Raw genomic sequence first — 54,112 nt, 5'->3', positions numbered from 1 at the left:
TTGTACGCTATGTTACGCGGGTCCGATTAATAAATTCCCCTTTAATTTGCTGCCCAGGTGAACTTAGGAGTACTTTAAATCGATATTTGTCCTACTCACAATTTTCAAATATAAATATGTATAATTGAACTTTGAGATGATTTTTTTCTTTTCATTTTTGCATCATACGGAAGACACCCTTTCCATGATAAGACAAATTTAATAAGTACAGATTATAGCACAAATTTGAATTTACACTATCTTTGTTTTTTACGCCATTGACTTCTGAACAGAGGATTAACCATTCATCTTATTAAAAAATATTAAAAAAATGTTGTGTAAATGTATAATACCCGTACATTGCTGATAAAAAATGATGCAAACTCGTGTGTTACAGCGGGCTCCAATTATATTAAATGAACTGATTAAAACTAAATCATCACTCTTAAACTCTAATTAACGATGATAGGATAAACAGTACGTTGTACACTGTACATGAAGAAAATAGAGCTTCTTACTCTAGTACATTGCTGATAAAAAATGATGAGCCCATATGATAGATGGTGATCCTCGCTTGTCAGATAAATGGAGGTGGCAGGACCACCACCACCAGAATCTTTTAAGATGGTATAGATAAATCATATTAGAGAACTTTTGGTATAAAATAACTCATAGCAAAATAAATAACAGTTACTTAACTTTTTAAATAGAATAAATAGTTAAACATGTATTCAAAAGTTAACAATGTTATGTACTCCCTTTGTTTTATATTATAAGACTTTATAGCCTTGTCCACATATATACATATGTTAATTAATCTAAACACATATATATGTCTAGATTTATTAACATCTATATAAATGTGGGTAATAATAGAAAGTCTTATAATATGAAACGGATGAAGTATTAAAAAACGAGGTAGTACAATATTACTCTCTCTTCAATCATACATGAGATATGCACAATCAGACACACAAAATAATAGTACACCCTTTTTAAATATTTACATTATGTATGAAAGGTGCCCACGCACTGAACCAGAAGTTGTTTTTTCCATGGTAACACATACTCCACATAATAAATATTTTTAGACAACAACACAAATTTTAGTGTATACATTATTGCTTTCTTTTCGATCATACGGGAGAGATGCACAATGACGCACACCATAACAGAACCACTTAATTTGTTTTATAATTCGTATATTTTTCGTAATATTTGACCATGGCCCAATTAGTAATTGTGTGACTGACAAGTGCATCAAACACATCATATGTGGAAGCCGTGCTATTGGTCTCTCTGTCTCAGGCGCCATTTCTTTTTTACCTCTGATAGCTAGTGCTTGTTGTTTTCCTTGGTGCCGTCACGGAGCAAATACAACTCTACACGCTCGAATAGAGATTGAGATTTGTGCCTAAACAACTCGGCAGATGTTAACTTCGCACTTAGATCAAGTATAATAACAGAATATAAATCAGCTATAAACATATTTTAAAAAGATAAAAGAAGAGAGAAAAAACATCGGGCTATAGATCTATAGCCATCTGTAGCACAGACTTCAAGACGTAATGTATAACATGTGGGACCAGGTATTAATAGTGCAGTAAGTAATTATTGTATAAATTGGCTATTATATTAGCTATAAATGATTTGGAGCTAGTAGTTGACTATACTATTAAACTTGCTCTTATGAGTAAGGAACATCTGTGTTCGTTACTTGTGGATTGGGAATCCATCTCCCCGCAAGGAAAACATAGCAATCTATTAGCATGTGATTAATTAAGTATTAGCTAATTTTTTTAAAAAAGGATTAATTTGATTTTTTTAAGCAACTTTCGTATAGAAACTTTTTGTAAAAAATGCATCGTTTAATAGTTTGAAAAACGTGTGCGCGGAAAACGAGAGAGGGGATATGAGCCGGAAGTTCCAAACACAGCCTATATAAAAAGTTCCACAATTATCCCATCTTACAAAAGAGCCCAATGTAGATGTAGATTTCAGTAACTACACAAAGCCAAAACACACCAAGTCCCATAAGGAAATTCACAAAACTGTGGAGGACTAATTCGGAAATCTCCCCTTCCCGTCCATCTCCCTCCATGATAAAACCCGAGTTGCTTCTCCCGCTCCGCCATCACTCCCCTTTCCCAACCGGAAAAACGAGAAAACAGAGAGAGCTCATTTGCCGAAGGCCGAAGCAAACCAAGCCAAGAAATGGCGCGCTACCACCCCACCTCCATCCACGACGACATCGAGGCCGGCTTCTCCGGCCACTCCGCCTCCCCCGTGAAGCCCGCGGCGTCGCCTCGGCGGCCCGGCGGCCGCCTCTTCTGCGACCCGTGCGACGACGCCGACGACCTCCTCGGCCACCACCACTACCTCGACATCTGCTTCCGCTGCCGGAGACCCCTCGGAGGAAACAGAGACATCTTCATGTACAGGTAAATATTCAGCACAACTGTCGTCAGTCTCTTGACAGGTTAAATCTCTCTGGAAGAATGTGTTTCTAATGGCGTTGTGATTCCTTCTGTTCTTGCAGAGGTGACATGCCCTTCTGCAGCGAGGAGTGCAGGCAGGAGCAGATCGAGATCGACGAGGCGAGAGAGCAGAGATCGAAGCAGACGGGGAGGGCAGAGCAGGAGAGGCAGAGGCAGCAGAAGGCGAGCCACCCGAGGATCCCGGTCTGGGCATGGTAAACAATTTTGGTCACGGAACAGTAGATCTTAGAGAAACTCAAGAACCGGAAAAACGAGGAGGAGATCGAGAGACAGCTTGTCCATGACCGTGTGTGCGGATGGAGAAAGATCCAGTCGAGCGCACGCGGATCAAACAGTTCCACGGGAACGAAAGCCAAGCCCGGGGAAGCAGAAGCAAACCGGCTGCGTCTTTCTTTTCGCGATGAAATTGTTCGGTTCCTTTCTCCTGATCTCCGCAACAAGGAGATGAGGAGTCAATTTGGTGTGTGAATTTTACTTTCTTTGCACGGTTGCAAATTCGCAAAAAAATATGGTGCGTGCGTGCAGCCGGTGCAGCGTTTTGTGTCATTGTGTGTGTGCTTGTAATGCAACCTGTTGATATGGAAAAAGTGAGTGGCGTAAAAAGCTCTCTCCGATTTCTCATTAGTTCGGTCGATTTCCTTCCTAGTACTCCATGCTGTGTTCGTTGCGTAGCTTTTTTACTACTTGCTCCGTTTAACAATATAAGACTTTCTAATATTGTCTATATTTATATAGATGTTATGAATCTAAACGCATAGTTGTGTTTAGATTCATTAACATCTACTTCCTCTGTTTCACAGTGTAAGTTATTCTCACATTTCCCACATTCATATTGATATTAATGAATCTAAATAGATATATATGTCTAGATTCATTAACATCAATATGAATGTGGGAAATGCTAGAATGACTTACATTGTGAAACGGATGGAGTATATGAATATGGGTAATGCTAGAAAGTCTTATATTGTGAAACGGAGGGAGTACTCTACTAGAGCTGACGCTGCAGCTACAATTAGATGTTCTTTTTCTGATGAAAATACAGTTAAAGCGGCCATTATTCAGTTGCCCTCTGAACAGAATTCATACTGTACGTTCGATGCAGAAATTGAATGTCGTCGCCGCCTGCTATACCGTGTACAAACAGTAGATCATAGACATGTTGGTACCTCCTGCAGCAGCTGGTCCGTCATCAATGGCAGAGGTAAATTGTTCGTTCCGTTCCTCGCCGAGAAAATATCGGCCCTGAATTGTAGTAAAACAGACAGTTCGCTCCACGACGAAAAAGTCGGGAAGGTAATAAAGAAAGGAAGAAAGCAACGCAGGCTTCGTTATTAGTATTGTCATTCGTGCAGCCTTGCTTCCCGGAAACTTACACGAGGTAAATGGCTATAGCAACTACTAAGTACTAGCAGTTGGACAATTTTTATCTCAAAGCGTTGCAAACACAGCTTCTCCGTATCGTTTCCTCAACAACACTGCCTGACAGGCGGTCCACAAAAGAAAAATAAACGGAGGGCCCACATGACAGTCTCACGTATACGACCTAAGGGCAAAATCTGCCGGTACATGTAGCCATAGTAGGACACTAACGTTTTTTCTACAGCAGATGATGTCACGCCCAACGTTGTTCACCATCAACCGAATTAAACTACGCAAAGCATGTTGGCATTAGTGCGTACTCCGGACTTTAAAAAGCCCAAACAACCAGCGATAACAAATCAATCATCCTCGGCCACGCCGTGGATTTTTTTCTTCACCGTTTTCTGTGGCTCCCCAAGTTGCGCCCCATGTGCACCCGAGAGAATCCTTTTAGGCAATCTAGGGCCTTTGGCGACACAAAAAGAATTCCCCCGATTCCCCCTCGCCACGTTACGCCTTCTCCGAGCCAGCGAGAACCAACACGAGCACTTGAGCCGTTGAGCGAGAGACGAGCGCATCTCGCCGTGTGCCGGTGGTTCGGGGGGTGCATCCCGCACGCACGTGCCGGCGCCGCGCCCATGCGCTGTGGCTGCCGCGCTCCTGCCCCCTCTGCTCGCTACAACCATAGCAGAGACCACACAATACTATAGCTCTCTCAAGTCTCACCCATGTGGCGCTAGATTAACCTGCACTACTAGTACTAACCACGCCAACTGAAAACGGTTTAGCGCTAGTAGCTGTTAAGCGAAGTCGCGGTGAACCATGTGGTGCATATGCTACTCACACACGGCCTGCGCCTGCATGGAACAATGATGCAGGCACGGCTCGCGAGAGAGAGAGAGAGAGAGTTGCTGTGGCGAAGTTGGCTACTGTTAGAGCAAGTTTAATAGTATAGCCAACTACTAGCTCCAATTCATCTATAATCAATCTAATATCTCATTCATACAATAGTTACATACTACGTTATTAATACTTGGTCTCATCTGTTATACACACACCGTGTTTTGAAGTCTGTGCTACAACTAGCTACAAATCTGTAGCCAGCTGTTCTTCTCTCTTTTTATTTATCTTCTTAAAATATATTTGTAGCTGGTTTATAGCCTGCTATTGTAACTGCTCTTACCTCAGCTCGGCTGGACTTGGGCCAAAATGTCCCTCTCCTAGCGGAGGAAAAAGGTGGATGAATAGAGAGGGTGATTCTTCCCGGTGAGATTAGCTAGCGGCATACCGGTTTCAAAAAGGTTGACGTACGCTGTTGCTGTCGTGTCAATAGTAACAGACGCCAGTGAAGGTGACGAGAAATGTTTTCTTCTTCAGAGCGTTGTTGTCAAGAAAATGACCCCGGTAGTAAATGGACAAGTGGGATACGTACAGGTAGGATCTACGTATAATTTCTGAAAGACATGTTGATCGAGGTGTGGTGTATGTATTCACATGTACTGCTAGCATGTTACACATGTGAGCTATAGACCAATGTCAATAACATAATAGTGCTCCTACTTCAGTATATGCTGGTAGTAGTAAATTATACGCACACGCATTTTCAAGAAAGAAAAAGGAAGAAAACAAGATTGCTAGGGTGGCACCGACCGCGTAGTACATTGGAGAATGTTTCTTGCAACCACGACAGATTGACAGAATATACTACTCCATAACTTTTGAAGCGGCAGTAAAACAGAAGCATTACACGTTAAGAAAGTGTTAAGTAAACAAGACTGCCTGAACTCCATAATCCCTTTTTTTTTCCTGCCCAAACAGCATACTGATTGTTGAGGTAGGTAAACAACCTCCAAAACAGCGTACATACTGCCTAGTAACTATCTGTAAGTAAGAATCACGTGCCAAGGGGGCATCCACTTCATGTCTTCATCTCTCTGAACCTGCGGTCTATGCGCTGTTTTTAAATTTTAGCCCCCGTGTTCATTGTCCCTAAGAATGATCTCAGACGCCTTGATTTTAATGGCTCCCATTTCCTCACTAAATCTCCAATGGCCAGTAGTGTGTTGTTCCAAATTTTGCAGTAAACAAGAATCACAAAACCAAACAAAGTATACGCAGATTTTTCACGCGTGTCATGCTCCGTTGATTGGCATCCGCTTCTATTCATAGGTTTGCCGTCGGACACTGCCAATTCCCAGCCTCTCCTTGTCTCCCCGAGGCTAAAAATGGGAAGTGCCGGCGACCTATTTGTACATTCCTCCGGCGAACCGGAGCTCCGTCAATCCAGCCGAGATCCTTGACAGTGCAGTGCCAAGACTCGGGGGGGCAATTTTGCTCCCTCTTCCCGCTCGTGCCCAGGCCGGGGCCTTGCTTGCTAGCTAGCTTTGAAGCCAGCCAGCAACGCCGCCGCCGCAGGCATGAAGGGGAGCGGTGCAGCGATGCCGTCGTCCATGTTCTACGTCCACGAGGCGGACGTCGCCCAAATCCACCACTTCCTCGAGGAGTGCTCCCTCTGCGGCAAGTCCCTCTCCGGTGACATCTTCATGTACAGGTTTAAAGCTTTTTTTTTTTTTGTCCTCTCCCTCCTTTCACCGCGATGCATGCACGCAAAAGTTTGTTGAGGTTTTGTGGCGTGGGTGCACAGGGGAGACACGCCGTTCTGCAGCGAGGAGTGCAGGCAGCAGCAGATCGAGGTGGACAGGGCGAAGCACCGGCGGAAGAAGCGTGCGGCGGCGCACGCGGTGTCGGTGCGGAAGGAGCACCGGAACCACCACCACCGGCACCGGCACCACCACCAGCAGCCACAGCCGCGGCCGGCCATCGACGCCAACCCATGGGGCACCGCGCGAGGCCCCGCGTTGCGCGTGTGAGACCGATCGAGCCGCATCCGCGCGTCGGGCGCGCGGGGCGGCCACGTCTTTTTTATTTTCGGGACTTCTGGTGCGACACGGGCAGGACGACGGAGACAAATACATTTTCACAACAACAAAACGTACGCGACCCTGTTTCTGTTTGTAGGGGGACTGGTGCTACTAGTACTACGTGCGTACACGCGCCTGAGGGTCTTGGGTCGAGTTGGGCCCTAGCTTCCTCGGGCGAGTCTTGGTTTGTTTTTTTTTTTCTCATTTCTCAAGGTTAGAACATTGGAGCTAGGCGATCGATTCATGGGCTCTCCTCCATTTTTGCCTCCTGTTTTTTTGGCCGCTCTGTTCTGCTTTTGAGGAATGAAATATGTTTTTTTTCTCCAACTGAACTGTCCCCCATGTACATTTTGTTACTTCCCTTAGCAATTCTTAGGTGTTTTATAGGCAGCGAAATGGACATGTTTTTTTTAAAGAAAAATGTTTTTACTAAAGTTTTACAGCTGGCTTACAAGGTATTGTCGTTTTCTTTTTCTTTTTTGCAACAGTGGAAGCCGTTTGTTTCGCCGAAGCTGTTAGGGGGATTTGGAGGTCATCAAGGGCCTATCCCTTTGCCAAGCTACAAAATCTAAGTGCCCAAGGAGTCCTGACAGAAAAACAAGTTCTTGAAGTTAAGGTTATGGTCCTTCTAGATGTTAGCATGGAGTAGATTTCTTTATGATGAGAACACAGAGTTGTGTCTTTAGTATGTCGATGCAAGCTTATTTACTTGTTCTTTAGAAACAGAGAGGAAAACCCCGGTTCCAACATATTTGAAACCGAAGAGGCTTGCTTTACTTGTTGCTTCCCTACTTTTGCTTTTGCTGGGCTCAACTGTAAGCGTGTGAAACCCAACAAGTTTTATGAACACTCTTAGTATGCTTTCTATTGAAACTGTGCCGAATGAGAGAAAAGTATGTGACATTGTGAGTTGTGACACATAATAAGCACGCTTATCTAGTAGGTGCAACCTAGGTTTGAACACTACAAGCACGCTCGCAGTGCTGCAGCTTGCGAAGTTCAGATTTCAGAACTTCAGGGGTAGGAAATCAAACCAATGGCGCCACCGTTACAACTCAACATCTCAACAGACTAGCGGGTCTCTATAGCAGGAAAAGTCTGATACGGTTAGCTGTAACCCATCCTTTACCTGCAAATTACAGGTTTGGTCGCTAGCTTTTGCCACAGTTTCAGAATTGAGATGCTGTCGATCCGGCAACGTCCGAGTCTCAAATGAATGATTTCCTGTCCCCTTTGCAATCTCACTGATGGCAACCTGAGTCATATTGAAAGATCAAGGATGGAACGGAGCAATCAGGAATCCCATAAACTACTACATACATACATGTCGATGAGATCGATCTACAATCAAAACAGGATTAGCTCAACAATGATAGAAAGAAAAACACAACAGAATAAAAAAACTGACCGGCAAATTGGAGCTGGTGATGATGCAAACACAGATATATAATTTGTGCCAAACTGACATTATAGCTACTTTTAAAAGTTCCATTAGATGCGTAGGATTAGATGCTCCCCAGTATTGTTAAAGGAATACAACCAAAGCCCATGATTCTGTGTGGGATTTCCTGCCTGATTTTCCGGCATCTTTTTCCTTGCCACGTTCGACAGGGAAAAGCAGGAGCATTTTTCCGGCGATGGCGAGGAGCACAAGTGCACTGCTCTTCTTCAGCTTTGACTGTCCCAACTGATCTTGGTTTTACGTGCCTCCATAATTTTAACTTTTTTTTCCCCTCCTAGACTAGATTCGTATACTTCTTTTGTGGTAGCAAACGAATCAATGCACAAACTTTTCTAGCACAGCAAGATTTTTGTATGAGACGAGCGAATATTACCGCGATTTACCAAATCGAACAGTTCAAAGCAAGGCAAAAGCAGATTTGTGCTGCTTAAAAGAAAAACGCGAGATCGTTGGGTCCATCCAGCTGTATCACTGTATGTCTCCCCAGCGAGAGACGCGGCCCGGTTGGAATCCAGGAGACCAAATTTTGGGGTCAGCTTGTCCTTATTTTACTCCACATGGGATACTTTACTGACCTTGCTACTAGCCTAGTACAAGTAGTAGGTCCGTGCTTTGATCGCAATTTCTTTAGACGTTTATTGCCACAACGTCCAAAGGTGACCACAATACCACCAAGATTACTGTACACACAATTAACTAGTGCTGCCCATCACCAATAATTTGCTCACTTTTGTTGGGCACTGCGATTTCTTCTGTTTTGTAACAGGATCGTACGCACGAATCTCGATGGTGGTCTCAGCAAAATTATAGTGTAAGCCAGTGCCTGGAGACGCGCTCAACCGGCGGCGTAAAACTTAACCCCATGCTAATGCTAGCTGCTGGCTGTACCGGGGACCTGCTGGTCGTTGGGGAGGCATATGCCATCAGAAATCCAGAATACACAGTACATGCGGTAATAGCACACAGTTGATTAATGAATGCTGGGATTATGAAATGTGAATGCCGTTAAAATTATGTACTTACTACAAGCGGCATTGGAGTTAGCTTACGTACTGTGCCCACTTATTTAATTTATTTATTTAATGTCCTTTGTAGAGGTAGATTAGATCACCTAATCTTGGATTCTTGGTACTACAGATTATAAAATTTGATTAGCTGGTGAGTCACGATTAGCCATGGGTTTAGGCTTTAGATCGATGCATTAGGCCCAACCCATTAGCTAGCTGCATCTACATGATGGCTCACTGTCCACAGATTGTTTTGACATGGAAGGGAGGGATCTATGTAGCTAGTGTACAATTGTAACGTTACATCTGGGGCAAGCTCCCTCCCACGCTGTACTGCCCTGACGGCGATCTCACCACATCCCGTTGTCAAACACCGTCGCTTTTGTTTTTGGCACCTGTCTCGCTTGACTTAAACGGTAGCCAGCATCACAGGTCGCGATTAGATATAGTCGCTAGTAGTGATGATGGTGAATTTACCGTCCTGTAGAGTGTTTCAACTTTCAAGGCGGCGAATACGGTACAGTCGTGTACAGAGACTAGGAACAGGGTGAGTAGAAAATGGATTCAATAGTACTCCGTACGTCTCGTCTAGGTGCATGTTCTTGCGAAAAGGAAAAAAAATGGTGATGAAGGGTTAAATCAAACATGAACTAGTTAGGTGAATTACGTTGTGTGTGATGTCTTGTCCCTTGTTTAAAGAGTCACTTAGCATGCCAAAGGGCTTGATCCCAAAAATCTCTGAAACGTTACTGCGATTGGAAGCGAAGCAACTGATGGCAAATGTGCGTCTCAGCCATTTTGATGGCTTGAGCTTCAGATACGCAGAGCATCGAGAGATAGTGCTTACCTCTATCGTTTTGTAGCGTTAAAAGTTTTTAATGGCCATGGAAGAAGGCGATTGGTCACGGCCTCACGGGATATTGGAACTCTACCTAATTCGGGTCACTTCGGATATAAAACTACGTACGTAGCAAACTAGCAATCATAAATCAGTAGATTAAAAACGTTCTAGAAGTGATTTTCTTTTTCGGAAAATATTCAGTAAGTGTCATCACTGAACACAGACTTCAATTATCGAATCAAAGGAAAAAAAAAAGTAAGTGTCGTCACTGAACACAGACTTCAATTATCGTGGTTTGCATCCGTGGACCTGGAGAAAAAAAAAATACTAGTAGCTCGGATCATTTTCGAGTCCAGCAAAAAGAAGCAATAAGAGGAACAGTCATAGACTCAATAGGCTCGTAGCATAGCCCTTTTTCTTGAACAAACATACCACCGCACCAAATACTGGAGTATATGTGTTACAGTAAACATGTATTATTCGTATGTTTTATGCACACGGATATACCAGCAGAGACTTTTTCAACCGTGTGTATATATACACCACACGAATTTTTTATTACACGTATATAGGCACGTAGAGTAGGATTGCATTTGCATATGGTGGAGCGGTACAGCTACGTGTGTGTGTGCACAAAATATCTGTGGCTGTCGTTTTATACCGAGATGGCGGACCACCCAAGGCGTACCCACCGCGCACACAGGCCACGGGCCCACCGGACAAAGGGAGCGTGGAACCGGTGCTGCGCGTCTCCACCGTCGCTTTCGTCTTGCTACTGCTCCGCTGCGCGTTTAAAAGTCCCGTGTCCTTTCCAAGCCCCGGTTTCGTGCTCCATGACATGTGGGCCCTCCGCGGTGCACTTTTCCGGGTCCTTTTGCTTTCGCCGCTGCGTCCCTTTCCGTTCTCTGTGGAAAAATGGAGGGTCTCACCGTGTCCTAAGGTCTTGCTCCGCTCTGTGTTGCATTGCAACTAGGCAACTTATGCTGCAGCAAATATCATTCGATGGTTTTAGTGAAAAGGATATTCATAAGTTTGAGATTGGGAACACCCTTTTTTTTCCCATTTTTTTCTTACGGGTCAGTGTATCATTAGAATCACTAAAAGATTTTCATATGGAGTCACCGAAACTGAAATTGATTATTCTGACGGTGACATTGGATCCACAATCTAAAATACAGGGCAGGTGTCCCCCAAACTTTGTTTGCATCCCGAATCAAACAAATCAAAAGGACCACCGGGACACATGAGCATGTCCGATATACTAATTGAACATTTCAACCAACAAAAGGGCGTTGCTCTAGAATTAGTACATAAAACAACAAACATATTCACCTAAGAAAAATGAAGGAATGTGCTCAACAAACGGTCATTATCTTGCGCTGGAGTGGCCGACCTAAAAGGACGATTAGTAACTATTAAGAGTCCAGTTTTGTCAGGGAGCTATTAAGAGTCTTTAATGGTATTATAGAAAAAAACAGTGGTCATTTAGGACACTAAGACAGCACGATGTTGGAACAGTGAGCTCTTATAATCACCTTCAATTCACGGCGTTTAGGGTTTCTTCATAGTCCATACGCAGTAATTTTACAATATTTCATAAGAACTGATTTATTTTATGTAAAATTTCTCGATACCAAAGAAAACCTTAGTAGCAGTAGGTCAGTATGCAGGTGCAGATGTGCAGTCGCCTATCAACAAGTGATGTTGCTGCAACAAGATCTCGAAATACCCGGGACCATGTGCTGCAAACTTGCATTCTATACCGTCTAAGAAAAGTCTTTCAGTAAAAATAAGCTCTTCACGGTATATGGACGACAAGACGAGAGAAAATAATATACTCTCTCAATCTCATAATATAAAAGTTTTTTTTTCAATGTGACATATCCATGTTCGTGATACTAGGAAGTGTCACATCCCACCAAAATCTTTTATATTATAGAACGGAGGGAGTATTTCATTAAGAATTTATTAAACTTAACTCTGTCGAAGTGAGGGGAAAGTAGCTTGTTAGAAGTATGGACGTTAGGTCATTTTCACCCGGATTTTTTTTTCTTCTAGGTGAGAAAGTTTTCTTTTTAGAAAAAACCTAACATTTTCTTGTGGGTGCAGGGTTGAATTTTCATGCCTTTCTCAATCCTCACCGTCGCAGCAGAGAAGAATAGTCACAGAGCAATGTTCACTTGTTTAGAGTCACAGAGCAATATCGGAATGGTTCCCTGCAATAATATTTTAGATGAGCGGCCGGCCGGTGAGAGCGAGAGTGAGAGGAAAATGTCAATTCAGTGTGACAGCGTGCTACACAGTAATCAGCTATTAGAGCAAGGAAAATTAAATGTATTGGCTTACCTGCAAAAGCGACTATAAGACAAATACAATAAATGTATAAGTGAGAGATAGATAGAGAAGAAGAAAATTATAGCAAATCTTATAGCTAATCTATTACTAAATGTTAGTTTTAAGATTGATTAATAGTAGTAAATGAGCTTTAATATTATCCTTGCTCTTACTGATGTAAATACTACTCCTACTAACTTTCACCTCCTAGAAACGAGCCCACGAAATGACAAGTTTATAACGTTGTTGTCTGCAACCGATGACCAATAAGGCCGTAACACGCACTCTCTTTCTCTTCCCTTGTCGACACGGTCAGCACAGTAACTGTTGCGCTTCACTTCCTTGTCTGGTTAGCAGAGCACAGCTGCACAGGAGAGCATCCAGTGCCGTCAATTTTGTCAAAAGAGAAAAAAACAGAGGTAATTACCGGACGTCCAGGGTGATCTGATGCTCTAAGTAAGCTAGGCTAAAGTAGCTTTAGACTTTACGCTTACTCATTCCTCACATGATTTGAGTGGCACTATAGGCAGTAGAAGAGAGGAGCGGAGTAAAGTAGACAGTGAAATCCACATCGGAGGTGATGAGCATACTTAATTACCGCAAGTCACCAGCTTTAACTAGCCCAGATAACTTTGCTTCAACTGCTAGTGGAGTAGTACACGAGTCGCGTAGCAACGTATCTGGCGTAATCCTCACTTGCTCCACTGCTCCACACACCATTGGCCTAAGCTTATGGGCTGATCAAAGTATGGAAATTAGTAGCAGTGGGAAGAAATGTGAGCTCGAATCAAGCGTGGTTATCAGGTTAAGTCGCATTCAGCGCCATAATTGAGCTGCCTGCCCGGTTGGTTTGGCCTGGCCAATCTGAATTTACTGAGTATGCAGTACACCAGTAGTACCCTTTCAATTCTTTCGCCTGTCTCCGTGATCTAAACATGAGCCCTGCTCTGCAACGCCGGAATAGTGCGCACACGGCATGGATCAACAGGAGGAGTATTTACTAGCCCAAGAATGTGAATCAATGCAACGCCGGAATTGCAGCTGAGAAATGGAGATAAAAAGATGATTTGTCAGCGTTTCTGTTTGCATGTAGTAGTCCATCATCATTACAATGGTCAACAAAAGAGGGTAATTGACCCAGGACGGGATCGCTGGTAGACCGGGTGGTCAAAGTATGAAGTAGGCAAAGCAGCCTATGTTTCAGTAATCCAGTCTACGACTAAGATCCAGGTTGATCCGTTGATGTGGTACACCATCTAGCCGGCCATACTGAGCTGCCGTTGAAGTGTTGAACGCGATGCAGTGCTGCTGACTTCGCTGCGCCGATCAGTGCAGCCTGCAGCGACGGCATGCAGCGTGCTAACATACCTTTCGTTTTAAACTCGTGGAGTACTCTTACTTCCTATCCATGAAACAAGAAAAAGCTTTAGGCCTTCTTTAGATATCACCCTAAAAATTTTCATCATATCACATCGAACATTTGAACACCTACATAAAGTACTAAATATAGGCTAAAAAAATAATTACACGGATTACGACTAATTTATGAGACGAATCTTTGAAGCCTAATTGCTAAATAATTTGACAATGTGGTGCTACAGTAAATATTTGCTAATAACAGATTAATCATGCTTAATAAATTCGTCTCGTGGTTTACTCAAGGATTCTTTTTTTTATTAGTGCCTGAACACCTCATACGACACCCTATATAATATCCGATGTGACACGCTGAAACTTTACATCCCTTATGTGAAATTGGGGAGAAGTTTGGGAAAAGTTGGTAGTTTAAAAAAAAAAGTTATAAGTTTATATGTGTAAGAAAGTTTTGGATGTGATGTGATGTGATGGAAAGTTGGGAGTAGCGGTGGATAGCGAGCCAGCTCGGCTCGGCTCGGTCGAGCTTGTTAAGATAACGAGCTGGCTCGGCTCGGCTCGTTATGTTAACGAGCTAAAAACCTAGCTCGGCTCGGCTCGTTGCAAAGCTTGAGCTGGCTCGTTTGGCTCGTGAGCTAATGCCCTGAAACACCGACCCAAACAGTTTTTTCAATAGATACACAGGGGTAAGTGCAAAGAGGTGCTGAAACTGGACCTATAATTGAAGAACTAAAGTACTGAATATAAGATCAACAACAACAAATCGCGCATTTGCTCTGGGATCTGGTTGAGGCAGCTCCTGATCCTCCATGGCAGCCGGCGGCGCAGCCACACAGCCCGCGCCGGACCATGGACGTGGATGATGAGTGGCGCGGTGTGGGGCGGTGTCGTGGAATCGTGGGCGATGAGCGGCGGCGCGAGCGCATGACACTCGCTGCTAGAGCGCTGGTGCCTAGCGCGGAGGTGGATTGGCAGCGGCAGAGCGACAGTGGATTGGTGGCGGCGGAGCAGTGGAGTGAAGAGGAGAGGGAGATCCGGAGAGGCAGTGGCGCACAGGATGGTGGCGCTGTGGCGGGCTGGCGGCGCCGCGCGGAGTGAAGAGAAGAGGAAAGGGGATGCGAGTCGCAAACTCGCGATGGTGGGTGGCGGCGGAGCGAACAGGAAGAGGAGGGCGAGACTCATGTGGTGGTAGGTCAGCTAGGGTTGTCCTTATATGATGGGCCATTCGTCTATGGGCTTTGTGGTCTTTGTGGCCTACTGTTGTTGGGCTGTTGGCTAATGAAAGCTCGTTAAGGCTCGCGAGCAGCTAGCTCGAGCTGGCTCGTTATCTCTAACGAGCTTTAGAGCCAGCTCGGCTCGTTACGAAATTTAAATGAGCCGAGCTTGTTACGAGCCGAGCCGAGCTTGTTACGAGCCGAGCAAGCTAACGAGTCACGAGCTTCCTGTCCACTCCTAGTTGGGAGTTGAGGGAAAGTAGCTTCCTGTCCATCTCTAGTTGGAAGTTGAGGGAAAGTTTGGTGTGAACTAGACCTAAACCGGGCCAGGACACCCCTAAACACGCGATGCAAATGCGTTGCAAATCCACCTACAAGGGCGACGTAATATCACGCGCGAATTGAATGGCATTTGCTGCTTCCTGGGGAGAAAGATGGAGTACAAAAATTAATGCCATCTATTACTACTCCCTCGCACCTCATGTGTTTGCTGCCTGGAGCAAAGGATTTTTACCGGTCCAATTCGGGGCACACGGACGAGTAGCATGAGCTTCTGGGACTCTCACTCTCGCCCATGGCCTCGCATGAGTCACTGACGTGTGTGGTGGTGCAAGACTCTAGCTCTAGGACTGTGCGCCAACCTGCAACAGACGCCGAAGCGAAGCTCCTAGACTGATACTCCTAGATCCTAGCACTACTCCTTGGGATCTCACTGACCGGTGGGCCCCAGCAGGGCTCGGCTCCAAAGCAGCGTCAAAGAACGCCGCGGGGCCCGCATGACCTAGCGATCCCGAGATGGGCCCACGTTTACAGAAGCAAGGAGCGCTCGTGAAAAAACAGCAAAAAGAAATTAAAAGCCCTCGAAAAAGAAAAGAAGGCCGGTGCGGGGCCCAGAAGGCAACGGATCCCACTAGCCAACACCGTCAGGTGGGCCCCGCATACGGGCCCTCCACCCACCCTTTTCTCCCCCTCAACCTTAATAAAACCACCTCCCACCGCCTGTCTCCCCTTTAAACGCAGCAGCACGAACACCTCCCCGTCCCCGCGCCTCGCGACGGGCCCAAATCCAACACGACGACGAGGAGGAGATCGAGTGCGCCACCGAATCGAATAACCACAAGCCGCGGAAGATTTCCCCTCCCCCCGGTGGATCCCTCCTCCTCCTCCTCCTCCTCCGGGGTCGCCTCCTCCCCTCCGATGGAGTCCGGGAGCGAGAGCGGCAGCGGGAGCGGGAGCCGAGGGGAGATCACGCTGGCCATCGGCGGTGGCGGCGCGTCGGCGGCGGCGTGGACTCGGCTGGTCAGCTCCGGCGTGGAGGACGTGCTGGTGGTGGGGGGCGCGGGTGGCTGGCGTGGAGGAGGAGGAGGAGATGGAGCGGGTGGGCTGCTGCCGTACGGGCACTTCCTGGAGGCCTGCTTCCTCTGCCGGAAGCCGCTCGCCAGCAACCGCGATATCTACATGTACAGGTAATCCCTCCCTCCGCTCGACGCCGATGCCTGATTCGGTTCGTGTTCTTCTGCTGGGTTAGTTTGGTGTATTTGGTAGCGGTGGGTCCCGTGGCCGGGACTTCTCCGGCGTCATTGGAAGCTTTGTTTTGTATATGAAGAAAAGGAAATTTTGCCGCTGATTCCAGCTGAAGCCTGCGGGAAAAGTGAGAGTTAGTGCATATTTCTCAGGGTTTTTTTTGTCGTCTGCACCGTCCGTTTTTTTTATTGGTGCGTTAGGTTGCTACGCTTCTGAGCTGAAGGGAAGAAATTTGTGCGAGTATCCTTCAAAAGAGAAAATTATGCGACTTGTTTTTTCCCTTCTGCCGGATTTTGCGTTGGTGTAAAGGTTTTGTCGTTCATATTGTGTTCGTACAAGCTCTTGTTTACTTTGGCGCGTGAATATATTAAATCCTTAGTGGGTGGGCTTATTTATGATCATGCTGTCATCAAGAGTAGATACCAACTACTGTTTGCTCTTTGTTTATGAAGCGTCTGATTCGGGAGGGAGTTGGATGCTAGGCACGGACGATTTCTTGCTCTTTTTCCCCCTTCCAACGAAAATAATGAACGTTTTTGCTGCTTAACCATGTTAGTTTCGAACAGGTGGATGAATTGAACCGAACTGCAGCTATTTTTTGTTCTCCGATCTTTTGGTTTCTTTCTTAATTGTGATCTAGTGGTGGTGGTGGATACAGCTATCGAAGAGAGCCGTCCTTTTGAATTTATTTTCAATTTTTCATGTAAGAAAATTAATTGTTCATTGATGTGTGCTCACGGGAACTTCTGATGAAAGGGACCTGCAACCTAACTGGATCTTTCTGAATCTTAAGACTTTGAATTTTTCCTGTTAAAGAAAATGCTTGTTAGCTTATTTAAACTGGATGTTGTGACTTGAACACACCGTGTACAGCAATACAGCATGATATATCATAGAAGAAGAAATAATTCAGACATGTAACTAGTTTGAAGACTTATCAGTTAAACAGTGAAATGCAATTTCTTTTTTTAGATAATGGAATCGATTCTCTGTTAAATGAAATTCTTCGACGTAATTTCCCTCGTCCTTTTATAGCTGGTAGGCCAGTAGCTATTGTCACATTCATGTCACTAAGTTTGCTAATTGATGATCCTACGGATCCTTTGGTTGAGCAGGGGGGACATTCCGTTCTGCAGCGAGGAGTGCAGGAGGGAGCAGATCGAAATGGACGACGAGATCGAGAGGAAGGAGAAGAAGAACATCTCCAAGAAGGTGGCGCCACGTACTCCCGACCCCAGGGAGGTGGAGTCCACTCCGAGGCCTCCGAAAGCTCGCGCCGGCTCGATCCTCGCCGGGTGACAACTGACAAGGAGGAGGGACTGAAAGTGAGGAAACTCCTCCGGGATTGTGCTGCTCGTTTTCCCGCAAGCCAAGACCAGATGATCCTCACACCTTACCACCAGAAAACTATCACTTACAAAGTTACATATATGGGTTTGTGTTTTTGTTTAAACCCCCTTTGCTCTTTTGGTGGTGTTTGTTAGCGCCTCCCTAATATCGGTGATCGATGATGTATAGAGACGGATGGAAAGGAAGATCAGCGCTGGTTATTAGTAGGAGTGACTGGCTGACTGCAGCTTTCTGTAATCTGTGTTATCAAGGGGGGTTTCCTGACCTTCGTCTTGGGGGTGTTGTGAATTTTTCCTACGTGTAGCTGATTACTGTGGTAGGTGTAAGGTTTTTTCTAATGAATCTGAGGAAACATATGCCTATAGAAGAAATAGACATATGGACGAATGAATCCTTGACTTTTTTTCATGTACTGTAATCTTTTCGTTGAAGATCTTGTATGAGCTGTGACAGGAAGCTCAGGAAAGATCTTGTGTGTGCTTGTTGCTATGGTTGATGGAGCATGTGCAGCAGTTTATTGACCCTTAACTCGGTACAATTCTCCAAAATCAATTGGAAGCATATTTTTATCAAATGACCACTGAACTTTCATGGTAGAACCATGAACCTCATAAACTTTCAAACATGTACTTATGCACAATCACATACTATTTCAACAAAATACACACCGTAAAATGATAGGCTCTTAAGACAGTAAAATGATGTTATACGTAGTACTACGAGCACTTGACCTGCAAACAGAAAAGGCATTCATCCTCTGATGTGTCAACGAGACGAGGACAAAAACAAATCAATCGGCAATTAAAGAATACTAGCAGTACAACGTACAGTCATGACCAAATCTAGAAGGACAGCAGAGCAGACGTATTCACAGTTTCACAGTGCAGGCTAAACGACAGCCTCTCCCAGGCTACGCTCCCTTTGACCCCTAGCATTTACCGGTAGTGGAGTACTCCTCCTATTCTATAAAAAACCAATTTAGCACTAAATGTGACGTCATATGCACTATTGTAAGTTGTTTTTTTTAAAATGGAGATAGTTCCTATGTACCACTGCACTGTACTAGTAGTACGAGTAGATTAGAGTACGGAGTAGAATAGTAGTACTCCGTATTGTATTTTACTACACTACTGCAGCTGCCACAGTGCCACTTCAATTCTCTCTTTCCCGTCCGTCACGAGCCTTGTGGAAGAATAGGAAAGGAATTGAATGCCACTTGACGCGAAGGTGCAGATCGAGCAGGTGAGGTGAAGGTGATGTGATGAGGTGAACGATTTCCTTTCCACTAACCGCACAGACTTTATGGAATGGAAATCAGAGGGAACGATTCGGCCGGCCCCACCTGTCTGTCTCCCACGCGCCTGGACAACGGGGAAAGCTTCCGGCGGGGGAAAGGCAGAGGCGGGCGGGCGCGCGCCGACGGCCATGTGCTTGCTGTTGCTGCCTCCCGCTTCAGAGAAAAAGCGTGCGTGCGTTGAAGTGAAACGACGTCGGGGAGGAGGAGGAGGAGGAGGGGTTGGTCACTTGGTTGGTTGCGATGCTTTGATCAGAGTTCACGAGGACGAAGCTTTGGTCGGTGGCAGCGCCCCCCCCCCCCCCCCCCCCCCCTTCTCTCTCTTCCCTTTTACTGCTACCGCACCGCACGCCCGCCTCGCTCGCTACCTCACTTCCGCCGCGGAGAACGACCAACCAACGAACCAAAAGTTTGGTCACATTTGCGTCATCTCCTCCGGTTTGGGGGGAGTACCTTTTTCTCGGAGTGGTTGGGTTGACCTTTTTTTTTTCTCTTGCGGACAACTTGTTTAAACGTTTCGGTTGCTTTGCGAAACGTTACTGTTGTGAGTAAGTGAGTTCGTGACAAACTAGATTACATTTTGTAGCAACGTTGGGTTGTCAAATACTGCCCTAGGATATGGAGGCTTGTTTGGCAACTTGAGGGAAAGGGATTGAGAGTTTTCACGAGAGAATTGTTGGTGAGATTAAGATGGGAATTTGATTTTTATTCCCAACATCTTGTTTGGCAGAGGTGGTGGAAAATTGACAGGGAGTTTAGTTAGAGATTAGGTCATTAATGGAAACGGTTAGCTGAGATTTGTTTAGGCAAAGTAAAGGAGGAATTCCCTCCCAATTACCACTCTTACCCAGGTATTGAAAAGGAGGGAGTTCATTTCTCAATTCCCCATCCTCATCTCACCAAAATTCCCATGTCTTCCAATCAAACAAAACAGTTAACAGCCTCATCCCTCTAAACTCCCAATCCCTCCTAAAAACTCCCTCCAACCAAATGGACCGTTGGTGAACTGAACTGTCTCGCGCGAATATACTTGCAGTGTTCAGCACTATGCTCCATTGCTCCTACGGCTACGTTCGTGGATGTGGACAAGTGGATGGGTGCCTTTTTGTCAAAGTCATGGATGGCGTCAACCATGACTCGGTAGTGTGCAACTCTGCCGCAACAGCAGGGATGGACCGATATTGATGGTGAGGCCCATTGACCAGGGATTGGACAGGCTGGGCATTAAATGGCTCTGAAGTCTAGGCCCGACAATAATTAATTGGACCGTTCGGAGTTTGTTTTCTGGCCCAAAACTCATGGCCCGTGTGAGGGATTAATCGGCAACTAGGACTAGGATGCGCGATCGCCTCTTGAAGGCGTAAACTTTAGCTTTCCACATCCGTCGAAGGCGGAAAGGGGCTTTCCCTTACCAACCTTGCCTGGTTTGCTCTGCCCTGCTCTCCCAGCAACGCCAACCCCGATGCTAGCCGCCGCCGCCGCCCTCCGCCCGCCCTTCCGCCGCGCCCGCCTGAGCACCTCCCATGGAGGAGGCGGAGGAGTGACGCACCCTCTGCGCCCGCGCCTGCGGCGGCGTGCTTTGGCCTGCCGGGCTGACCTGCATAAGGACGCGCCGTTCGCCGCCGCCATCGGCGCTTGCGTGCTAGCCTCCCTCGTGCTTCCGACGTCGAGAGGCCGACGAGATGACGACGAGGAGGAAGGGGAGTTTGGCGCGACGGACACGAGGATGGGCGTCATGGGGATCATCTCCTTGCTGCCTTACTTCAACTGGCTGGTGAGAGTTTAAGGATAGTCTTGCTGCCCCTCTTTGTTCCTTCTACTTAGATTTGACCCCTTCTTTTTTTTGTCTTTTACTTCACGATTAGAGCTGGATCTTCGCGTGGCTGGACAGCGGGAAGCGGCGTTATCTGTTCTACGCCGCTGCATACTTGGCTCCTTATCTGAGGTTTGAAATTCCAAACTATGAACTGCTAATAAGGTTACCCTTTGTCATGCTGGATGTGGCTATGCACTGGGATTAATTGAGTTTGTTTGCTGTGTTGGCTTAATTTGATCATGACCAACACTTTTGCAATGACCAATTAGACCTCCACTTTGTAATGTATGGCGTCTTGGGTAGCTGTTAGTAGTGTTACTTATCACTGGATCTTCTCTGGTTGAGAAAATGCTTGTAATAACGATCCGATTGTAGAATCTATAAAAAAATAGTCTTGAGGACAATAATCTCTTGGGCCTCCTTCGAGTAAGATCAAATTGCTTGAGTGTTTCACGTGAAATTATGGGGAACCACTGAACCATGTATGTTGGTTGATCTTGTTTTATATGGACTGTTCTACACTTTATGGAGTTTTCCTGTCTTATTAGATACTGGACTCATGCTGTCTGCTAAGGTAACCAACAAAAACTACCATCAATTTTCAGAACAAATTTATCACTGTCGCCCGAAGAGAGCTGGTTACCTATAGCTAGCATCTTTGCCTGCATTCTCCATGTTCAGGTCAGTGAGCAAGCAATTCCAGTATTCTGGCAAGCTATAGCTTCTTTGCTGATATTTTTTCCCTTGCAGCTAGAGGCAAGCATCAGGACTGGTGATATCGAGACCTTCAGGTTTGTTCAGAGAGCTTGGAGGCTTATTTTCCCTAGTGCTCTGAAGGAGGATGTTCAACATAGAAACAAGGGAAAATCAATCAGAACGGTACAATATAAATGAACTTTATAATCTGATGTTATGAATCTCTATTCAACTAAATTTTGGCAATCTTCTCCTACAATGGTTCAGGGCAGCGGTAACAGGAGAATTCCATCAGCACATGAATCTAGAGAAAAGCTTCGTAATTCAGATATCTTCAAAAGGAGACTTGATGAGCCCAACGACGAGAAACAAAACAAATCAGATTGGAACTGAACTCAAACAGTGTCGTCCTTTCTCTTGTCAAGCTGTTTAAGGAAGATCCACATCCTTGTGGAAAACTCCTGTGGCTGCTTGCAAAACCGATGTGCAGTATGTCAAATTAGGCTTAGGTGTAGTTAGTTTCCAAGTTAGTCCACGACCACGAGTTGTTGGATCAAGCAGGCAACCAGGCTGATCAGAGTGAGGCACCTGCTGTTTTCAGGTTTCTGCAAATTATGTTTTGTTTGTTGTCTGTAGCATTCAGCAAGAATAATTAACGTTGCATGCTTGTTGTCTGTAGCTTTATGCCTGGTTTGTCTCTCTCTCATCCGGTGGTTAGAACTCAGAACAAACCGCTGCCTGCTTCCCTAGCTTGCTTGGCTGTTGTTGATTACTGTGAGCACCTTTGATCATACGTTGTCATGGACTCCTGAAGCCTCATCTTTCCGCTTATGCTTATGCCTATCAACCAAAATTTAAATTTTTAACTTTAAATTTGGAGTTGATTTCGGGGTTTTTTCATCGAAGTTTATTTTTAATCCTTGTTTTAGATAGTTAAAAACACACACACATATATATATATATATATATATATAAATTTTATTTACAAATTATTTTTTATTTACAAATATGCGGTTTGACTTATTTCCTGAATAAGCCAAACGATGGTAGATGTTAGCTAGCTTTGTTCATCGGGGAGGGCAGGTCTTTGGTACGTTTCCGCGTGTTCCGTTTCATAGCAAATCACTGTGAAAACTAAATTGTACACAGGATGATGCGAATACCACGTTTTAGATGAAGATTTTTTTTTCCCGGTTTGGAAGGTTCGGAAAGGAGGATAAGTGAGGACTCAGTGAGGTGTTGGCATGTTGCCGTGTTCGAGCATTTGTTCCTGGATGCCAATCGTGAATATTGATGTCGAAATGCACCTGCGGCCACTAGTATGTTCTTCCGTTCTGTCCATTTTGCTGCTATTGCGCATCAGTTTCATATCACACTAGCCACTGGGTCTCATCGTATTCGTTGATTGACATAACCACGCGACATCTAGCCAATTGTTTGATGCTTCAAAACAAAAAACAGTTTAAAATGCATACATCAAACTCATTGTTCAAGCCAAATTCTGTGCTTACCATCCGATTAATCAACCAAGAGTAAAATGCACCAGCGGTTCTTAAACTTATCATAAGGTTTCATTTAGGTCCACGAACTTGCAAAACGCACATCGAGATCTCTAAACTTGGTTTATTGTATCATCCTGGTCCAAAGTCTCGTTTGACCGTGGTCTTTCCTACGTGGCACACCATGTGGACGATGACATGGCCCTTTTTTTTTTCCCTTTTTCCCCGTTTTCTTTTTCCTCATCTTCTTTTATCTTATTCCTCCGCTTAGCACGACGGTGGCTAGGGTGTCGGCGACGCGTGGCCGGAAGACGGTGGCGAGAGGGAGCGGCATGGAGGATGCGATAGAGGGTACGATGAGCTCGGGGAGTTGGGGAAAATGGTGGAGGGGAGCAGGGGTGGACATTATATCCTTGGGAGGCTGGAATCGTGCCCAGGCCGAGCAGATTTGAAGCGGGAGGGGAAGGCGGCGACAATATCTCGGGCGGCTTGGGTCAGCCGCCGGTTTGTGTGGGGAAGTGGGGGAGGTGGGCGATGACCGTGTCCCCTGCACGTGCAGACGAGTCGGGAAGGCGCGAGGACAACGACGTCGTGGGGAGCGACGTGCACAGGAGGGGTGTCCATGGCGGTTGCCGGTCGGAGGAGGAAGAAGGCCCTGACAGGCCGGCGGCGAAAGGGAGAAAAAATTAAAAAAAATTACATGTCATCATCCATGTAGTATGCCACGTAGGCAAGACCACGGTCAAATAAGGTTTTGGACCGGGATGAGATATTAAATCAAGTTTACGAATTTCGATACGTGTTTTGTAAGTACATGGATCTTAGTGAGTACTCGCTGTCAGTAGGGGTGGATAAAAAGCTCGGGCTCGTGAGCTTAGCTCGGGCTTGGCTTGAGCTCGTAAAGCTTGGCTCGGCTTGAAAACTAAACGAGCCGAGCTCGAGCTGCCTCCATGGCTCGCTTCTAAATCGAGCCGAGCCCAAGCTGCTCGCAAGCCGCTCATGAAGCTTGTCGAGCTTGTGAAAAAAATGGCCTAGCCCATTAACAGCTGATTTGGCCCATGAAAAACCCTAACCTCACCGTTCCTCTCCTACTCCCTCGTCATTTCCTTCCCTAGACCCCTTCTCACGCCGCCAGCCCGTCACACCGAGTCCACCGCCTTTCAACGCGCGCGCGCAACAGGTGACACCGCTCGAGGCCTAGGGCGTGACCGCACGAGACTCCTTGCGCCGCCTCCCTCCCCCGTGCTTTCCTCCCCAGCACCGCTCGACGCTCCCTGCGCCGACCTTCCCTGACTCGATGTTGTCCATCACCTCGCCGAGACACCAACCCACCGATGGCAGTTTTCGCTGCGACGAGCCCAGGATGAAGAGTTTTTGGGATGTGTTTTCTTATTTTTCTTATGCATGTAGCAATAGCATGTTGTGGTCTGTGCACTTGTGGTCTATTGGTCTTGTGATTGTGGAGCAATAGTACGTGTAGTATATGCGTGATGAATTGATGACAGAAAGATTAAGGCAAATAAATCAAAATTGTCGTACCAGTAGTGTATGTATGATGTATCTGTGACTCTGTGTTACTCTTAGTGCTATACTTCATTCTTTTTTAGTTGTTCTTGCTACTGCATTGCAATTTGCATTATTTGAGGCCTACATGACCTGTAGGAGTTTGATCCTGATGCATACTTGACATTTACTTGTTGAAAATTGATTGATTGTTGTTGTAGTGTTTACTTACTGCTAGCATCATAAGCCGGCTCGAGCTGGCTCGAGCTTTTGAAACGAGCCGAGCCAAGCTACTGTTTTAGTTCGTTTAGTTAATTAAGCTGAGCCAATCCAAGCCTGTTCTTTGCCAAGCTTTCACGAGCCGAGGCTAGGCTCGTTTCCACCCCTAGCCGTCAGTGTATTTTACTCATCAATTAAATTAGGCGGTTGATACTGAGTACGAATAGCCACGAGTCAGTCCGCGTACTTTACTATACTTTAGGCATTCCACATCAGTCCGTGCCGCTCTCTGCCCATTCTCTTCTCCACGGCAAACCACCACCGGCGTCACCAGCCCACCACCGGTCTCCACCGCCACCTTTTTCTCCGAATCCCGACATGGAGAGGCCTCCGCGCAGGCCCTCCGCCGCGCGCCCGCGCCCGCGCTCCCTCCAGCGAGCCGCCGCGGCGCTCTTCCTCGCCATCCTCGTCGCGCTGCCCTTCGCCGTGCTGTACCGTGGCCCCGTGTCGCGGTCGCTGCACGACTCGTGGGAGTGGGACCCGCTGCCTTCGCTCGACGCATCCGAGGAGGACGGCGCCGCCCGGGATGATGATCTAGTAATCCTGCCCCCTCCCTTCCTACTGATGGCGTTCGTTTGGTTCCCAGTTTTTAGTGTAACTGCTCTGGAACTGGAATGATATCCACTGTTAAACCATGAACGAACAACGATAAATTTTGGTAGTACTTCTGCTCAAAAAGGAGAAAAAAAAACATTGGTCCTCTCCTCTTAGTTTTGTGAATGTCAGGCAGGGTTTAATAAGTTCGCAGTGCGGTGTTGTTCGTGGATTCATTTATGATCAGTTCATGTGGTTGGATTTTGCGATCTCGTGTAGTGTAGTCTAATTTAGAGCTGTTACTGCCAATGCGTAATGACATATTGTGTTCACAATACTTAGTAGTGGCTGCACTAGAGATGTGTTATCTTGAAGGGTTTATCTTGGGATGAAGCAATTCTATCCAGTTGGGTTTAGATGTTATAGTAAACACACACGAGTAAATGCAGATGGTGTTGTTGTGTTAAAAGACAGAAGAACAGTGAACACATATGTGATAGCCAGAACCTTCCAATCTGTTTTTCAGTTTGAACATGGGAATCACTTCCACCTAGTGAAATACTCCCTCTGTTTGGGACGGTGGGAGTAGATGTTACTGACGCGGTAGTGTCTGCTCTAGGTGTCATTGACATGTGGATAACTTCATTGAATTTTGTAAGAGAAGTAGATTACTGTTTTTCTCCACCATAGTAATGTCAGAAAGTTTGGTACCTTACATATTTGCTTTGTTTCAGCTGATTATTAACGGATGTTTTCACATTGAACAATTGACTAGGTTGGCAATTGAAAGGCCAACATGGCTTTTGATTGCAGGACTTTAGGAAAATTTAAGAAAGTAATAATGACACTAAGTTTTTTTATTGTTTATCTTAGCTGTCAATGTTACATTTCAGATTTCATTTTAGCTGTATGTTTCATGTATCCATTGTCCCCTAGGCCCTAATAGTCCAAATTCAGAATAACCATCTTAATTTTTGAACTACTTTTTATGTGATCATTTGTGCGGCCACTTTTCAGTTAACTTTCTCCTTTTATTTAATGGTATCCTTCTAGGACAGTCAAGATCTGAAACTCCAGCAAGTCCTGCAGAAAGCCTCAATGGGAGATAACACGGTTATATTGACCACTCTTAATTCTGCATGGGCTTCTCCTGGCTCAGTGATAGACCTATTCATTGACAGTTTTCGATCTGGTGTTAGAACAAGTTCACTTCTAAACCATCTTGTCATTATAGCATTTGATTGGAATGCTTACAAGCAATGTCTCAAGATCCATCCTTATTGCTTTGCTCTCGGAACTGATGGTGTGGATTTCTCTGAGGAGAAGAGGTTCTTGACTTCTGGGTATCTGGAGATGATGTGGAAAAGGATAGATTTCTTGCGGCTGGTCCTGGAAAGTGGTTTTAGCTTCATATTCTCGGTAAATTCTGTTGCATGCAGTTCAGTCACCATTGATAAATAGTTATTCCCATTTTGCAAATTCCAACAGCAAGTGATTCGGCTTTGTTACTAACCATGATGAGATTACTATTTTCTTTTGTTCATAATATGGTTGCTAGTTGTTTCAAAACAATGATGAAATGGAGGTGTCTTTTGGTTGTCACTTTCATATACTTATTTTCCATTTATTTTGATAAATTTCAGGATGCAGATATCATGTGGTTTCGCAGTCCGTTTCCTTATTTTTATCCTGATGGCGATTTTCAGATTGCTTGTGACCACTATTTTGGGAATGCAACTGATCTGAGAAACATTGCTAATGGAGGCTTCAACTACGTGAAATCAAATGAACGAAGCATAGAGTTTTACGGTTTCTGGTATTCCTCACGATTGAGATATCCTGGCCTTCATGATCAGGATGTATTTAATGTCATCAAGCACGACCCTTATGTTTCAGACATTGGACTGAAAATTAAGTTTTTGAGTACTTCATACTTTGGTGGATTTTGTGAACCAAGCAGAGATCTAAACAAAGTTTGCACCATGCACGCTAACTGTTGCATTGGACTGCAAAGCAAGGTACATGATCTAAGAGTTATGATGGAAGATTGGAGGAGTTATTTGTCCTTACCTCCAAGCTTGAAAAGATTGAGTGCATTGGCATGGAGGGTGCCGCAAAATTGCAGGTATTAGAACCAACCTTGAAATCCAATTTAGATTGTTTCAAATGGAAAATACAATTAAATGAAGTTCAACTAAAATCTTTCTTTCACATTGTTTTCATGTTGCATCTGAGCATTTTTTTTGGCAGCCTTTCTTGGTCACACCAATAAAACGTCCTTATGGACAGCAAAAAGAAATGAAAATGGTGAAGCCCGCCGAAAGCGCTCTGCCTTCCCCCCGAAAGAACCTTCAGCTAAACATCTAAACAGTGTGACGAGATTCTGATTGAAAGGTCGCGGTAAGTTTTGCCAAACACTTTGGAGATCCTTGACAATATAGAGCGGAGTTGCCGGACCGCTCTGGAAAAATACACTACAAGGATGGAGCGGCCTTACCACTGCTCCTCAGCTCCGCTGGCTGTACCGAACGGGCCTTCAGACTTCAGTGACAACCAGCTTCATTTGGCTACGAGAAAAGGAGTGCCTGCTTCTTCAAGGAAAACTGAAGCAATTACACCGTCTTGAAAAGCAAGACTGCTGCAATGGATCTGTGAAGAGTAAAATGGAAAAAAAAGAATGTATATCCTGGTTGATTTCATAGGTAAGTTTGAAAACTGGATGCTCTTTTTTTTCCTGTGTTAGAACAATTTTGTTAGATGGATAGATGTATGAAATATGAAAAAAATGAATGGCCTAGTCTCGCGATTTTCAAATATGAATTCAAGTTCAGCTGTGTTAGATGGCTAGATGCACGCCAAGCCGCCGAGTACCGTGCACCTTTGCAAAGCATATTGAAAGCTGCATAACTGGGTGAGCCATCCTTGGGCCAGATCAAGTAATTGGGCGGACTCTAGACCGAAATTGTTGGCGAGGGGTAATATTTTGGGCCTGTGGCATAGCCCATGGGGCCGAATTACAGACCCATTTTCCTTCATTCTAGGCCTTTGCCTTATGGCCCTAACTGACATATGGGACCCAGTTGCCAGTGTCATCCGTCAATAAACCCCAGAACCCGCGTCCGCGAACAATTCCTCTCCCCAGCCTCGCCGCCCGGCCGCACCTCGTCCCCTCGCCTCGCCGCCGCCTCCTCCCCCACGCGCGCGCTCGTCCAGCCATGGGGAGATCGTCGTCGGCGACGGCGGCGGGAAGTAAGAAGCGGAGGTCCAAAACCGGAGCTCTAACCCTAGGGGAGGTGAAGACGCTTGGCGAGGAGCTCCTCTCGTCGCGCGCCAACCTCAACCACGCCCCCACCCTCCTCGCGCTCCTCTCCCCCTCCGCGCCGCTGGACCTCGCGCTGGAGGCGCTCATCTCGCTCCAGTCGTTCTTCGTGCCCCTCCTCCCTTCCATCCCCTCCGCCGCCGCCACGGCCGCCGCGGCCGCGGGGGATGCAGACCCCGAGCTCGTGTTTAGGTCCTGGTTGCGGAAGCGTTTCGACGAGCTCGTTGCGGCGCTCGTCGAGCTCACCGTGTCTCCGCACAGTGATGATGCAATCAGGGTGAGTGCTGCTGCAGCACCTATTCATTTGTGTGCTCGGTTGATGGTTTGATGGTGAATGGTTCGATTAGCATGCTCCTTTGTTCACTGTAGGATCTGGCACTTGATGCGCTCATGGATTTCGTGAAGCTGGGCAAGGATGGGAGATTCCAGTCGGCAATTTACCACAAGTTTATCCACAATTTGGTGAGTTTTTATCCTCTCATGCTGTTGCATCGGTGTGAAATTGGGGAAATACTATAATACTAGCAGTATTTAGGGGTGGTTTGGCTGAGAAGTGAACTCGTGGACTAGTTTTTACTGTTCGCTTGCTGCTAAGTTTGCCTGTTTTTGTGCAGATTCATGCTACCGACTCAATTGATCCTTTGCTAGAGTTGCTTGGACCAAAGTACTTCATATACACTGATGTTTGGTATGTCGTGGTCACCTTTTGAGTAATTTTTGCTGTACTTTAGTATCTGGTCCTGATAATCTTACCTTGAGTGCTTTGCTAACTTGTTCTGCAGTATTTCTACCATGCATTTTTTTAATGTTTTATTGTAATATACTTAATTGTTTTCTCCATTTGCTTCTGTAGTTACTTCACTTACACTAGCTTAGACAAGATCGCCAGCAGTATAGGCAATAAAGCCACCGGTAATACCCTCTCTCGTTAAAAAATATAACTTATTACAAACTAGTTACCTCATTCTATTCTTATCAGGTTCTGAAAAGAGTGGCTTGCATAGTGGCGATGATGGGCCAGAAGACAGGTATGCTTAAGCTCTTTTACATGATACATATATTAAGATTTGATGATTGTGATCATAAATTCATAGTATTACCTATGGTAAGATCCAACCAATATACCATTGTGCATTGCATTAAATGAGCGTTTCAAATGCCTGCACGCAAATGTTTTGCAGTATTGCTTCGAAAGAAAAAGGTAAGCTGGGAAAGCTTTGTTGTTGTTTTACATGTTCATGTGATCCATCTCTGCCTGTTAAGGAACAATTGGTACTCTGATGTGTTGCTTGTACTTCATGCTTGCATTTCTGCGTTGGTGTGTTCTTGGAAAGTACAATGGCATGTGCTTTTCAAATTTTTACCCCTGCAATATCATTTGAAGACTTGCAGGTACTGATCTATGTTGTGAATTATTTTGATCGTGTAATTGTTTGATTTAGATATCCCATAAAACACTTCTAGTGTGATTTGCCAATGTTTATACATTTCTAGTTTTTAACAACTTTCTTAGTCCCATTTATATTCTTCTGATCTTCTCTCTTGCTTTAACAGAGGCACTATTTATGTACGCAATATATACAATACTTTGGCGCATATTCCTGCCTTGGATTTTCAGGAGTCAAAGTTTAATATGTGGAGTACTGTTGGTGAGTCTCTTGACTCTTTTGAAGGCTCTATTTTCCAGTATGTAAAAATACTTACAGTTGTCCTTTTATACATTGCATTCCCTTTTTCATGTATGTCCTTATCTATTGAAGAACCTTGAGACCCATTTTCTGTTAGGGGTAGGCAGATATAAACCATTAACTGAAGGCTGAACGAACTTAAGTAGCAGTTTGTCTGGTGGCAGGTTTGGTTTTTATAATTGGCTGCTTCGGTGTTTGGTTGGAAGATCAGTACTTATCTCCCGTAAATCTCCTATAAACCGAGCCTCCTGATAAAACCGAGGACAGTGTTCTCAACAGATAGAGCACGTGGGAGACCGTGCCCTTTCGTCGCATGATTTTTGCTGACGGTGGCTCCACGCACACGCCTTCGCATGATTCAAGCAGCGGACCCTTGTGGGATCTGGCAGACGACTGCCCAATGGCCATCACACATAGGTGGGGCGGAAGCAGATTGTTCGGTCGGTTTCTTTAGTAAAAAAAACAAAACCGAATCGAAGTAGTTTGGTTTTTCCCTGATGAGATCGGTTGGTGTTTCTTAAAAGCCAAAAATCCACCAAGCGGTAAAAATCGAACCGAAGAACCTGGACGCCCACCCCTACTTTCTGTAATTGTTGAATTCTCTGTCACAAAGACACCCACATGTCTCATAGTCATTGTTCCTTTTGAATGTTCTACTTGCCTACTTCACTTATCCATCTCCGCTCCTTTTCATTTGTTGGTCTTTGCTATGCAACATTGTTGGAATAGTGATTTTATTCTGACTTCTCTTTTTTGTTTGTGAAGGCCTTTCTTCCAAAGGAGAAAAGAACTCATCTGAGGTACTTCATATACACTTCATGAAGTAAACTGCAACTTTGCCTAGTGACTAAGCTTTAACGTTCTGCAGGACTGCTCTGCTACTTACATTAACAAAAAACTCAAATCAAAGTTCAGCAAAGCCTGGATATCCTTTCTCAAGCTGCCACTTCCGCTTGATGTGTACAAGGAGGTTAATCTCTAATTTATCTTAAAGCAATTAGAAATGATGTGATGCTGCTATCTCTCTCTTTTTTTTTTCTTGGCTTGAAACCAGACCTTCGCCCTTTCAACATTCTACAATAAGTAGCAATTGGTCTCAATTGCTTCATCTTTAACTTTTTATGAATGGTATAAGTGTTGCATGAGCACTCTTGCAACAGCAATTTTTCCGAGGATGTAATTTACTTATTTACATGTAGCCTTATGGACTTAGTTTACTTGGAGTACTGTAATAATTCAATGGCCAATTAGGGTGATGTAACTATTTGTTCAACAAATTTTGTTGTTTGCTGTTGCCACACTAAGAATTTTGGTCTTGTTTTGTGATACTGCCTTCTTTTAGTGCACATTAACTGCGAGTACTGAGCAGTGATGATCTATAAATTGCAGGTCCTTGCAACAATTCATAAGAATGTAATTCCTTCAATGTCGAACCCGGCCATCTTGTGGTAGGTTATTCCATTTGATCTGCATATTTGTTTGACACCATTAATAGAATTCTCATAACCTCTGTATTTTGGTGTTGAAGTGATTTCTTGACTAGATCATATGACATTGGTGGTGTTATCAGTGTGATGGCCCTAAGTGGTCTTTTCATTCTTATGACACAACATGGCCTGGAATATCCAAAATTCTATGACAAACTCTATGCATTACTGACTCCTGCTGTTTTCATGGCGAAACATCGGGCAGTTTTCTTGCAAGTAAGTATCTCAGTAAATATGATGTGGCATTATCATCTGTTAATCAAGTCATGTCAAGTGTAAACTGATTGCAGCTTGGACTGTTACTCCACCAACACTTTCTATCGTCTTAATAAAATGACTGCCACACCCAGCATCACGTTTTTGAAGGCGTTCTGTAGGATTTCTATAAATCTAATTTTTGTAGATATCCATTTTCCAGCAATCCGTAATATACTTGGTTAGGTCTTAGGCAGTAATCACTCGTCAGGCGGTACAGTAGCAGAATACCCAATCTTGATGTGATAGCTAAAAAGAGAACTAATCATGCAAAAGGTTTATACCAGTTATGGCACATTAGACTTGTTGACTAACCTGATGCCTGCAGCCTCCCACATCCAAATACACCTGTGGTCTTTTTAATATCCATCGGATTGGATAATGGGAACCAAGGAGGGGTATGTTTGCCACCTGCTTTGGCATTGTTTGTCACTCGCTTTATTCTCTTAAGCCACAACTTGCAGCCATTGAGTGACATTCTATAAATTGTGGTTGTGGAAAAAGAGATGGCACTTGACACCCTTAATTCATGTAGACTCATGGGTGCAACTAAGCGAATCAAGGCACTAAATTGTCACCCATATGTTTGAGCTATGAACCACCAATCTTCAATCCATGAATCAACTCGATAATACAAGTTAATATGAGATTTTTTTTTGTGCATATTTCTTTTTTTAAGGATTATTTTATTATTCTTACCATCTATTATGGATTTCCTTTTTACATTTTGACTTTTTTTTAAAATTGCAGCTTCTGGATGCATGTCTGAAATCTTCATATCTTCCTGCATATCTTGCTGCCGCGTTTGCAAAAAGATTGAGTAGACTAACCCTTTCAGTTCCACCTGCTGGCGCTCTTATTATTATTGCTTTAATTCACAATCTACTGCGGAGGCACCCGTCAATAAATTTTTTGGTCCATTGGGTATGTTACTTGTTGTACCCTTTGGTGCATATATATAATATATAGTAGCTGCTGATTGATATCCTTCCCTGGGCAGCCACTTTGTGCCAACAAAGTGAATGGCATCATGTTCATGTAGTCCACATTCTATGTTCTTTTTTGTGTTGTTCTGTAAGCTGTTTGTATTGCTCTTCTGAATAATTTTCAGGAAATTGATGCAAATGATTCTGAAATCGCTAACGAAGCTAGTCAACGTAAGAAGGTTGGCGCTGATCCTTTCAACAATGAAGAGACTGACCCTGCAAAGTCTGGTGCAATGCGTAAGTGATACCTGTATCAAACATATTTTTCTTCATTTCATTTCTTTGCAATCCTGAATTCCTAAGTTGTCAGTGGTTTTCTGCATACCATGTACTAATACTTGAAAATGCACAACAGGAAGTTCTCTATGGGAAATAGACACACTGCGCCATCATTACTCTCCTGCTGTTTCAAGGTACCGGGAAGCTTGATGCCCTGTTTCTATGACATCTACATTTCTTGTTTGATTGTTTAGCTCATTTATTGTGATACTGTTAACTATTGTCAGATTCGTTGCTTCACTTGAAAATGATCTCACTGTTCGGGCCAAAACTACTGAGATGAAAATAACGGACTTTAGTTCAGGCTCCTACGCAACAGTTTTCAGAGATGAGGTTTGTCTGTCCGATACCTTACACTATACTCACCCTCGTATGTATGCCTGTATGCATGCACATGTATTTTACACCAATGCAAAATATTAGGGATATGTTACATCCAGCGTACCTTTCACTAGATTTCACCATGTGTTCTATGCATATACATATGAACCATGTTTGCATGGTTTTTTCTATTGAAATGAAACCAACAAACCTGCTTGTTTTTGGAGTTATTGTTAAACCAAAGTTTAGTCTTGTCACTTGTCTTATCCGCTGCCATTTGAGTGTCTATTATTAAATAATCACTGGAATTTACTAAAAATCTACCAACCCTGGTTTTGAATTGTAGGTACGACGGCGGATAAAACAAGTTCCCCTTGCTTTCTACAGAACTACACCAACTTGTTTATTTCAAGAGTCAGATTTTCCTGGATGGACTTTTAGGGATCAATTCAAAAACATGGCAGAAACTAGTGTAGAAGGCAATGGGATCAGTACGGTAGATATTAGCAACAGCTCGCCCGCCAAAAGGTTGCGGATGGAGACCTGAGTAGGGGCCCAGACAGGGTGTAACATCTTGATCCAAGTTTTGGACCGTTTAAGAGGGGGACCAATGGACCTGCTGTATGGCCTACCATTTTAGTTTCATTTTGTTTTTTTAACATATTGGAAACAATTATGAAATTAAGTTGTTTTTAACAGTCCACCAGTGTTGCAAGTTTTGAACTGAAAGGAGTGAAGTATGAATTACGCGGGTAATCTTTTGCTCTGATTACTACTACCAGTGAAAGATGTAGCCTTGAAAGTTATCAACTCTAGAGTAAATGCCATTTAGCTCAATCATGCGTGCAGATTGTGGATAAAATCAATATTTAATCCATCTCCGTGGATCCTTTGTTGGAATGATCCTCTGTGGGCCTATCTTCTTGCCAATAATTCTCTTAATGGAACAGGCTGGATACTACTGTGGTAGTACTCATTTTGTTTTGACTTTTGAGGAAAACGGTCTGCAATATACTGGTTTTGTGCATTATACTCGTGTCGTTTGGACTTTTTGTGCATTATACTCGTGTTGTTTTGACTTTTGAGAAAAACAATCTGCAATATGGTTTAGACTTTAGAATGCTTGAGACTACCCGGACATCTACATTGAGATGATCGGCGTCTTCGGAAGCAATTCAGATGGTCCGTTCTTGTTCCTTTCTATCCGAACTTCAGAAAGACGCTTTCTATCAGAACTTAAGAAAGACGCTTCTGAAATATCTATGCTGACTAGTCTTTATTGTGTGTTAGTTAACGGAATGCGTACACCAGGAAAGAACACATTCAAAGGAGCACGTCGTTCTCAGAACTCGGAAGAGTTGCTGCAAGCCATGTGCAAAGGATCCAAGACCTAAATGACCGTGATAGGATCCGGAAATTTAACGAGGATGCTACAAATTTCTTCGCTGTCAGATGTGATTGCCGGGCCCAACGTCGTGTCTTCAGTGAACAAATCAGCTTGTGTTGTTTATCACCAAGTCATTGTACTGATGTTGTTGTTCTTGACCTTTTTCAGGTACGTATGTGGGTTTGGATCGTCAAACTATCTTGGCCATCCGAATGCTTAAGCTCGATATCTGCAGATATCTTTGCACAGAAACTCATCTCCTCATCGTTTATACTTAAGCTCATTTGTTTGTTTGTTTGTTTTTGTGTGTGTCGAAGAGAGTTTGTTCTTCACGCGCTGACGCGCACGGGGGTGGGGTCCTTCCGTCCCTGTGAATGATTCGACCTGACGAGATTTGACAGGTACGCAGATAACGAATGCTCTACCACAAATTCATACAAACCAGTATTACTCCGTATTACATATATCACATGTGTAAAAGCGATGTAGAATGTAGATGCATTTACCATCGGTACGCTTTCGTCTTCCAAGTTCCAACCACATGTTTGATGTGAGGGCCTGAATATTTTCTGAAAAAAAAAGGGGGGTAATGATCGTACTTGGCCTGAGAAAGTGACACCTAGGGAGTAGGGACACTCAGTCGTAACATTTCAGGCGGTCATTAACCCATTTTAGTATCTGGGCTCCAAACAGTTGCCATGATATAGCTAGGCGAACTGCAAGCGAGGTCTTGAGAAACAGAACCCGCTGCAGTGGCACATTTGGTGAGGCTTCGGGAGGTCACCAGAATTGCTCCTGTTCACACGGGCTGCTAGTTCTTCACAGCTATCTCGTGTCATCCGAGCAGAAGCAACTACCTACCAATAAGAGGTTGCTTCAGACCCAAATGGTAAGAGGAACTGTACCTGAATCCACATAAAGAAAAGGGGAAAGGGGAGAGGTTCAGTTCCATGGGGATTTGTTTGTTTAAGCTGTATGTGCCACACTTTCTTATTCCTGAAAAGAAGATTGGTTTCCCTCTTCAACTTCATACTCCGATGTTCTTGCCCCTCTATAGCTCATTAAAAAGTTAGTAGTTGAGTTCATCTCAGCTGCTCTTCTTCTGGTTCTTTTATCTTTTGTTTTTTTGGTGGTTCCTTGCAAGTGCTTTTTCTCGAGGAATGTCCCTTTTGGTTCTGTTGCCTGTTGGACCTCAGTTCTTATTTATTTAATGATTTGTGCTCCTCTGTAACCTGGTATTCTCGCTTTCTAATCTGTAACGCTATACCTGTGCTTAACAGGCATCGTCAGGAATTTTTCCTCGGTTATTCCAGCATGTGCGTTGTTACGTTGAAGGATGAATTCCAAAAGAGCACTACATTAATCCTCTAGGTCACTTTGTCACCATGAAGTTCATTTTCTATCTGTTCAGTATTTTCTGTTGTCTGTGTTCCTGCGCACAAAGCCAAAACATCTCTGGGAGGCCCGATGCAGTGAGAATTGGAGCTCAGTTCGCAAGGAATTCAACAATTGGGAGAGTTGCCGCAGTTGCCGTCCTTGCTGCTGTCAATGACATCAACAATGATTCGAATATCCTTCCGGGAACAAAGCTGGATCTTCATATGCATGATTCCAGTTGCAATCGCTTTCTTGGCATTGTGCAAGGTAATCCATTCGTGCTTTTTCTGCCACTCAGTCAAGCGGACTTATGTTACCACATGGTATAAAACATAACTAGTTTCTTCTTCTTCTTTGCATTTGTCAGCCTTGCAATTCATGGAGAAAGATACAGTGGCAATCATCGGCCCATTGTCTTCTACCACCGCCCATGTCCTTTCTCATCTTGCAAATGAACTCCACGTACCTCTGATGTCCTTTTCTGCAACTGATCCAACTCTTTCGTCACTTGAGTATCCGTTCTTTGTGCGGACTACCGTCAGTGATCAATTTCAAATGACTGCTGTTGCTGACTTAGTTGAGTATTATGGGTGGAAGCAAGTGACAACCATATTTGTGGATAATGATTATGGAAGAAATGCAATATCCTCTTTAGGCGATGAACTTTCCAAGAGGCGATCTAAGATCCTGTATAAAGCTCCATTTAGGCCAGGAGCAAGCAACAATGAAATAGCTGATGTGCTGATCAAGGTTGCAATGATGGAGTCTCGGGTCATCATCCTGCATGCGAATCCCGACTCTGGACTTGTGGTTTTCCAACAAGCACTCAAACTTGGCATGGTATCCAATGGGTATGCGTGGATTGCAACAGATTGGCTCACTTCATACCTTGATCCATCGGTACATCTCGACATTGGATTACTGAGCACAATGCAGGGTGTTCTTACATTGCGTCACCACACTGAAAATACCAGAAGGAAGAGTATGTTGTCTTCAAAATGGAGTGAATTGCTTAAGGAGGATAGTGGTCACAGCAGATTCTTGCTTAGTACTTATGGCCTGTATGCTTATGATACTGTCTGGATGCTTGCTCATGCGCTGGATGCATTTTTCAATAGTGGCGGAAACATTTCTTTCTCTCCTGACCCCAAACTAAATGAAATTTCAGGAAGAGGGTTGAATTTGGAAGCATTGAGTGTCTTTGACGGCGGACAGCTGCTACTAGAAAAAATCCACCAGGTAGACTTCTTGGGTGCAACTGGCCCAGTAAAATTTGATTCAGGTGGTAATCTTATCCAGCCTGCATATGACATTGTCAGCATAGTAGGATCTGGTTTGCGGACAGTTGGTTACTGGTCCAACTATTCTGGGCTATCAGTTATATCTCCTGAGACTCTCTACAAGAAACCAGCAAATCGTACTAGAGAAACTCAAAAACTTCATGATGTGATCTGGCCAGGTGAGACTATAAATAAGCCTCGGGGATGGGTTTTTCCTAACAATGGAAATGAGATAAAGATTGGAGTTCCCGATAGGGTAAGTTACCGTCAATTTGTATCAGTTGATAGTGAAACTGGAATGGTGCGGGGACTCTGTATTGATGTGTTTGTCGCTGCAATAAACTTGTTAGCATATCCAGTTCCGTATAGGTTTGTACCTTTTGGGAACAACAGGGAGAATCCAAGCTATTCGGAGCTTATCAATAAAATTATAACAGATGTAAGTCCTAATTCTGAAACTTGCATCATGCTTATCAGCTTATGATTGATTGGTTTATGTGTATCTTTCATGGCTAGGACTTTGATGCTGTGGTAGGCGATGTAGCTATCGTCACAAATCGAACAAAGGTTGTTGATTTCACTCAGCCATATGTGTCGTCTGGGCTTGTGGTCCTTACCTCTGTTAAGAGGCAGAACTCGGGTGGATGGGCCTTTCTGCAGCCATTCACGATCAAGATGTGGACCGTCACTGGACTGTTCTTTCTTATCATAGGGACAGTAGTTTGGATGCTTGAACATAGAATCAATGATGAATTCCGTGGCCCTCCTGCGAAACAGCTTATTACTGTGTTCTGGTAAGGCTATAATTTCGTCAGTTTGTATTTATCGCGTGTACAATTCCTGCAAATATCATTCCATGTTTTCTGTCACCATTATCCAGATTCTTGGACGATGAACTGGTTTTATTTGCCTGACACTTCATGTTCTACTTACTTTGCAGGTTCAGTTTCTCAACTCTGTTTTTCGCACACAGTGAGTGAAACGCACAGCTTATCACATTCTCGACATTTTCAATAACCATGATGGAATTTTCCAGCTCATAGGAGCTACTCTTTCTTCTATGTTTATACAGGAGAGGACACCAGGAGCACTCTCGGCCGCTTCGTGATCATCATATGGCTGTTCGTCGTTCTGATCATCCAGTCGAGCTACACTGCCAGCCTGACCTCCATACTCACCGTGCAGCAGCTCACGTCGCCGATCACCGGGATCGATAGCTTGATCACCAGCGACGTTCCCATCGGGTTTCAGGTCGGGTCCTTCGCGGAGAACTACCTCGCCCAGGAGCTCGGCGTTGCCCACTCGAGGCTTAAGGCGCTCGGCTCACCAGAGGAGTACAAGAAGGCACTTGACCTTGGCCCCAGCAAAGGAGGCGTTGCGGCCATCGTCGACGAGCGCCCGTACATTGAGCTCTTCTTGTATCAGAACCCAAAGTTCGCCGTCGTGGGCTCCGAGTTCACCAAGAGCGGCTGGGGCTTCGTGAGTTCTCCTCTTTTTTCTCTCACAGTTTGACAGTGGGAGATGGATTATCTAATTCAGGGGACATCTATCTTTTCTTACATTTTTTTCTTACATGTCAACTAAATAACCATTAAGTTTTTTTAAAAAAATTAATAACACCCATGGTTAAATTTGATCACTTCAAGTTCAAAAGAAACAAATTAAACTAAAAATAGTTAACATACTTGCAATTATACTTGTTATTGTTCGTAGTTATACTTGTTGTTTTATTATTATTTTTTTAGATAAGTTTGTTATTTTATTATAACTTGCAGAGGTTGAATTTACACTTGCATTATTCTAGAGTGATATGTTTTATAAATCTATATTATTAAAAAAATATTTTTTTATAACTATTTAGATGATATGCAAGAAATGATTGATATCTTCGGGGAGATGAAAACACTTTCCTTTTGATAGTGAGTTCCATGCTTTTTTTTTTCTCATCTCATGCAAAACGTGTGTACGATTATTGTTAGGCGTTCCCGAGGGACTCGCCGCTGTCAGTGGACCTGTCGACGGCGATCCTGGAGCTGTCGGAGAACGGCGACCTGCAGAGGATCCACGACAAGTGGCTGGCGAGCGACATGTCGTCCATGTCGCAGGCCAGCGAGCTGGATCAGGATCCGGACCGGCTGGACGTGTACAGCTTCTCGGCGCTGTTCCTCATCTGCGGCCTCGCCTGCATCTTCGCCCTCGCCATACACGCCTGCAACCTCTTCTACCAGTACTCCCGCCACGCCGCGGAGGAGGACCCCGCTGCGCTGCAGCCGTCCGCCAGCGACGGCAGCCGCTCCCTCTCCCGGCGCAGCAAGCTCCAGTCCTTCCTGTCCTTCGCCGACCGCCGGGAAGCCGACATCCGGAGGGCGGCCAAGGAGAAGGCGGCTGGTCTGGGCGGCAGCGGAGGGTCCATGAGCGGCGTCAGCTTCACGTCAAGCGGCAGCGGCAGCACCACCGCTTCATGCTAAAGCCTTGATAATTAGTTAATTTTCAGGTTAATTACTTTACCTCTCCTTGTGCTGCAGAATTGTAGAGATACGTAAGCACATTGGAGCACATTGGAACTTTTGCTGCGCTCCGGCGCTTACTGAAACACTGGTATAGCAATATACTGAAACACATTGGAGTAGCATTTTGATCGACTAAAACGGCACGACCTACTATTATCATGGTGCGTGATTTCACGGACAGACTGTGGAACAATATCCTCTACCTTAAGCCACTAACTTTGGGTTACTAATAACATATTAATCCACTTTGTTACATGTTTATATGTCAGTGATATAAAGTTAATCCGCATTGCGTCCATAGACTGTACGGCATGAATCTGGCAAATGGATTGGGCTGGATTGATAGTTTGGGCCTCTAGAGTTGTACAAATTCTGACTCACTTGTACTCGTACTCCCTCCGACCCACAGTATAAGGGATTTTGAGTTTTTGTTTGTAACGTTTGGCCGTTCGTCTTATTTAATTTTTTTTACAAATATAAAAAATGAAAAGTTATGCTTAAAGTACTGTGGATAATAAAGTAAGTCACAAATAAAATAAATAATAGTTTCAAAATTTTTTGAATAAGACGAGTAATTAAACGTTAGAAATAAAAACTTAAAATCCCTTGTATTATTGGACTGAGGAGGGAGTAGAGGTTAAGGCCACCAGCTTGGACTCGGCTGTATCTCTGGCCTCTGCGGCGTTTTTCCCATGTAAACCATGATGGATTTGATGGCGAAGCCACGCGCCCATGATGAGGCGTTGAGGACGGGCATGATTCACTCACTCAACTGTCTCAGCCCCTCTTCATTGGGGAGCTCATTCTCTCTCGTCCCATTGGTTGCTTGCTCGTGACCGTGAGTTGTCCATACTCCATAGGCGAGAGAGCTATAAAGACGAGCTCGTGGCGCCACACTATTCCAGATAGCTGGATGATGTACAGACAACAGCAATCACATTCATGGCTCTGCATTGTGCAACACATAGTACACACTCTACTCCGTACGTGTATCCTACAGTTCTGAACAGTGGATTACTATCATTTGCAGAAGCCACTGCTATACTGGAAAGAAAGAGAGGGAGATTGCTTTTTTACTACTAACTCCGTTTCACAACGTAAGTCATTCTAGCATTTTTCATATTCATATTGATATATATATCTAGATATATTAGCATAAATATAAATATGGGAAATATTAGAATGACTTACATTATAGAGAGTACTAACTAACCTGACCTGTTGGGGGTGTTACGTCGCAGACACTGGAAAAACATCCTGAAAGTTCATTCCACAAAAGGCCAACCAGAGAAAGGCCAAGAGCACTATGCCGACGAACAATCAAACAAATGGCTGATGCTTTTGGATCTGAAACTGTCTGAACAACACCAAAATTTTTCATGTCAAGTCATTTCGGGAATTGTCGGGTGCCAGCTTCACGTACCTGTTGGTGTTGGGTTTAGGTGCATTTGCGTGCATATTTTCTCTTACTCCGACATGAGCGAAGCCGTCCACATGCGTGTTACATTAGTTTAGATAGCACAAATATTCCCAAGATAAAAAAAATAGAGGACTTATATTGGCACAATATCACAAGTTAACAAACAAAATAATGATAGTTCTCACACAGACGAGAGGGGTGACCAACCAACGCACGCATCACGTTCCACGGACACGATTCGATTATGTTCTTTCGCCGGGGAAAAAAAACAGAAAACGATTTGTGTCCGGTTCAAAGAATTATTCGCCGTGTCTGAAAGTGTACAGGTAACCGGTATGTCAACTGCTTGATTGATCAAAAAATGATTTCGTTTTGGGGCAATTGTGTTTGTGCAAAGCGCTGCAGATTTGTCTTGGGCGATTGCAGCATCGGCAGTTGCATTATTATATCGATCACGTCGCTGCAAATTGCAGCCTCCTCCATGTGCCGGGATAGGGGGGAGAGCACAGAAACAAAGGTCCACGGTGTAGCAGCATATTGGTGTACTCTGTACTCTTCTTCCCTCTGGTTTGTCTGCACGTATAGCCTAGGTGAAAAGGTCATGGACTCTTACGTAGTTTTAATCTAGACATGGAGATTGTCCCCAAAATAAAATTATACTACCGAACAGATTCCCAGGGCAGATCACTGCGCTCTCTTCGAGAGAAGAAACAATGCTTGTGATAAACTGGATGGATGGAATTGGAGATAAGGATATCTGAGCACCCAATTTTGCATACTTTAGAACAAGTGTCCACATGCAAATATCCATAGGTAATTCTGTATCATTTTGGACAAGACTTTCCGAAAATATTATTTGAATACTTATATTTGTCAATTGTTATATTTTGTGCTTAGTGAACTAGAGATTTTGAGAAACTAGATTATCCGACTGGTCATGGTTACTCAGGTCCGATCTTCTTTTCAGTTCAGTAGCTACTTAGTTTTAGAGTTTTTGCTATTTTAGAGGTATTCTAGGAGTAGCTATGTCATTAATGATTTAATCTTTTATTCTTCTGAAAAATGGGAATGAATTTTTTTTAAGTGAAATGAAAACGAAAGGGTCTTCAGATTGACAGTGGGGCCCACCGGCACCAACCGCGATTATACCGTACGGCGAAAGGAGAGGACGGCCCATGAGGAGAATCCAAGACCGAAAAACCCCACAACTATCTCCTCCCTTCCACCTCGCCTCCCTCCCTCCCTCCCTCCCCTCCCCAAGTATCCACTCCTCTCCTCTCTCGCCTGACTGGCACAGGCACCAGCGCCGAGAGGGGGAGAGGCCAGAGGAGGAGAAGCCGTACGTACGGGGGCGCTCGCTAGGGTTTGCCACGCCGCGCCGCTGACCCCGCGAGGACGTCCCTACCGCCGACGACGCCGCCGCCATGGCGCGGCGTCACGGGTGGCAGCTCCCCGCCCACACCCTGCAGGTGCGCTCGCTGCTTGCGCGCCGTCTCGTCTCCCCTCCTGTTGCTGTCTGTGCTCGCGCGCGCAATGTGGCTACGGATCTCGCTGCGTCTCCATTATTCCGCGGTCTGACGAGCGGAGCTCGCTGTTGCTGGTGCTATTGCTTACGCGTCTACTACTCTACTACTAGTAGTATGTTTTAGGTTCCAATGAGTCAGTATGCGTTGTTTGATTTGATACGATGTTTTTGCTCTCTTGTGTAGTCTCTACTCCGTAGGTATGTGTGTGTTTGATGCAATTGGTTGCTTCGCCTGAATTTTGTTTATGCTTCTAGGCGAGTTCACTCTATAGTCTATGTCTAGAACCACACTAGTATTCCAGTACGAGGATTTGATTTGCTTCTGCTGCTGTGACACGAAATTGTACGTCGATTTGATTTTCTTAATGGTTCCCCTGATGGCATATGCTATCTGAATTTTAGGCGGATGCTACGTTCCTGATCCCGTGCGTTGTAGTATATGTGGTGTCTGATTTGATCTGGCATGTAGCTTTGGGCATAAAAGTGGTACTTTTTGTTCGTTTTCTGTTGGTCTCGTCTGCTCTTTCTTTCTCTGATGTGATGTGCGACCCTGGACTTGGGGGCTCCCCTAGGCCCTAACTCTCCTTTTGTCTTCTTCCTATTTGCACTATGGATTCTCTGGTTTGAGTTTTTCTTTTTTTTGAGGGCCTCCTATTTGATTTCTTTCTCACACCTGAGTTAAACATTAGGATATCTATGGATTCGTGATTTCCTGTTGATTTTTCAGATGCAGAATTTTAGTTACTCCAACCTTTTTAATGTTATCCGTTTAGAGTAGGAGTAGAAAAGATGCATCCGTGTTTGAAATGATGGAGTGCTCAGTTCGGTGCCAGTGGCTTTGCCATTCTGGACAACGTTCATTTTTTTTTCCTTTTCTTTGTTTTTATATTTCTTAGTATCTCTTTGTTGCATATCGTTTTATGCTAGAGCCAACTTTTGTTTCTATCATGAAATTCTTATTACCCGGCAAAAATCATTAAATTCTTATTGTCAACAATTAGCACTGCTTCAACTAAGTTATACTAGTGAAATCAAATTAGTTACCTTCAACTAGAGACTAAGGATAATAATCCGAATGACGTTTTAGCGTCATGTTGGTGGTTTGTTGGGTTTCAAAAAAATGTTGTTGGTCTGTCCTATTATGTTGTTAGTGCTTTTACCTTTTTATCTTACGGTCCCAGTTATGCACTTTTTCAGCTCTGTTTAATGTGTCATGAGCAAGAATTTATCTGGATTCATTGAAGAACTGTAGTTTACCTGTGTAACTGCAGTATCCCGCTAAAATTTAGATCAACTTGTGTGCATTCTTAGTCATGGACTCATGGCTCTGGTCTATGTTGTTTTATCTGCACTACCTCACTAAGTTTACATGTTTTGGAGATCAAACAAGGGAAGAGGCTATAAACTCTTGGCAAATAAAGCTTAATCTTTCATAAAAGCCTGTAAGATCTGAGCATGCATGATCGTCTTGTGTAATTTTGTTTTAAGTTTTTTGCCTATAAACCTCATACTCAAAGCTCTTGAAATATTCAATGTTTGTAAGAATCCCCTAGGATCAGTAATGTTCAGCCTTCCTTTTAACTAGAAAGATGGTGTATATATGGGGATCTTGGACTCTTAGTCTTCTACTCTTCTTTATCTGCTGAATTTGTAGCCTCTTAATTAGATCCTGTACTTCCTTTCATGTGCTGATGTCGATGCATGCTATCCCATGTTTACCTCTTATTAAAGCAAGTGATTGAATATTTTTTTTCTTTTTCTTTTTTGCAGGTGGTAGCTATAACGGTGTTCTTCTTGTTGTGTATAGAATTCTATGCTTTCTTTTCACCATTTCTTGGGAAGGACTTGTATCAATTTATCGCAATAGGTGTTTATAGTTTTCTGGTAATGTTCTTCCTGTTCACGCATTGAATTTTGGAGTAGTAGATTTTGTTTGACAAGCGTTTGATGTTCATTTCTGGCATTTCAGGCCTTATCAGTACTGATTCTATATGTAAGATGTACTGCTATTGATCCTGCTGACCCTGGAATCATGATTACTGTCAACGGTGCTCTAACCTATAAGTCAGAAGGTATCTGCTCATACTTGGAACTTTGATGTAATTCATGTAGTAGTAGGCACATGTTATACTAATGTAGCAAATCATCTTGTTTTGCTCAAAAGCAAAATTAGACACACAAGACGAAACGGGCAAATCAGAATCGAGAACCTATGAGGATGTCCAAAAGCACAAATCATGTTTAGGAGCTGGTTGTTTGTGTTGTGCTATATTTGTGAAAGAGGATTGTCGCAAAGATGACGAAGCTTACCAACAAGAAGATTATGATGAAGAGGCACTCTTTTGCACCCTTTGCAATGCAGAGGTACTTATCCACAGCCCCATCCTTAGCGTGTGCATACCATACCATTTTTAAGACCTCGTATTCATTTTCTCTGCTTTTGCAACATATTATGGACTTGGTATTTTGAAAAACATAATTGAACTGTAAATACTTACCTGCTGCATCCATTGATTCAAGTTTACATGTCTGTTTAACACCTGTATATTTGACCTGAACATAGTGGTACAAGGCTATTATTCATGGTTGCTTTACAACAGACGCACATAACAAAGTCTTATCGTTCATTTGTATCACTTTGAATTATATTTGCATGAATGTGGCCTAACCAGAGTTATAATGTTTCAAGACTTCTCTAACAGTCAACGGGTGCTATGTAAGAGGCAAAACTTTTGAAAAAGCTTTTCATTACAAGTTCTTCGAATCAATTTTTGCCTATAGACACACATAATTTAGAATTCTTATGACAATACAGGGACATAGATGCCCGAGAAAATATGTGGTGGAAACTTGGAAACTACCGTTGGATCGAAAAATGGATGTTCGATATTCATCCACGTCATCACAAGTAAACAGTAAAATTTTTACTCATGATGATGTGGATGAATCTCAGACGTCCATTTTTCGATCCAACGGCAGTTTGCAAGTTTGCACTACATATGTGGTTTCCACCACATATTTTCCCTGGATGCCCAGATCAAACAGAATTAATTAGCATGGTTTAACAGCTAATAAAGAAAACTCGTACTAAGGATGATTAGGAATTTAGGATCCAAGTATGAAATAACTAAAAAAAAAATCCCCTGTTGAGACATTATATCAGTTATTGTTAGTGCCATCAACATTTTGTGCTTCTTAACTATTTTGGTGCTTCCGAAATATTAGTGGATCGTGAGTAGAGACCATTTAACATATTTGTTTACAGCAGTTTTTATTCACTGTATATGCTAATAATCCAAAGTTTTGGTTCATACTCAATACCCTTTCCTTGTACATTGATATAGGTGCGGAAAAATAGTAAACATTGTCGGAGTTGTGACAAATGTGTTGATGGTTTTGATCATCATTGCCGGGTAGGTTTATGTTAAAGCTTCTGTTTCATAAACTTCACTTGTCTTTTTGCCCTTTCACTTTAGTTTGTTGACATGGCTATTCTGATGTTGTTTTGGTGTTTCTGATGCAGTGGCTGAACAATTGTGTTGGAAGAAAAAACTATGTCACATTTCTGTGCCTTATGGCTGTGAGCCTTGCTTGGGTATGTAAAATAATCAAAACAATATTAATATTTCTATCAATGTTTATATTCTTTTAACTGCTGAGAAACTTGTGTCTTGTGGATTTGGTGCTCTGGAAGCAATTTTTCATGTTTCTAATTGTGGTTGTTCATAATCTTAAATGCATAAAGCTTGCTGTTGAGTCCGGAGTTGGTATTGCTGTTTTTGTCCGTTGCTTCACTGACAAAGCAGCTATTGAAGATCAGATAGGGGAAAAGCTGGGGTATGGTCTTTCACGAGCACTCTTTGCAGCTATTGTGGTAAGTGTGGCTCTTTAACTTTGAGGCGTATGGTTGCAGTAATTTTCATGTGTATATTTGAGCATGACTACTTAGAAAGGTAGTATTCTGTGTAATATTGTTGTTGTGCTGAAATAAGATGGAGTAACTTAGTATGAATAGGACTAGTCTTGTTACAGGGCAAATAAATAGTATGCCACAGCAGCTGTGACCTGTGAGTAAACATTTCCACCCAAATGCAAGCTGCAGCTGCTACATATCATAGTGGAAGATTTTGCTCCCAGAAAACTATTTATAATAAACTAATTAGTGTTCAAGTCTGGCTCTTATACAAGAATAGAAGTGCCTTCTCAACCCTGCACACATGCGCTAAGAATAGAGCAAGGATATCATCACTGAAGAATGTGACAATTCATTTGCACCTGTTCATAGTTAGAACTATCTCTATTGGGGATTACCTTTTGTGCACAATATATATCTTTTGAACAAAGTGTACCACATTGATTAAGAATGTAAAGGATTAACTAAAATCATTTCTGTCTTCAGGCCCTGGGTACAGCTCTTTCAATGCTTGCTTCAGTGCCACTTGGGGAGCTATTCTTCTTCCATATGATATTAATCCGGAAGGTTGGTGATTTTACTCTCCTTTGTGAAGCTTTAGTCACATTTTTCTCCATTGATGGAATACGATATGGTTTTGTTGCGCCACTTTTTTGCAGGGCATCACAACTTATGAATATGTTGTGGCAATGAGGGCTCAGAGTGAACCTCCTGGTCCTTCTGTCAATGATGAACAACAAAGCCTGCCATCATCTCCCATGAGTTCTGCACCGACTGCTTTCAGCGGGAGCTCATTTGCACGGCACTACAAAGGTGCGTGGTGCACTCCACCACGCATATTTATTGACCAGGTATGAATTCTGTCCAGTATTACTTCTAGTTCATGTCAACTTTTAAGGTAGTTGATCACTTAATTGTCCAGTGTTTGTGTTCTATCATGGGAAGCACAGCAATTCTCTATGTAGTGTTTTTTAATGAACTTATGCATTTAACACCAATGAACCTTATCAGAAACAAGCACAGTTTTTTTAGTTAATGTATCAGAACTGTTGCTTAAAAGCCATCCTCTGCGCCCATCATATTCGTCCTTATTTTAAGTTTCAATTTATCTATTACCTTTTGAGAAAAAAAAATCCTGATATGTTTGATTCTGTCCGCGTCACACCACAGGATGAAATCATCCCACACCTGCAACCTGGACGAGTGCCTTCAACTGTTGATCCTGATAGCATGAACCCGACTGAAAGAGCCAAACATTATCCTAAACGTCCTGTGCGCATTAGCGCATGGAAGCTTGCAAAACTGGATTCAAACGAGGCCATGAAAGCAGCAGCAAGAGCCAGAGCCTCTTCATCTGTGCTTAAACCGGTCAATACCCGTGCCCAATACGAGGCAGACCGGTGTTCCAGTGATAATACCAGCTGCAGAAGCAGTGTCGTGAGTGTTGATATTGGAAACCACATCAACAGTCGGTCTGTCCGGAATTCTCAATACAAGTCCTCTTATCCACCCAGCAGAGCAAGTGCAGATGACATTGAGCTGTATCCCCAGACACCGAGTAGCTTTCAAAGCAACTCTCAGACTCCAACACCGATTTCAGAGCACCATCCTGCAAAGCATTTCAATCCAATTTATCAGACATCAGCAAACAGGTCTCCATTCTCAGCAGTAGCAAGTGGTGTCAATGAAGCGTCTGTCTCAGATATCAGCACAAGGAGGTTTGGTGCATCGAACGCAGACAGATCTTCTCGTTCATCTGTTTACTGGGATCAGGAAGCTGGCCGCTTCGTCTCTTCCCAGGCAAACCATGGATCCAGCTCTCGTTTGCCCCGTAGTGACCTTCTTTACACTGGACAGTCTATATTCTTTGGTGGACCTCTGATGACAGATCCTGCAACAAGAAGTTTCAGAGATCCTGGCGGTTCGAGCCAACGCGCTGGTGCTTCTCGGCCGCATCAGCTCCCCGTGTTCGTTCCTAGTGATCCCCAGAAAAGATCGTTTCTCTAGGCTACCTTGAAATAAACTCTTTTTTGGAGTAGTCTTCTGAAACAATTGTTGCTCTGTTGGTTTACTCAATGTATAGTTCTTACATCAGATCGATCGTAGGCTATGATTTTCTTTTTGATATTCAGGTGGAAATTGAGATTAATTTAGGTATTGATGATTTTTAATACAAAATCATGCAAAGTCTTCTGTTCATAAGGAAAAAGAGGATCAGAAGAATTTGCCAGACTAGATGAGCGTCTCGCTGTCGTTGGACACTATCAGTTTCACCTGGTTGGTTATCCTCAAATCTCAGTTGACAACCACCAATCCTATCTGTCATGTACTGATAATATGGTTTCGGTTTCCCTTCCAATCTCCAATGGATTATCCTCTAAGTCCATGGCTGCTATTCTGCGGCATGTCAAATGTCAATGTTATCTTGAATCCACATGAGGGCGTTGCCCACTTACTTACCTGTCCGCGAGTACATAGCTCGGTGGCTGTAATCATAATTTACAGCCAGCTTTTGCTTGCACGCCCTTTTCAGGAGCTCACTCGTGTAGAAATGTCCACCGTGCGAAGGAATAAACTGATGGTAAGTGGTGGCGCATCTGCAGATTTTTGTCATCTTCAACTCTCTCGGATCATAAAGGTGGACGTACTTGTCATCATGGCGGCCTCCTCCCGGCACGTGAGAAAGACGTTTTTCGTGGTGAAATGCGATCACTGTGACCATGTGGTGAAAGACAAAAGTAACGGTGCCTGCATTTTGGAGCCATGTAAAACCTGCGCCATTGAAAAGCTGAAGAAAAGGGGGGTAGGTCGGATAACCGACCTCCACGCGCAACTGCCTAGTGCCGTTCCGAGCCAATCCCTCGAGCGTACCTCTTTCAGAAACGCGCGCGCCTCCCCTGGGCATCATCCTTTGCATGCCCGTGTGCTCCGTATTTACGCGAACGAGACGCGACATCAGTGCAGGACGTATGATGCGTCACAAGCCGTGCCTATGCGGTGCCGCATCGATATTACTACGAGTACTAGTACGCTACGTGTCGCATCGCCAGCCGGCAGAGAGGCAACCGAACCTACCGGTTCGGCGAGCATACGCTTTTCGCCGTGGGAAAAAAAAAAAAAAGGAGTGGCCACTGGCCCGGTTGCTACATGGGCACGGTTCAAACCGCGGGGGCGACGAGTCGACGGGGTCTCTTTGCACCGAGCTCGAGCGAAGTCGGCGTCCACCACCGTACTTTAGGACGCCGCGGATTCGGGAGCCACAGCCATCAACCATTCGTGGAAACGGAACCGGCCATGATCACACGAGAACGGCGTGCGTGCCCCCGCGCGACCCGCCCACCACTGGAAGACAACACCCCCCCCCCCCCCACCCCCTCGCGCCACACGTCGCGAACACGACGACCCCGACCCCCGAATTCTCGTCCCTGCCTTCGCGTACCTTTTGCCGTCGCTGTCTCTGTGTCTCCTTAAGCATTTCCCTCTCCGGGTAACACTGGGAAACGGGCAAGAGAAAAGCGAGAGAACCATCGGCGACAGTGCAAACACGAACACCTCCCGATGCTGTCGTGATCGTCACTGCTTCACCGGCTACTAGTACTGACTAGCGTCCAGTGCATCTTTCGGACGTCCGCTTTTCCAACCGAGCCGTCCGCTGCTCGAAACGGACGATGCAGAGTGTGGAGGAGAGGAGAGCCGCGAGATTAGCGGGGCGCGAGGCAAAGGTGGATGGGACGGCGCACCGGGCCGAAACCGAAGTGGAAAGCTTGTAACCGAAGCGCGCGTGTCGTGTGACGACGACGCACACCCATCCGGAGCTTGCCGGGGCGCCATTTGGGCAATTGCCATTTGGGGTCTCTCGTGTGTGGGATTTTTTTTTGTTGCACTCTTCGTGCGCGTGGTCTGGCCGGCGCCGAACTATCGTTGCCTATGGCAGGAACGAAGGTTATCCGTCGGTTTGTTGGTACTAAGGCCTAGTTTAATTCCCAACTTTTTCTTCAAACTTTTAACTTTTCTATCACATCAAAACTTTTCTACACACGTAAACTTCTAATTTTAGCTAATTTTAGCGTGAATTAAACATAACCTAAAGTATCAGTGAGGTGACTGACGCGAGGGATGGACCAAGCTAGTATTACTAGTTTACTACTACTCCATTAAAAGCATGCTGTCCTGCGACCTGCGATGATGGTTATTTTGGCAATAGGAGGAGAGGAAGATTGGTTTGGGAAGCAAATGAGCAGTTTGAATTTGAGGGGTCCGAGCTTATCCTCAACTGAGTTTATCGGGTATACAGACAATTGAGTTTATAGGACCACTTCAAGATTACTTCTTTCGTAAAAAAAAGGTAAGAGATTTTTTATGAATAGAACACATTCTATTATTATTATGAATCTGGATAAACACGACCTTATCCACAATTGAGTTTATCGGGTATACAAACAATTGAGTTTATAGAACTATTTTAAGAGCTTTTCATCCATCCCTTACATTCATACAAAATCTCTTATATTTTGGAACGGTAGGAGTACCATTTTTGTAAACAACAGTCTGAAACTTAGGATTCACACCTTGTGTAAAGCAGTAGGACATGTGAGGACATTGATCATGCTCGCTACTCCTATTTATACATGGGGTTCCACATTTCACTAGTTTGGCAAAGTCCGTGGGTCAGTCAACACTTAAGTCCATTCACTATGAGACAGTTAAAAATCAGGACACTTAGGAAAGTAATATTCCGACACCGAATTTATTCTGAATGATTATTGTAAATAAAAAAGTAAAGCCGATTCACGGTAACATATTAGTAGTACTTTTAAGCAATGTTTGATAAAAAAGAATACTCTAAAATCACTAACCCGCGTACATCACCATCGATACACATACAAAAAATAGGTATAACATGTGAAGATGTTGATAGTTATCAACAAAAGTAGTTACGAAACAATACAAATAATTCATACCACGACGAGATCATTCATGCGGTAAAAATCATTCTCTTACCACGTAAGTGTGTACGTAAAATAGTAGATATATATACGTGTGTGTTTTACGCCCTCTGTTTTATTAAAAAAAACGAACTTCTTACTATAAATCTGAACATAACATATGCCAAAATTTACAGCTTGAAGTTGATTTTTTTTAAAAGAACGAAAGGAGTAGCTTTGAAATTCAACTTTCAGATACACGTCAAAGTAAAAACACCATCTTGCCAGGACGGCAGTGCTGCTCCATCAACAACGTGGCTAAGTAATTGGAGTACATGGTCCAACCGAGCAGGAAAAGGACTAATTCACTTCGCGGTATTTGTGCGGCCTACCGGATTTAGAAGGTAGCCCACTGTCTTTCGCGAAACCAACGATCCCCCCTATTCCTTCCAACCCCGAAACACCGTGGTTTACTTTATCCGTTCCTTCAAAAAGGCAAGAAGAGAAAAAGGAAAAAAACTGCGGAGATGGCTTTGCTTCTATATAAGCCAAGGCCACTGCGAGCTCCGCTTCTCAAACACACTTGTCACCTTCTCTCCCCGCATCGCAACGATAAGCCCGTGAACCCGACCCCGCGCGCCACCCGTCCTTCCCACCCCCGAGCGAGCTAGAGAGGAAGACGATGCACCTCATGGCGGCCAGGAAGCTTCTAGAGCAGCCGGGCACCGCCGCGCCGCCGGTGCTGGGCGGCTCCATCGCCGACGACAGGGACATCGTCATCATCCTCGCGTCGCTCCTCTGCGCGCTCATCTGCGTGCTCGGCATCGGCCTCGTCGCGCGCTGCGCGTGCTCCCGCCGCGGCGGCGGCGGCCCCGACGCGGCCGCCGCCAACAAGGGCGTCAAGAAGTCCGTGCTCCGCGCGATCCCCACCGTCGAGTACGTCTCCCCCGGAGGCGGCGGCAAGGGGAAGGAGGAGGAGGAGGCGGCGGCGGAGGAGGGGGAGCAGTCCGAGTGCGCCATCTGCCTCTCCGACTTCGAGCACGGCGACGCCATGCGCGTGCTCCCCCAGTGCGGCCACGCGTTCCACGCCGCCTGCATCGACAAGTGGCTGCGCGGGCACTCCTCCTGCCCCTCCTGCCGCCGGATCCTCGTCCTCCAGCTTCCCCAAGGCGAGCGGTGCCAGCGCTGCGGCGCGCGGCCAGAGCCAGCCGCCGCCTCCGCGGTCTGGAAGCCGACACACTACAGCGAGGTCCCGCCCTTCTTGCCGTAGAAGGCGCAGCCGCATCGCGCGCTCCGGAGATTCCGGGGGGCTAGAGCTAGAAGAGGAACAGAGAAACCGACCAAACCATAAGCCTGAGATGGTTAAATTTCTCGTTTGCTTGCTAGATTTTAGTGCCCTAGCTAGCTGGAAATGGATAGCATTTGGGAAAAAATTCAGAGTCAGAGATCCTGGCTTGCAGCTTGCAAGTGGATGGCTGCAGCTTTTTCGCTTTGTACATTTTGTAAAGTGATGAGAATAAGATCTGCAATTTAGCTCCAATTGAGAGGATCCGAATGTCTTGCTCCCCAATTGTGGTCGACAAAGATTCTGATCCTGAGTAATTTGACAAAACTGTAATTTACTAGCAAGTGGATGATAGTACTGCTACTCTGCTAGCAATATCACCTGCAATGGTTATCTCTGCAACATTTATCTGCATTCATTTCGTTAAAAACGCCCTTTGCATGGTGTAACTGCTAGAGTATTATGATACTCTGCATTTATATTTAGAGAAAAACTAGAGGACGGTATTCCGTTCTCCCGACGGTATCCCGACGGTATAGATTACGATTTCTGCTTTCTACAGTCAGTGCCCTGCGCTCGTCGCCCATCTTTTAAGCGTATCACATTATATTCCTGCTCCCAACCTGTCCAGCAGAGTGCATGTGCATATTCATTCTGCCACGTATGAC

At 44.4% G+C, this 54,112-nt stretch overlaps 8 protein-coding genes across 11 annotated transcripts; all 8 read left to right on the top strand.

Annotated features, from left to right (window-relative positions):
- The first annotated feature begins 2,117 nt into the window (after positions 1–2,117).
- Positions 2,118–3,091, top strand: LOC127769360 (FCS-Like Zinc finger 1-like). Its single transcript, XM_052294908.1, has 2 exons — positions 2,118–2,420; positions 2,519–3,091. The coding sequence occupies exons 1-2, from the start codon at positions 2,194–2,196 to the stop codon at positions 2,673–2,675; spliced, it is 384 nt and encodes a 127-aa protein (XP_052150868.1). The 5' UTR covers positions 2,118–2,193; the 3' UTR covers positions 2,676–3,091.
- Positions 3,092–6,059: 2,968 nt separating this feature from the next.
- On the top strand, positions 6,060–7,642 carry LOC127769361 (FCS-Like Zinc finger 1-like). The gene is made up of 3 exons (XM_052294909.1): positions 6,060–6,390; positions 6,484–6,831; positions 7,249–7,642. The coding sequence occupies exons 1-2, from the start codon at positions 6,257–6,259 to the stop codon at positions 6,707–6,709; spliced, it is 360 nt and encodes a 119-aa protein (XP_052150869.1). The 5' UTR covers positions 6,060–6,256; the 3' UTR covers positions 6,710–6,831; positions 7,249–7,642.
- An 8,358-nt stretch (positions 7,643–16,000) lies between these two features.
- LOC127772361 (FCS-Like Zinc finger 2-like) lies at positions 16,001–18,274 on the top strand. The gene is made up of 2 exons (XM_052298394.1): positions 16,001–16,458; positions 17,632–18,274. Exons 1-2 carry the CDS (start codon positions 16,190–16,192, stop codon positions 17,813–17,815), a joined length of 453 nt encoding a protein of 150 aa, XP_052154354.1. The 5' UTR covers positions 16,001–16,189; the 3' UTR covers positions 17,816–18,274.
- A 2,276-nt stretch (positions 18,275–20,550) lies between these two features.
- On the top strand, positions 20,551–22,350 carry LOC127769599 (uncharacterized). Its single transcript, XM_052295194.1, has 5 exons — positions 20,551–20,934; positions 21,026–21,105; positions 21,582–21,657; positions 21,727–21,855; positions 21,940–22,350. Exons 1-5 carry the CDS (start codon positions 20,623–20,625, stop codon positions 22,063–22,065), a joined length of 723 nt encoding a protein of 240 aa, XP_052151154.1. The 5' UTR covers positions 20,551–20,622; the 3' UTR covers positions 22,066–22,350.
- Positions 22,351–25,179: 2,829 nt separating this feature from the next.
- Positions 25,180–28,494, top strand: LOC127771537 (uncharacterized protein At4g15970-like). Of its 3 annotated transcripts, none has more exons than XM_052297460.1 (4): positions 25,180–25,490; positions 26,541–26,906; positions 27,194–27,612; positions 27,738–28,494. In XM_052297460.1, exons 1-4 carry the CDS (start codon positions 25,272–25,274, stop codon positions 27,757–27,759), a joined length of 1,026 nt encoding a protein of 341 aa, XP_052153420.1. In that variant the 5' UTR covers positions 25,180–25,271; the 3' UTR covers positions 27,760–28,494. The 3 variants fall into 3 exon arrangements, with proteins under 3 accessions (XP_052153420.1, XP_052153419.1, XP_052153421.1); XM_052297459.1 differs by having other exon boundaries at positions 27,131–27,612; XM_052297461.1 differs by having other exon boundaries at positions 25,386–25,490; positions 26,546–26,906; positions 27,131–27,612.
- A 116-nt stretch (positions 28,495–28,610) lies between these two features.
- LOC127770921 (glutamate receptor 3.1) lies at positions 28,611–40,495 on the top strand. Its single transcript, XM_052296692.1, has 21 exons — positions 28,611–29,083; positions 29,176–29,268; positions 29,421–29,494; positions 29,660–29,718; positions 29,786–29,834; positions 30,361–30,455; positions 31,260–31,294; positions 31,363–31,464; positions 31,884–31,942; positions 32,023–32,197; positions 32,987–33,160; positions 33,348–33,459; positions 33,578–33,635; positions 33,729–33,834; positions 34,169–34,366; positions 36,550–36,853; positions 36,954–38,305; positions 38,383–38,660; positions 38,807–38,838; positions 38,939–39,345; positions 39,846–40,495. The coding sequence occupies exons 1-21, from the start codon at positions 28,703–28,705 to the stop codon at positions 40,332–40,334; spliced, it is 4,632 nt and encodes a 1,543-aa protein (XP_052152652.1). The 5' UTR covers positions 28,611–28,702; the 3' UTR covers positions 40,335–40,495.
- A 2,519-nt stretch (positions 40,496–43,014) lies between these two features.
- LOC127771795 (protein S-acyltransferase 21-like) lies at positions 43,015–49,848 on the top strand. 2 transcript variants are annotated; one of them, XM_052297729.1, is made up of 10 exons: positions 43,015–43,265; positions 45,092–45,205; positions 45,291–45,393; positions 45,486–45,685; positions 46,666–46,734; positions 46,845–46,916; positions 47,067–47,195; positions 47,721–47,801; positions 47,894–48,085; positions 48,405–49,848. In XM_052297729.1, the coding sequence occupies exons 1-10, from the start codon at positions 43,221–43,223 to the stop codon at positions 49,239–49,241; spliced, it is 1,842 nt and encodes a 613-aa protein (XP_052153689.1). In that variant the 5' UTR covers positions 43,015–43,220; the 3' UTR covers positions 49,242–49,848. The 2 variants fall into 2 exon arrangements, with proteins under 2 accessions (XP_052153689.1, XP_052153690.1); XM_052297730.1 differs by lacking the exon at positions 45,092–45,205.
- A 2,844-nt stretch (positions 49,849–52,692) lies between these two features.
- Positions 52,693–53,858, top strand: LOC127769873 (probable E3 ubiquitin-protein ligase ATL44). The gene has a single exon (XM_052295533.1). The coding sequence runs from the start codon at positions 52,842–52,844 to the stop codon at positions 53,427–53,429; it is 588 nt and encodes a 195-aa protein (XP_052151493.1). The 5' UTR covers positions 52,693–52,841; the 3' UTR covers positions 53,430–53,858.
- The last annotated feature ends 254 nt before the right edge of the window (positions 53,859–54,112 follow it).

Source organism: Oryza glaberrima, chromosome 4 (assembly GCF_000147395.1).
Source record: "Oryza glaberrima chromosome 4, OglaRS2, whole genome shotgun sequence".
Classification (NCBI taxonomy): domain Eukaryota; kingdom Viridiplantae; phylum Streptophyta; class Magnoliopsida; order Poales; family Poaceae; genus Oryza; species Oryza glaberrima.
Note: the sequence above shows the minus strand (reverse complement) of the source record. Positions and strands in the feature narration are given on the sequence as shown.

Coding starts and splice junctions, on each gene's coding strand:
- LOC127769360 (XM_052294908.1), top strand. CDS start 2,194: ATGGCGCGCTACCACCCCACCTCCATCCACGACGACATCGAGGCCGGC. Junction 2,421..2,518: donor AGAGACATCTTCATGTACAG/GTAAATATTCAG, acceptor CTGTTCTTGCAG/AGGTGACATGCCCTTCTGCA.
- LOC127769361 (XM_052294909.1), top strand. CDS start 6,257: ATGAAGGGGAGCGGTGCAGCGATGCCGTCGTCCATGTTCTACGTCCAC. Junction 6,391..6,483: donor GGTGACATCTTCATGTACAG/GTTTAAAGCTTT, acceptor GTGGGTGCACAG/GGGAGACACGCCGTTCTGCA.
- LOC127772361 (XM_052298394.1), top strand. CDS start 16,190: ATGGAGTCCGGGAGCGAGAGCGGCAGCGGGAGCGGGAGCCGAGGGGAG. Junction 16,459..17,631: donor CGCGATATCTACATGTACAG/GTAATCCCTCCC, acceptor TTGGTTGAGCAG/GGGGGACATTCCGTTCTGCA.
- LOC127769599 (XM_052295194.1), top strand. CDS start 20,623: ATGCTAGCCGCCGCCGCCGCCCTCCGCCCGCCCTTCCGCCGCGCCCGC. Junction 21,106..21,581: donor TACTTGGCTCCTTATCTGAG/GTTTGAAATTCC, acceptor ATCAATTTTCAG/AACAAATTTATCACTGTCGC. Junction 21,856..21,939: donor AGGGAAAATCAATCAGAACG/GTACAATATAAA, acceptor ACAATGGTTCAG/GGCAGCGGTAACAGGAGAAT.
- LOC127771537 (XM_052297459.1), top strand. CDS start 25,272: ATGGAGAGGCCTCCGCGCAGGCCCTCCGCCGCGCGCCCGCGCCCGCGC. Junction 26,907..27,130: donor GTTTTAGCTTCATATTCTCG/GTAAATTCTGTT, acceptor GATAAATTTCAG/GATGCAGATATCATGTGGTT. Junction 27,613..27,737: donor AGGGTGCCGCAAAATTGCAG/GTATTAGAACCA, acceptor TTTTTTTGGCAG/CCTTTCTTGGTCACACCAAT.
- LOC127770921 (XM_052296692.1), top strand. CDS start 28,703: ATGGGGAGATCGTCGTCGGCGACGGCGGCGGGAAGTAAGAAGCGGAGG. Junction 31,943..32,022: donor TCGAACCCGGCCATCTTGTG/GTAGGTTATTCC, acceptor TTGGTGTTGAAG/TGATTTCTTGACTAGATCAT. Junction 33,161..33,347: donor TAAATTTTTTGGTCCATTGG/GTATGTTACTTG, acceptor AATAATTTTCAG/GAAATTGATGCAAATGATTC.
- LOC127771795 (XM_052297729.1), top strand. CDS start 43,221: ATGGCGCGGCGTCACGGGTGGCAGCTCCCCGCCCACACCCTGCAG. Junction 45,394..45,485: donor TCTAACCTATAAGTCAGAAG/GTATCTGCTCAT, acceptor TTTGCTCAAAAG/CAAAATTAGACACACAAGAC. Junction 48,086..48,404: donor CACGCATATTTATTGACCAG/GTATGAATTCTG, acceptor GTCACACCACAG/GATGAAATCATCCCACACCT.
- LOC127769873 (XM_052295533.1), top strand. CDS start 52,842: ATGCACCTCATGGCGGCCAGGAAGCTTCTAGAGCAGCCGGGCACCGCC.